At 40.1% G+C, this 72,089-nt stretch overlaps 2 protein-coding genes across 2 annotated transcripts; both read right to left on the reverse strand.

Moving 5' to 3' along the window:
* Window positions 1-8,697: 8,697 nt before the first annotated feature.
* On the reverse strand, window positions 8,698-11,045 carry LOC136235601 (LEAF RUST 10 DISEASE-RESISTANCE LOCUS RECEPTOR-LIKE PROTEIN KINASE-like 2.5). Its single transcript, XM_066025397.1, has 3 exons — window positions 10,260-11,045; window positions 10,109-10,174; window positions 8,698-10,023 (listed from the first exon to the last, which is right to left on the reverse strand). Exons 1-3 carry the CDS (start codon window positions 10,972-10,974, stop codon window positions 8,900-8,902), a joined length of 1,905 nt encoding a protein of 634 aa, XP_065881469.1. The 5' UTR covers window positions 10,975-11,045; the 3' UTR covers window positions 8,698-8,899.
* Window positions 11,046-20,074: 9,029 nt separating this feature from the next.
* Window positions 20,075-21,430, reverse strand: LOC136218301 (LEAF RUST 10 DISEASE-RESISTANCE LOCUS RECEPTOR-LIKE PROTEIN KINASE-like 2.5). Its single transcript, XM_066005101.1, has 3 exons — window positions 20,682-21,430; window positions 20,531-20,596; window positions 20,075-20,445 (listed from the first exon to the last, which is right to left on the reverse strand). Exons 1-3 carry the CDS (start codon window positions 21,394-21,396, stop codon window positions 20,075-20,077), a joined length of 1,152 nt encoding a protein of 383 aa, XP_065861173.1. The 5' UTR covers window positions 21,397-21,430.
* Between the last annotated feature and the right edge of the window lie 50,659 nt (window positions 21,431-72,089).

The following is a 72,089-nucleotide window of genomic DNA, read 5'->3' on the forward strand; positions in this document are numbered from 1 at the left end:
CTTAAAAGATAGGATTGGGGTTAGCTTCCCTAGGCTAATTCCTGGGTAGTTTGTTGTTATTCGTTTTTCTTTTCCTTTTCTACCAAAAAAAAAAAAAAATTGGTACCAGGTGAATGAATGGTTGCGTGATGTTGGGAGAGGGATTTCTCAAATAACATACCCCACATCGGAAGCAGGAGGAAGAAAAAATACCAAAAAAAAAAAAATGCTATAAATAGAGTTCAACCACAAAGCAAGGCTATGTGAGCGCTTGCTGCTTTTAGCAAACCAGGGTCACATTAGTTACCGGCTGGACTGCCGGTTTCCGGTCTGACTTCGATTTTATCTGGTTTGTTGCAAATGCAACAAACCACTACAATTCGGACCGGAGATTTGGCCGGTTTATGGTTTAACCGATCGAACCGATCGGTCCGGTCTGAGTTTGATAATATTGCTTATAACTATATCACACTTAGATGTCTTAGAATCTAACTAATGCTCTTGGTATAGTTGAAACACCATTTTTAGGTGCTGCATGTGCATCTTTTTATCAGGGCTATAAAACAATATATCGTTAAAGAAGATTAAAATAAATTTCCCGAGAAAATGTTGAAAAATTGTATTCACGGGTGATTGAAAAGTAGCAGGGGCATTAGTTAAGCCAAATGGCATTACTAGGAGTTCATAGTGACCAGTGTGGGTTAGAAAGGCAATGTTATGAATATCATTAACCCTCATTCTAATTTGATGGTAACCAGACCTCAAATCTATTTTAGTGAATACCCAATCCCCTTTTAATTCATCCAATAGCTCTTGTATGATGGGAGTGGGAAACATATCCTTAACAATCACTTTGTTAAGTTTCCTATAATCTACAAAAAAAACCTTCATGTACCCTCTTTGTTTTTTTTAACTAACAAGACAGGTGAAACATATGGGCTTTGGCTTAGTTGGATAACCCATGTCGATAACATCTCCCCTATTAAACGTTTAATTTCATTTTTCTGGTGATGATTATTGAAACACGATTTCTACACTGACTTTTGATTATGACAAAAATATTCAATAGGAAATTAAAATCCTATAAACAGTTTAGTTATAAATAAAATTAAATGTTGATTTAATTTAACTAATGGTTTGTTAAATGTGTTTGATTAATAAGCGAAAGAAAAGAAATTAAAGAAAGGCCTTAAGATTGGCTAAAAGTCCAAAGCTTCAATCCGGTCCAGAAGCTGGAAGAATCCGGAAGCTTTGTCTCAAGCCCAAAAGATTGATTTTATCGGAAGACAAGAGAATCAAGAGAATCAAAGTTGACTTCTCTCACTGAAAATGAGCTACTATATGTGGAAAGAAGTACAAGCAACAGGCTGCTTGTCCCCTGGACAATTTGGACTCTTTGCCATAATTGTCCAAACTGTCAGACTGCTTCCGGCAGAAATCAGAAGCATACTGTCTCAAGAAGACAAAAGGAAAAGCAACTTCAACGGGAAGCTTTTGTACTGAAATCAAAAGGTGAAAGCGACAGAAGGGAGCTTTCCCTCCAACAGTCTTTTTGAAATTCGAAATGACCCTCCTCCTGGCTTCACTATAAAAGCTCCAACAAAAGCTTCATATGTACTTGATCATCAATGCTGAAATCAAGAGAATCATTCTTCAAGTGCCAAAAGCAAAGAGCGAAAAGCTTATACACATTCATTGTTTTCATTCGTGTAATAGCTGATAATACTTTACTTTGTGTTCTAAGTTAGAACAAAATTCATCAATTGTTAAAAGATCATAAGCTCTTCTATTCACTTCGGTAATAAGTGAATAGGTTGAGAGGTAGATAGATTGCTGAGTGTAAGTGCAAAGGACGGTACTTTGCAGTGCATCTGAGTCTATTATAAAGGTTTGTGCTTTACCGTTTGAAAGAGTTCATTAGTGGATTAAAACACAGAAGAAGGTATTCTGGGGACTGGATGTAGGCAGGAGGCCGAACCAGTATAAATCGCTGAGTAATTTCTCTCTAACCCTTTACGTTACTTACTTCTGACATTTGCTTGCTTTGGTATAAAATCATCTAAGTAATGCTTTCGACTATTGTACACAATATATCGTATAACCTTAAGTTCTAACAGAAGCTCCTCTAGTTGAGGTGCATTCTGTTAAGAAAGATCAGAAGCAGAATCAAGCTTCGTTTGGCTGTATAACTCAGTAAACGAAGATTGCATCTAATTCCAAATCTGCCTTTGTCTGTGCTATTGAATTAATTGTGAGAAAATTTTATTAAGGGCCAAATTTACTAGAGGTGGCAAAATGACACACGACCCGATTACACGACACGAACACGACACGAATTTTTAGTGTTAGTGTTGAGCTTAATAGGTAATGGGTTATTTTTGGATTGACAAGAAACTGACACACTAATTTTTGGGTTGGGTTAGTGTTGATATGTGAACTCGAAAACGACACTAAATGACACGGATATTGAACATTATTGTTAAATTCTCTCGTGTTTTTTTATGTCACTTTATTAATAAAGATAATAAAATTATAATTATTAATTGTAAATATTGATTTGAATTTCCTAAATTGTTATAAACACATTATATTACCCTCTAACATGATATTATAGAACTTTTCGATAATTATTGTTAACATACTAATCTAAAAATGATATAAAATGTTTAAAAACAGTACCATATCTTCTTATATTTTTAAGAGTTCTTATTAATATATATGTATAACAAAATTACATGTAACCCGAAAATACGACATGAAATCGACAGTAACCCGAACAAGTTAACACGACTTTGACACGAAAGTTTTGGGTTGGGTTTGGGTTTACTCTTTTTGACACGAACCCGAAATGACACGACACGAACACGACTCGAACACGATAATTGCCAGGTCTAAAATTTACCCAATAGTTCCATTCACCCCCCCCCCCCCCCCCCCATTTGGAACTAAACTCTATCTCATAAGGGACCAACAATGAGAATATTTGTATGGTCTCACATTGACTGGTTCAGTGGTGGGCTTTAATGGAAGGGCATGATCATATGATCTGTTAGGAGGTAGTGTGGTTGGTGTTTAAAATATATGTTTGAATTTCTGGATCAAGGGCATGCATGTAGGTGGAATTGTTATGTATCCATTTCATTATTAGATGTAATTTCCTGCACAAACATAAAAAAAAAAAGACTAGAGGTGACTCCCTTCCACCCCTTTTGCAGCCAACCTAGTGACTAACTTAAGGGACATCAACTTAAGGGTACCAGTTTCAGATATGCCCTTAAGTTCTACCTGTTTATTATCCTTCACCAATAATAGTCTATTTTGATCAAAATCAAATGTAATGGGAGAATATCTTCTCATCCAGTCAACGCCCAAGATCATATCATAATCTCCTAAATCTAAAAGCCCGAGATTAAAGGAGAACCTGTTATGGTGCATACACCATTGACATTGATTGCATTTGTACTTTACCAGTAATTGCCTTCCATCAGCTACTGAAACTGGTGGTGGTGGTACCTTTGTTAAGGGAAGTTTTGCTTCTTTGGGCAGTTTCTCATCTAAGAACTATGAGTACTTCCACTATCAATGAGTATCAAAGGGTCCCAAGCCAGACGACATTTGTAACTACTGTAAAGAGAAAGGACATTGGAAAATTGATTGTCCAAAGAAGAAGAAGAAATTAGAAAGTCAACGAGGTTCTGCTGATGTAGCAGATGGTGACACCAACTCTGAAGATGACATTGTTCTAGTACCTGATGGACACACTCATCACTCTGATGTGTGGGTTCTTGATTCAAGAGCATCTTATCATATCTATCCAAGGAGTGAGTGGTTTTCAACTTATAAGCAGGTAGATGGAAGTAATATTTCAATGGCTAACAGTCATGTCTGCAAAGCAGTTGGAATAGGCTCAATCAAATTAAGGACACATGATGGTAAGTTCTGCACGTTGAATGAAGTCAGACATGTTACGTTGATGATGACGAATCTGATATCCCTGAGTCTGCTAGACAGTAGGGGTCTTAATTTGTCAGGAAGAGATGGAGTTCTACATGTTTGTAAAGGTTCTGATGTGATTCTAAAAGGTGTGAAGCATGGTACTTTGTATTTCCTACAAGATTCCACTGTTACAGGTTCAGCTGACCAGGAAGATATGACAAAGCTATGACATATGAGACTTGGTCATATGGGTGAAAAAGGGATACAGATTCTATCAAAGGATGATCTTCTTGGTTGTCATAAAATCAAGAGTCTGGAGTTTTGTGAACACTGTGTCTTTGGGAAATTACATCGCAGCAAGTTTCCCAAAGCTATTCACATAACAAAAGGCACACTTGATTACATCCACTCTGATTGTTAGGGTCCATCTCGAGTTGAGTCTTTGGGAGGTCACAGATATTTTGTGTCTCTGATTGATGATTATTCAAGGATGACTTGGGTCATCATAGTGAAGCATAAAAGTGAAGCTTTCAAGAATTTCAAGTAGTGGAAAGCATTGGTGGAAAACCAAATAGGAAAGAAGATAAAGAGGCTGTGAACTGATAATGGTCTGGAATTCTACTCGTTTGAGTTTGATCAGTTCTGTAAGGATGAAGGAATCGCTCGACATCACACAATAAAGAATACACCACAACAGAATGGCGTAGCTGAACGAATTAAGAGATAGAAGTAGAAATTGAGCTACTAGAATCTACACCATCAGATACTCGACCATCTGAAGTTACACATCGTGGCATAGCCCAAGATCGACCAATGAGGGTTGGAGTTGGGCCACCTAAGAGGTATGGGTTTGAGGACATAGTGGTTATGCACTACAGGTTGCTGAAGAGGTGGATATTTGTGAGCCATCAACTTACCAAGAAGTTGTTTCAAGCATCGACGCTGAGAAATGGCTTGTAGCTATGGAAGGTGAGATGGAGTCTCTTCATAAGAATCGAATATGGGATTTAGTCATACCACCTCTAGGGAGAAAGATTATTACTTGCAAGTGGGTTCTCAAGATGAAGGAAGGGATATCACCTGGAGAGGAAGTCAAATATAAAGCTATAGTTGTTGCTAGCTATAGTGACCCATTAGGATTTGGAGCTTGAGCAACTTGATATAAAGACAACTTTTCTGCATGGAAATTTGGAGGGAGAGATATACATGACCCAACCAGATGGTTTCCAAGTTCCTGCAAAGGAAAATTACGTTTGCAAGTTGAAGAAGTCCTTGTATGGACTTAAGCGGTCTCCTAGGCAGTGGTATAAGAGGTTTGACAGCTACATGATAAAGCTAAGCTATACTAGAAGCCCATATGATTGTTATGTCTATTACAATAAGCTTGAAGATGGGTCTTTTATCTATCCGATGTTGTATGTACATGATATGCTGATAGCTACAAGGAAGAAGCACGGTGTTCAGAAGTTGAAGGGTCTTCTTAGTGTTGAGTTTGAGATGAAGGATTTGGGTGCAGCTCGAAAAATTCTGGGAATAGAGATCTATCGGGATAGAAGCAAAAGGAAGCTCTTTGTCACAGAAGGGCTATATTCAGAAGATTTTGTTAAGATTTGGCATGTCTACCGCAAAGCCCATAGATACTCCTAGTGCTACAAGTGCATGTCTGTCTATTTCTTTTGCACCTAAGTCTACTGAAGAGAAGGAGTACATGTCTCGAGTTCCATATGCTAGTGCAGTAGGAAGCTTGATGTATGCAATGGTCTGCACTAGACCTGATCTTGCACAGTCTGTTAGTGTTGTTAGTAGGTTTATGGGTGAACCTAGCAAAGACATTGGCAAGCTATGAAGAGGAGCTTTCGGTACCTAAAAGGTACATCTGATATTGATCTCATTTATGGAGGTGATACTGAGTGTTTGGTGATAGTTTTTCGAACTCTAATTATATTGGAGATATTGACAGTAGAAGATCTATGACTGGTTATGTTTTCACTATTGGTGGTTCAATTGTCAGTTGGAAAGCTACTTTGCAGCCTATAGTGACTTTGTCTACTACGGAAGCAAAGTATATGGCACTAACTGAAGCTGCTAAAGAGGGGATTTGGCTTAAAGGACTGGTTAGTGATCTTGGTCTACATCATGATCAGGCTATAGTGTATTCTGACAGTTTGAGTGCAATCTGTTTAGCCAAGGATCAGGTTCATCATGAGAGGACAAAGCATATAGATGTGAGGTATTATTTTCTGAGAAGCGAAAAGAGGGTCAAAGTGAAGAAGGTAGACATTGCTGACAATTCTGCTGACATGTTTACCAAGTTTGTTCCACATAGCAAGTTTCAACACTGTTTGGACTTGCTAGATATCAGAGGTTACTAGTTGCCCCGTGGGAAACTCTGAGACAGAGGGGGAAGTCTATTAATCTGCCACTATCATTGGTGCATCTGTTATGTTTTCTAGGAGGATTCAAGTCAAAGTGGAGATTTGTCATAGTGCCTTGAATCGGTATAACACACGGGGGTTTCGCTTTAATGCAATTAAAGAGAAGATTAATGGATGATGAAATTCTTCTTTGTAACTTCTTAACTTTAACATAATTAAAGAGGGTATTAAGAAGGCATTAAGTAGCTTAACTCTCACTTGAGCATTCAAAGACTCTTTAATACATTATTAAATAGTCATAACATTCATAGGTTATTTTGAGTACTATAAATACTCTATTATGTAAAACTAATTTGTAATCTGTTTTTCTGCCTCCTAATAAAATACTATTCTCCTTCTGCCCATGAATTAGCCAACACAATATTGGTGAACCACGTAAATCTATATTTCGATTGTTTATTTGTTCTTTTATTTATCTTTCGTTAAATTCCACACAATAATTTTGTTGCAGGGTTCCCTTGAGATTTAAGGTTCCATTAGACAATCCTCCATCCAAGGAACCTGCTCAGGATCGGTGGATTCTTGCTCTTGTCCTTCTTCTTCATAGGTTTCACCATGAAGTGCCTCAGAGTCTCCGTCAGGAATTTCCTCACCATTGATGGAATTCAACTTCTTAATGGTGCATTAATATCTAAGAATGTATGTTTTATTACATTTCCAACATGCACATGGGATTCGTTTTGGATTGGTGTTGTAGCTAGGTAATTTTTGGTCAGGTGATTTAGTGAAATTAGAGTTTCCAGGATAGGTGTTTGGAGTTTTAGTAATAGAGGTTGGAATAGATTGACATGGTTTTTGGGGAATTGGGGATCGAAATGTAGGTTTGGGTTTGATAATCTCCAAGATATCCTTGAGATGTGACTCTTCATATTTAGCTTGCTTAATAGCTGAATACAAGGTGTCAGGTTCAAATTTCCTCGCTGTAAATTTGATCTTTGGTCTCAACCTAGTGAGGAAACTAGAGATACAATATTATTCAGTTATGGTAGGATATACCTTTTCCACCATTAGTTTGATAGATTCAAACTGATCCTGGTAAGCAATTATTGTGGTTTCCTGTTTGAGCTGTTCAATCTGTTGTACCACATCTTCAACATCAGTTTCCCTAAACCGCTTCTCCACTTTTTCAAAAAACTCATTCTAGGAGATGTTTGGATGGTGAGGTATCCAACTCCCATACCATTTTTCTGCCTACCCATGGAAATACATGCCAGCTAACTGTACCTTCCTATCCACGTCAACTTCGAAAGGTTGAAAATATTTATCACACTTAGCAACCCAAAGTTCTACTTCAGTTCCATCAAACGATGGAAGATCACATTTGGGTAATAGTTTGTTAAAAGGAAGGTTTTTGGGCTAGTTAGTCTCTCATGACTTAGAACCAAGGCCAGTACCCAGTACTCATCGTTTTGTATTAATTGGTGGGTGTTTTTCAAGTGTGATAGAAGAAGAGGTAGGGTTGTTTAGTTCAAGGTTATGTTGTATGAGTTTGGCTAAAGTGTAAATGGATTGATGGAAAAGTTCTTCGAGCTGATGAAGCGAATCGATCTGCTCTTTTTTCATTTGGTTTTGCCCGATGGTTAAGGAACCAATCCTTTTTTGTTGAACAACTTGAATATCCAACAATTTCTCTAACTTTTCTACAGTAGCTTCAGATCTATTATGGAAATGTGTATAGAAATCCTTAAGTTGCTGCTCCAAGGCTTCCATGGATGACTGATTTCGTTTAGCTGCTCCAGTGATTTGATTAGTTGCCATTTATCATTCATAAATGGCCGGAGGAAGGAGAATCTGTGATACCAATGTCAGAACTAGGGTTCTGGTGGGAATTTTTAAGAGTTAGAATTTAAGAAGAGAAAAGAGAAGAGAAAGCACAAAGTATAGAAGTGAGATTAGGAATTAATTTGGTATTTTTTCATTTATTGATTTTCATACACAATAGCATGACCTTATATCTGTAAGGACAACTATAGAATGACAGTTGGTCTAACAAACTTAGCTACGGTCCAAAAGACAATGATAATAAAGAAAAATCGCATAAGGAATTACATATAGAAATGACAGACAATAAAAGTAAAATAGAATAACTGCAATAGTTATTAATAGAATAACAGAAAACTAACTGGAGCTGGTAATTATCATTTTTATTCTTTCTTCTTTCTTGTCTATGTGACATGTAACTAATAAAAGATTTACCATTCATTTATACCAAATAAACTGTTAAAGTATTTCAAATCTGAAGTAGAGAAAGAACTCGCAATTATATGCTGAGAGAGATAAGCAGAATTATTAATACTATGAAAGGACCGTTAAAACAAAGCCACCGAGCAAGCTACTGAGCTTGACATAGATTAAGGGCCGGGGCCGAATAGTGCTTTAAGCCGTTAGCAAATTTAAGATATCTTAATACATCCCTCAAGCCCAAAGCATGGCATATCTATATTTCCAGAATAGCTTTTTATCTATATACAATTGAGCACAAAACCAAAAACATTCTGCCAAGGAATTTTACACAATGCAATGGTGAATATGTTACAACAAAGCTGTAGCTATAAGCTTTGCTCTGCAGTCTCGGAAATCAGCAACTCGGTTGAAGAATCAGATTGAGGATCTTCAGTAGGAATGTAGTCAGGAAAAGACAAAGGAGTAGGAGGCAACTCCAGAGCATTCACATTCCCTTCTAACATTTCTACCACCTTGCTCATCAATGGACGATCCGATGCGTTCTTCTGAATGCACCATAACCCAACTATGCATAACTTTTTTGCAATTCCAACAACCTCTATTTCACTACAATTCTCAACAACCTCTAATTCTCCTCCCTCATTTAGATGGTCATAAACCCATGATGCAAAATATGCTTTGTCCAAATTGTTTGTCTTGGCATCAATTTCCATTCTTCCTCGAGCCATTTCCAACAACAACATCCCAAAACTATAAACATCTGATTTGCATGAAACTGATCTTAGATTCTTTGAAATCAGTTCGGGAGCAATGTACCCTAAGGTTCCTCTTCTACTACTAACAGACACAAAATCATACTCCTTTGGGTAAAGTTTTGCAAGACCAAAGTCTGAAACTTTTGGGATGAAATTACTGTCTAGCAAAACATTATGAGGTTTGATATCAAAATGAAGAATACAAACATCACATCCCACATGTAGATGCTCGATCCCACGAGCTGTCCCTATAGCAATTCGTAGAAGTTTCTCCCAGCTCAATGGCTGGACTTGCACTCCTCTTGAAAATATATACTTATCAAGAGATCCATTAGCCACATGTTCAAACACAAGAGCATGATGGGACTCCTCAGAACAAAATCCAACTAATTTTGCTACATTGACATGATGAATTTTTCCAAATATAGAGACTTCACTGGTAAAGTCCTCATTGTTGAACTTGGACTCGCCAAGTATTTTTACAGCAACAACAGAACCATCAGCAAGTTGTCCCTTGAACACTGTTCCAAAACCACCTTTGCCTAACTTCTCTTTAAAATTTTTTGTAATTTCAATAACATCATAGTAGGAATACCTTCTAGGTATCAAGGGTTGTTGATTGGTTAGATTTATCTCCTTGTTATGTTCTGTCTTCTTCGTTGTCCTGTGTTTGTGGATTAGGAATCCAATTACAACTATTGGAGCCAGGATGAATCTTGCAACTAGATTTATAACTGAAAAAAGAAGTAAATTTATTAACTTTGAACAAAATGGTCACTCAAATCAAAAAGCGTAGAAGTTTCAATTCAAACAGTTTACCTAAAGCAATGTTCCAAACAGCAGCAAAGATGAAGGTAACAATAGGGGGTAGATATATGCCTATGCCTGCAAAAACAGACATGCAAAGATACATTATACACAAGACTAAAACACCAAAGTAAATGTCCCTATAACAAAGAATCATTGTAACCTTGTGAATAGTGGCATTGATAGATATTTGGTGTACCCGGAGAGTTCAAATAGCAGGAAGCACCAGCTGCAACGCAATCCCGGCATTCCAATGACCATTCAAGATCAAACCCAGAAGCCATCAATTTCAATATACTATCATAAGAAGGGTACAAAACAGCATGGTAAATGGTAGGAACCCTAGAAACGAAGGAACACGATCCTTGAAGATCAGATATAATATAATTGCTATAAGTAACATAAAAATGAGAGCCATTTTGGGTCAAACAAGGAACTTCCCTGTAAGATTGATCCTTGATCTCATTCGAACACCTAAAGAAACTGGTAAATGTGCTGGACACTAATCCCCTATAACGACTATCAGACCTTAAATCATCAATCGAGAGGGAATTATAGGGCAGGCTGCACTTGGCAGGGGCTAAATTGAAATCAACTAAGCGAATGATTTGGGTATCGTAGCTAATTTGCTTAACAAAATACTTCCCTGAGTGGAATTGCAAAATGGGTTGGTTGTCGGTGCAAGATAATTCATAGTCAGAATCGCCACAGCGTGCTGGATCAGTAGTTAGGCGAAATGGGAAACTGATGTTGATATCCCCACATGAAGAGGAGCAATTTTCTTCAAGGATTCTTCCTTCAACGGAAATGGTGGATGAAAATGTCCAAAGAAGAAGAAGAAACAGATTTGAGATTGCAGGTGAAAGCAGATGTTTCATTGTTCTTAGCTGGCTGGGTAGGAGACTGGATGAACTGAAGAACCCTTCAATTTTGGTTGCTTTAATTTAAGCCTTTAACTCAGTGAAAGTTTTAGATGACCCGTGTGGATGACCCGTGTGGACTTCGAAGTCAGCATATTAAAAAATACTTGAGAAATTGCACATTTGTTAATATATGTGACCAATGTCTGTTGAAACACTTTTCTACGAGATTTTGATTTGACAAAATTAATTAAGTGAAAGTAAATATTCTACAACACACTAAGTTTAAATGCTTTGGCTTATTGTTACTAATGTGTTTGTTCAATGTTGAGTTTATAATTTATCATAAGACATAAAGATCATAAGGCTCAAGCCCTATATGGAAGTCAAGGCCCAAGTCAAACAAACCCAAGATCACTCAGCCCGCGTGTCTTCAAAACGTTGCCGTTGAAGTAATGAGACGCATGCTGAGTAAAGAAGGATCGAGAAGATCCACGTAGACAACTTCGGTATGAAGCTGCTGAGCTGTCTCGACAAAACGTACAAGACAACTGCTGACCATAAGACAGCTTCCAAACAAAGTATTTCCTCTTTAAGTAAAAAACCAGAAGACACAACAAGCTGTCTGGTTGACATTACCCAAAATGGAGGAACATAATGTCACACTGACCGAAGAACAGAAGACGCTGGAATCTGATTGGCTAAAGAGAACTGCTGGCAGACTCAGTGAAAACGACTTGTAGCCGTTTCCCTCCAACGGTTATTTCGAAATTCGAAATAACCAGAAGCTCTCACAGCTCTCTATAAATAGAGCATTCAGAATCCACATTCAATAGAGAACTTTGAGCAAAAAGCCGTTACGCTGACCAAACGTATACAAAAGTTCTCCATCAAAAGCAAAGCAAATTCTTACACTACAAAGTCTATTCATTTGTGTAAAAGTCTAGAGTGATTGTTTTTCAATCATCTAAGGTGTTCTAGCAATTGTTGTTTAGGACAAAATCTTTATCATTTCTAAAAGTAGAAAGGAGAAGCTGAGTACTCGGTTTTAGTACTTAGTGAATTAGAATAGAAGTGAGTAGAGGTATAGAGGAAGGTACTCTTGTTATACTCAGCTTCTGATTTTGTAAAAGGTTTGAGGCTCTACCTTTAAAGAGCTCAGTAGAGGATTTGAAATCTCGGAAGTGTTCCGGGGACAGGACGTAGGCTTAGAAGAAGCCGAACCTGGATAAATCTGCTGAGTGAAGTATTTCTAAACCTTAACTCCTTATTTATATTGCTTGCTTAAAATAAACTAAAACTCACCAAGTAAGAGATGTCAAGCTGAGTTGTGCGCTACCAACAAGTTGGTTCAGGAATAGACTCTAAGTGCTATTTCCTGACCTAAGCAACGAAGCTGTCCTAGTCACCAGTTGACTAAGCCAGTGTCTTGCTGAGTGTTAAGAGCCGCTGTTATATAAACTTTTCTTAAAGAAAAGAAATATGCCCAAATTATTTTAAAAAAGGTAAAATAGTTCCTAACCCCCCCTTGGAACTATATTTGCAACCTTACAAGGGACCAACAAGTGGTATCAGAGCTTAATAGCTCATTACTAAAGGTCTAACAACCTTGAGTTGATCCATACCATGGGTGAAAACAGCACTCGGTTTCTCCCTGGAAACCAGACAACTCAGATATTACCTGAGGGGCTGTCCATTACCAGGCCTCCCCTATTCTTCGGGTCAAACTATACCTTTTGGAAGAATAGGATGAAGAACTTCATTCAAGCTACAAACATGAGTGCCTGGCTATCTATAGTCCAAGGCCCGTTTGTACCTGTGAAAGTTGTTGCTGGCCAGTCAGTTGTTAAAGCTGAGGTTGAATGGACAGAGGATGATCTCAAGAAGCTACAAAACCATGCTTCGGCTATAAATATGCTTCACTGTGCGCTGGATGCTGCAGAATACAACAAAATATCAGGTTGTGAATCCGCACAGGAGATCTGGAAGAAGCTGGAGGTGACCTACGAAGGAACCAACAAGGTGAAGGAGTCTAAGGTCAACCAGCAAATGAGATTGTATGAGCTGTTCGAAATGAACAATGATGAGGGGATCTCTGAGATGAATGCAAGATTCACCAACATCATAAATGAGCTCAAAAGACTTGGAAAAATCTTCACTGAGGAAGAACAAGTCAATAAGATACTCAGAAGTCTTCCTAAGGACTGGCAAGCCAAGAAGACAGCCGTTGAAGAAGCTCAGGATTTAACCACCTATAAATATGATGAACTCATCGGCTCACTGCTGACCCATGAGATATCCATGAAGAATTTCGAGGTGAAGAAAAAATCCGAAGACAAGAAGCAAAAATCACTTGTCATGAAAGCCGACTCAACTGATGATGGCTCAACTGACGATGAGGAGATGGCAATGTTCACGAGGAAAATGAAGAGGCTGTTCAAAAAGAATGACAAATACTCCAAAAAGCCTTATAGAAAATTTGACAAATATAAGGCTGACTCAAGTGACAGCAAATTCAAGAAGGACAACTCGAAGCCCATTACATGCTTTGAGTGCCATCAAACCGGACACATCAAGTCAAGCTGCTCAACTTTGAGGAAAGACAAAAAGAAGGCAATGGTGGCGACATGGAGTGACAGCGATGATTCTTCATCAACTAAAGCTGATGCCACAGAGTCAGCAAAGATATGTTTCATGGCTGACGAACTTGCTGAGCCATGCATTTTCGAACATGCTGACCAATCTGATGAGACAGATAATGAAGAGCAATCAAATGAGGTAATCTCACTCTCTCAACTCAGAAATGAAATGGCTAATGCCCTGAGTGATCTTTACACACTTGTCAAAAAGTGTAACAAAAAGATTAAAACACTCAGACGGCGTTGTGATGAGGTGGAAGAGGTCAAACTAAGTGACCTCAGATACCTTCTTCAAGACAACTCAGTTTTGCATGAAAATATGAAAACCATTCATGAGTCTGTCGTTGAAGTCCAGTCAGTTTCCAAGAAACTGAGGAAGGATGTCACAACCATTCAGAACCAACTAAAGGTTCCAAACAAAAACAATTTTTCTCTGAGAACTCAGTATCAAGGTACTCAGTACCAAGGTACTCAGCAGAGACGAAATCCCCAGCGAAGAGTCCAGTGTGACTTTTGTGGGAAGTTAGGACACACCACTAAGGTGTGCTGGCACGCTCAGCACTGGGGTGCTGACAAGTCAGTAAAGAGTCCTAAACAGAAAGTCAGTTGTGACTTCTGTGGAAAAAGTGGCCATACTGTTAATATATGCCGCCACAAAATAAAATATGATGCTTTACCTGTTGAACCTAACAAGTCAGGACCCAAAAAGAATTGGGTACCTAAAGGAAATTGATCACAATGCAGGTAAGCCTGAGATGTGCCGAGAAGTAAAAAATGTGGTATATTGACAGCGCATGCTCAAGGCATATGACGGGTGATGAAACTCAATTCATCACGTTTGAACGTAAACGAGGAGGAAGCGTAAGTTTTGGAGACAACAAAAAGGGTAAGATAGTAGGATCAGGCACCGTTGGAGGTAATCCCACTATTGAATCTGTCTCCCTAGTCAGCGGACTCAAATATAACTTACTCAGCGTAGCTCAGCTATGTGATAATGGGAGAAAAGTTATATTTGACGATACTGGATGTAAAATATATGAGGGAAAAACAAATGCGTTAATCTTAACTGCCCCTCGGATAGACAATGTCTTCATGCTAAACCTAGAAAAGAAGTTTTCAAAAACTGTATGCTTAGTCACAAAGGAAGAAAATTCCTGGCTATGGCACAGGAGACTTGGTCATGTAAGCATGGACCTCCTGGCCAAATTAGCAAGAAAGCAATTGGTTGAGGGACTGCCTGAACTTAAATTTCAAAAAGATCAATTATGCCATGCCTGCCAAGCTGGAAAACAAACCAAGCAATCTTTTCAAAGTAAAAACATTGTCTCAACTAAGCGTCCGTTAGAAATGCTACACTTGGATCTCTTTGGTCCAGTCCAGCCGCTGAGTCTGGGTGGAAGAAGGTTTTCCTTGGTTATTGTAGATGATTTCTCTCGGTACACATGGGTTATCCTGCTGACCAGTAAGGATGAGACCTTTGAGACATTTTCAAACTTGGTTAGAAAAATTGAAAATGAGAAAGACCTAAAATTAGCTCATATCTGTAGTGATAACGGTGGAGAATTCAAGAACCAAAAGTTTGTTGAATTCTGTGAAGCCAGCGGCATTGACCACAATTTCTCTGCTCCTAGAACGCCTCAGCAAAATGGGGTTGTTGAAAGGAAAAATAGAACTCTGGTTGAGATTGTCAGGACAATGCTGAGTGAGCATAGGCTTCCAAAGTATTTTTGGGGAGAAGCTGTCAACACAGCATGCTATATTCTGAATAGGGCTCTAGTTAGACCTATACTTAAGAAAACCCCATATGAACTTTGGAAAGGACGAAAGCCCAACATTGGATACTTTCGTGCCTTTGGCTGTAGGTGTTTTATTTTAAATACCAAAGATAGCTTAGCCAAATTTGATTCAAAAGCTGATGAGGCTATCTTTCTAGGCTACTCAACAAACAGCAAAGCATACAGAGTTTTTAATAAGAGAACTCAAGTATTAGCAGAATCTATACATGTGCAATTCGATGAAACTGACCCTGCAGGAAGATACCAGCCGCTAACAGAAGATGAACCAAACTCAGCACCTGCTGATCAAGAACCAGCTACTGAGTCCTTCATAAAACGGCTGACCAAGAGTAAGAGTGAACCTAAAATTACCTTCACTGACCCATCTACTTCTGCAGAGAATGTTGAAACACAGATAGAACAAGACATAAATCTAGCAAAGGAGATAAGAGTCCCAAGAGGGCATTCAGAAAATGCAATTCTTGACTCAGTTGGAAATACGCTGATGACAAGAAATCAACTAAGGAAGTATCTCGGCAATGTAGCTTTTGTCTCAGTACTGGAGCCGAAGAACTTTGCCGAAGCTGAGGATGACGAATTCTGGATGAATGCCATGCAAGAGGAACTCAATCAGTTCAGGAAGAATAATGTATGGGAGCTAGTGCCACATCCTAGGAGCCAAAAGACCATTGGAACGAGATGGGTCTTCAGGAACAAGCTAGATGAGCAAGGAAACGTAGTCAGAAACAAGGCAAGACTTGTAGCTCAGGGCTACAGTCAGCAAGAAGGTATTGACTATGGTGAGACCTTTGCCCCAGTGGCAAGGCTAGAAGCAATTAGGATTTTATGCGCATATGCATCATATATGAACTTTAAACTGTTTCAAATGGATGTTAAAAGTGCATTTCTTAATGGAGTAATAAACGAGGAGGTCTACGTCAATCAGTCTCCAGGGTTTGAGGATTCTAAGTTCCCAAACCACGTTTACAAACTCAAAAAGGCTCTGTATGGCCTCAAGCAAGCCCCACGTGCTTGGTATGAGAGGCTGACCAATTTCTTACTGACTAGAGATTACGTCAGGGGTCAAGCTGATACAACCTTATTCATTAAGAGAAAGGGTAAAGATACCCTGCTGGCACAAATATATGTAGATGACATTATATTTGGTGCTACTAATGAATCTATGTGCAAGGAATTTAGCAAACAAATGCAGACTGAATTCGAAATGTCAATGATGGGAGAACTCAACTTCTTCCTCGGACTTCAAATTAAGCAAGGAAAGAATGGCATATTCATCAGTCAAGCTAAATATGCCAAGGAGATATTGAAGAAATATGAACTAGAACATTGTAAGCCAATATCCACTCCTATGGGCACTGACACTGTCCTTTGTGCTGATGAAAATGGTAAGTCAGTAGACAGCAAGTTATACCGAGGTATGATTGGCTCTTTACTTTACTTAACAGCAAGTAGACCGGACATTCAGTTCTCAGTATGTTATTGTGCTAGATATCAAGCTAACCCTAAGGAATCCCATTACATAGCTGTAAAAAGGATCCTTAGATATTTGCAAAGCTCAGTAAATGCAGGTTTGTGGTATCCAAATACTCATGACTTCACACTCATTGGATACACTGACGCTGACTATGGACGAGACAAGCTGGAAAGAAAAAGCACCTCTGGAGGATGCCATTTCCTAGGAAGCTGTCTTGTATCCTGGTTCAGCAAGAAGCAGGCGTCAGTAGCCCTGTCCACAACTGAAGCTGAGTACATTGCTGCTGGAAGCTGTGTTGCTCAAGTCCTTTGGATTAAGCAACAGCTTGAAGATTATGGTGTTCAAACAAAGACAATTGAAGTCAAATGCGACAACAAAAGTGCAATTGACCTCTCAAAGAACCCAATCCAGCACAGCAGGATAAAGCATGTCAGCATAAGACATCACTTCATCAGAGATCATGTACTCAAGAAAGAAATTAAGCTGACTCATGTGCCAACAGATGAGCAGCTTGCTGATATCTTTACAAAGCCTCTAACACGAGAGCAATTTAGCATACTGAGAGAAGCAATCGGTATGTTTAATCCTCTTCAGTAAACTTCTGCGCTAAATGAATATTGAATGCTGAGTGAATTACATGCTGAATGATTTATTGTTTGCTGAGTATGTCATTGAAACTGACTGAATATACAATACTGAGTAATCTTGCACACTGAGTAAATTAGTTTAGAACTTGAACTTAAAACTATCCATTGAACCAAAACTGACTACTCAGAATATGAAACGTTTATATCAACAAACGCTGAGTAAAAGCACTTTAGCATTTAATGCCACCACACGCGAAATGACACCTGTACTGCGCATGCGCCGAATACGTCTTAAAAGCGTCATAAGTGTCAGGGTTTCTGCCGATTGGACAACCCAAGGGCAAAACCGGCTTAAATTCAAACGGCACCCTCAACTAAAAATCCATAAATAGTGGATACTAACCCACTACCCTCTTTACATGCGCACTGAACTTTAAGAAAGCTTCAAAAATTTTCCTTCTACACCTAAGAGCTTTAGAACTCCAAAAATGTCTTTCAACGAAAGCACTTTCTCTCCAACTCTAAAATCCTCTGACCTGGCTGGTCCTTCAACCAGCATCATGAGAAAGATGATCAAGGTGCCCTCTTGCGCCAAAAATAAAGAGGTACTAAGGAGTCGATACTTCCACTCCGATTTCATCTCTTCAGAGACACCATTCTGTGAATGGATCAAAAAGAACAACTGGAAAGGTCTCTTCTCTCTTTCCGGACAAACCTATCCTACGATGGTAAGAGAGTTCTACTCCAACCTGCACGTTGATGCAGATGACTCTGACTACTTAGAGACCACAGTTAAGGGTCAAAAGATAGTGATAACCCCTGAATATCTAGCAACATTGCTAGAGATACCAAATACAGGGATCCAGTTCAGGACAACAAAGGAGCCGATACCAAAAGCCATCGCAGAAAAGATGAAGGGGTTCTGTAAACCCAAAGACTACAAAGGAGAAGTACCCAGCACCTGCATGGGCAAAAATCAGAAGATGGCCCACTTTTTGCTGACCAACTTTATCTTCCCTAAACTCAGTTCTCCCTCATCCGCCTCAAACTTTGAATAATGTTTCATCTGGCATATGCTGACCAACACTCCTTTCAACATGCCTGTATTTCTGGTCGGTGCTTTCCAAAGAAGTGGAAGGAAGCTCCGTTTAGGTTCTCTCATCACAAGGATAATACAGGATAAGAACATAGAGACTGTTGGTGAAATAAGTTCAACAGGAACTGTTATCACTGCACGTCTGCTGAATGGACTATCACATAGCCAACCCCTGAAAGGATATGACGAGAATGAAACCACTGAGGAGGAGGATCTTATGGCTGAGGTTGAGCAACCCATTGGAGAAATGGAAAATCTGACAGATCTGGATGCTATTATAGATGATGTCATGGCTGAAGCTGATCACACTGCTGAGGGTACAGAACCAACCAATGAACCTCAAACTGAGAATCCTTCTACTGTGCCATCTGAGATTGCTGAAGCTGAGAAGAAGAAGAAAAAGGGAGCCTGCTCGAAGGATATTCGTACTGTCCCGAGAAAGGTAAGGCTGATGGAAAGAAACAAGAGGAAAGCTGATCAGGACCCAGCTGAGTCAGCTGAGAAGAAACTGAGAACAGAAGAAGAATCTGTTCTTAAGCCCCACATTACCCAAGAGGGGTCTCCACAAAAACAAGCCTCTGTTCCTCCAAGTGAGAAACAAGCCAAAACCCCTGCGAGTCCAAAAGAAGCTCCACTCCCACCTCAAGCTCAAAGCAACTCAGCACCTGAGGTCAACACGCCTCGTAGTCCTGTCATTACACAGGGCACTCAGTGCGAGCCCACTCCTGCCAAATATGCACACCTAGGTGCTACTGAGTCAGGACGGCGTGTCATCGCCTCAGCTAACACTCTGCTTCAAGAACAAGCTCATCCTCCACCAACTCATGCCCAGTCCTCTCATCCACCTGTCACTCACCCTATTCTGCGTGAAATCCATGACTTGATCAATCACTTCTCCTCTGTTCAGACGCAGCAACCAACACAGGCTCAAATGACCAGAATGACCGAACTCATGTTGACTATGGTCAACCATATGAATTCCTTAGAAGGTCAAATTCGTCTGCTGCAAGATCAGGCTAAGTCTCCTGCCCCTACCGTCAATTTGCCTACTGCTGATGCTGGCAAAACGGGGGAGAAAAGTGGCAACTAAGGAGAAGGAACTCTAAGCTAGAATCTAGAGAGTTAGAAGTTAGGAAGAAGAATTGTTTTTTTTTTTTTGCCCTGTCTTGTTTATCCTGTTTGTTTTTCTTGTTTTAAACAATATGCCTAACTTCTGTTATTTCTTCAGTACTTGCATTCGGATTTAACTTTTGATTATTCATCCTTTAAATGCCAAGTATTATATGAATGCATGCTGCATATAAATGTTTGAACTTGTCAAATATAAACCATTGAACAAATGATTTACTCAGCGCTCTGTCACTATAAATTACTTCCGCTGAATACTGAGTAAAATAGAATATGACCCACAAGCTGACCTATACCTGAAAACTGATCTTAGACTTATTCAGTTAAACCTTAAAATGTTTAGAATAAAACTAAGTAAGTAGTTCAGTCCTTACGGGGGAGTTCACTTAATTAACAAGTCAACTATCATGGGGGAGCTCATACTGAGTTCCTTGCTGATTGGTTTTGCCAACATCAAAATGGGGGACTTCACTGGTAAAGTCCTCATTGTTGAACTTGGACTCGCCAAGTATTTTTACAGCAACAACAGAACCATCAGCAAGTTGTCCCTTGAACACTGTTCCAAAACCACCTTTGCCTAACTTCTCTTTAAAATTTTTTGTAATTTCAATAACATCATAGTAGGAATACCTTCTAGGTATCAAGGGTTGTTGATTGGTTAGATTTATCTCCTTGTTATGTTCTGTCTTCTTCGTTGTCCTGTGTTTGTGGATTAGGAATCCAATTACAACTATTGGAGCCAGGATGAATCTTGCAACTAGATTTATAACTGAAAAAAGAAGTAAATTTATTAACTTTGAACAAAATGGTCACTCAAATCAAAAAGCGTAGAAGTTTCAATTCAAACAGTTTACCTAAAGCAATGTTCCAAACAGCAGCAAAGATGAAGGTAACAATAGGGGGTAGATATATGCCTATGCCTGCAAAAACAGACATGCAAAGATACATTATACACAAGACTAAAACACCAAAGTAAATGTCCCTATAACAAAGAATCATTGTAACCTTGTGAATAGTGGCATTGATAGATATTTGGTGTACCCGGAGAGTTCAAATAGCAGGAAGCACCAGCTGCAACGCAATCCCGGCATTCCAATGACCATTCAAGATCAAACCCAGAAGCCATCAATTTCAATATACTATCATAAGAAGGGTACAAAACAGCATGGTAAATGGTAGGAACCCTAGAAACGAAGGAACACGATCCTTGAAGATCAGATATAATATAATTGCTATAAGTAACATAAAAATGAGAGCCATTTTGGGTCAAACAAGGAACTTCCCTGTAAGATTGATCCTTGATCTCATTCGAACACCTAAAGAAACTGGTAAATGTGCTGGACACTAATCCCCTATAACGACTATCAGACCTTAAATCATCAATCGAGAGGGAATTATAGGGCAGGCTGCACTTGGCAGGGGCTAAATTGAAATCAACTAAGCGAATGATTTGGGTATCGTAGCTAATTTGCTTAACAAAATACTTCCCTGAGTGGAATTGCAAAATGGGTTGGTTGTCGGTGCAAGATAATTCATAGTCAGAATCGCCACAGCGTGCTGGATCAGTAGTTAGGCGAAATGGGAAACTGATGTTGATATCCCCACATGAAGAGGAGCAATTTTCTTCAAGGATTCTTCCTTCAACGGAAATGGTGGATGAAAATGTCCAAAGAAGAAGAAGAAACAGATTTGAGATTGCAGGTGAAAGTAGATGTTTCATTGTTCTTAGCTGGCTGGGTAGGAGACTGGATGAACTGAAGAACCCTTCAATTTTGGTTGCTTTAATTTAAGCCTTTAACTCAGTGAAAGTTTTAGATGACCCGTGTGGACTTCGAAGTCAGCATATTAAAAAATACTTGAGAAATTGCACATTTGTTAATATATGTGACCAATGTCTGTTGAAACACCTTTCTACAAGATTTTGATTTGACAAAATTAATTAAGTGAAAGTAAATATTCTACAACACACTAAGTTTAAATGCTTTGGTTTATTGTTACTAATGTGTTTGTTCAATGTTGAGTTTATAATTTATCATAAGACATAAAGATCATAAGGCTCAAGCCCTATATGGAAGTCAAGGCCCAAGTCAAACAAACCTAAGATCACTCAGCCCGCGTGTCTTCAAAATGTTGCCGTTGAAGTAATGAGACGCATGCTGAGTAAAGAAGGATCGAGAAGATCCACGTAGACAACTTCGGTATGAAGCTGCTGAGCTGTCTCGACAAAACATACAAGACAACTGCTGACCATAAGACAGCTTCCAGACAAAGTATTTCCTCTTTAAGTAAAAAACCAGAAGACACAGCAAGCTGTCTGGTTGACATTACCCAAAATGGAGGAACATACTGTCACACTGACCGAAGAACAGAAGACGTTGGAATCTGATTGGCTAAAGAGAACTGCTGGCAGACTCAGTGAAAACGACTTGTAGCCGTTTCCCTCCAACGGTTATTTCGAAATTCGAAATAACCAGAAGCTCTCACAGCTCTCTATAAATAGAGCATTCAGAATCCACATTCAATAGAGAACTTTGAGCAAAAAGCCGTTACGCTGACCAAACGTATACAAAAGTTCTCCATCAAAAGCAAAGCAAATTCTTACACTACAAAGTCTATTCATTTGTGTAAAAGTCTAGAGTGATTGTTTTTCAATCATCTAAGGTGTTCTAGCAATTGTTGTTTAGGACAAAATCTTTATCATTTCTAAAAGTAGAAAGGAGAAGCTGAGTACTCGGTTTTAGTACTTAGTGAATTAGAATAGAAGTGAGTAGAGGTATAGAGGAAGGTACTCTTGTTATACTCAGCTTCTGATTTTGTAAAAGGTTTGAGGCTCTACCTTTAAAGAGCTCAGTAGAGGATTTGAAATCTCGGAAGTGTTCCGGGGACAGGACGTAGGCTTAGAAGAAGCCGAACCTGGATAAATCTGCTGAGTGAAGTATTTCTAAACCTTAACTCCTTATTTATATTGCTTGCTTAAAATAAACTAAAACTGACCAAGTAAGAGAGGTCAAGCTGAGTTGTGCGCTACCAACAAGTTGGTTCAGGAATAGACTCTAAGTGCTATTTCCTGACCTAAGCAACGAAGCTGTCCTAGTCACCAGTTGACTAAGCCAGTGTCTTGCTGAGTGTTAAGAGCCGCTGTTATATAAACTTTTCTTAAAGAAAAGAAATCTGCCCAAATTATTTTAAAAAAGGTAAAATAGTTCCTAACCCCCCCTTGGAACTATATTTGCAACCTTACAAGGGACCAACAATGTCGACCGACCATTACACATCTTATAAAAGAATAAAAGGCATAAAGCATCATCAGGCCTGATCTTTCGTTGTTTGGTGCATTAAATTCTCGATTTTTCATTTAGACATATTGAGTCCCTGATCTTTCATTTTTTTGGTATATTAAGCCCTCGATCTTTTATTTAAACACATTCAGTCATTGATCTTTCATATATGGTTGTATTAGGCCCTTCCGTAAATCAATTCATATATGAGTATATTAAGGGTCTGTTTGGTTCAACTGTTAGCTAATAGATGTTGATGTTGTTGTTAGCTGTTTGCGGTTATAGTAAGCTATTTGTTGTTGTTGTTGGCTGTTTGTTATTAGTTGTTTAATTATTAGCGTTTCACTCCAAACCGTAGGAAATATAGCGTTTGGTTAGGTTTATATAACAAAAGCGTTTAATATTTTGTGTAAAATATAGTTGAACCAAACGCTATAGTTCCTGCGGTTTGCAGTGAAACGCTAATAGTTAAACAACTAATAACAAACAGCCAACAATAAAAACAAATAGCTTACTATAACCGCAAACAGCTAACAGCAACATCAACATCTATTAGCTACCAGTTGAACCAAACAGACCCTTAATACATCCATATATGAATTGATTTACGGAATGGCTTAATACACCCATATATGAAAGATCAAGGGCTCAATGTGTCTAAATGAAAAATTGAGGGCTTAATGCACCAAAAAATGAAAGATCAGTGGCTCAGGATGCTTTTTGTCTTTTTTATTTTATAATTTATTTGTTGATTAATTTAAAACATGTCCATATTAGAAATAAATACTAACAGCAATAGTTCAGCATAATTTTACCACACACTAATAATTAAACAACTAATAACGAACAACCAACAGCAACAACAGACAGTTTACTACAACCGCAAACAACTAACAGCAACTGTTGGTCCCTTATAACGTAACAAGTTAGTTCCAAGGGGGGGATAAGAACTATTTAAAATTTTGGTATGTTAAGGCTGACTTCTTTTACAATGAAAAGGATTACACAGCGCACTGAGTGGATTTAAGACACTAGCTTAGTCAACTTGTGACTAAGTCAGCTTCTTTCCTTGAGTCAGGAGATAACACTTGAGTCTATTCCTGAACTCAGATACTCAATGCACACAACTCAGCGCGACCTCTTTACTTAGTCAGTTTTCGAGCAAGCAAATATATCAAAGGAGTTTAAAGGTTAGAAAGATATTACTCAGCAAATTTATCCAGGTTCGGCCTCTATGCCTACGTCCTGTCCTCGGAACACGTTCCGAGCTTTCGAATTCTCTACTGAGCTCTTTAAAGGTAGAGCACCAAACCTTTTACAACTAGAAGCTGAGTATAACAAGAGTACCTTCCTCTATACCTCTACTCACTCCTATTCTACCGATGAGTACTATAACCGAGTACTCAACCTCTCCTTTCTATTCTTCTAGAAATGATAATGAGATTGTCCTAAACAACAATTGCTAAGACACTTTAGATGATTGGAAATCACTTTAGACTTTTACACAATAATATGGAAATTGGTGTAAGGTATTTGCTTTGCTTTTCTCACAGAATCTTCGAGTATGAAATTGGTCAGCGTTTTGACAACTTGAAGTTCTCCTTTCCTTATCTTGCTCAACAGTTTGAGGAGCGGAATCTTCGAGCAATTGCTCGGCATTGCTTGGATTTGCGGAGGCATTTAAGTCGGCATGTTCCTTTGGAGAAACAGAGGCTTGATTTTTTAAGTACCCTTGGCCAGACTCAGGAGGGTTGGAGAAGTATTTGAGATGTACCTCAGTTAGGTCAGTGATTTCATCTCTCAGTGGGGAGTCTCCCATTAGGTCAATGACCTGTTTTCGAACGGCGCTCTTCTTTCTGAGTCTTTTAAGCTTTGGAGGAGTGGGGTCACAAGGAATGGACTCAATAGAGTCATTAGGTGAGGTTTTCCGTTGAACAGCGGGAGTAGCTACTGTGTGCTCAGTTTCTTCTTCTTCTACTAACTCAGTGTAGATTGGTTCAAGCTATTCATCCTCAGCTGTTTCTTCAGTGTCATCCTGACCACTGTCTTCCTCGTCAGACTCATCATCCAGTTCTTCTTCTTCAAACTGGTCATCCAACTCTTCCTCGTCAAGCTGACCACCTACTTGGTCTTGATTTTGTTCTTCCTTAGCCTGTTGCTCAGCGTCAATTCCTTGACTTTGTGCATAATGTGAGTTAGGAGGAACAACGATATCTGTCGGCATGGCCTCAATAGGTCTTAACTCAAAATTGAGCTTCTTATTCTTCTTCTTCAATGGTTGCTCTTCAATGTCCTCTCTTTCCTCTGTCTCAGGCTCAACTTCCCTAGGTCGTTTCGAAGCTGATCTAGATCCACCCGGACTTTGCTGAGTTAGCGGTTTTGTTCCTTTACACACAACCTTGATCCTCTTTGGGGTAGAGGTAGCTCATTTGGAGGTGCTTTGCACAGATTTTCTCTTTCTTTGTGTTATGCCCTTCTTAGGCACTGTCCCCTCAGCGTTCTGGACAGCTTCCCCTTTTCCTTCCTTCGGCACAATCGGTAGGTCGTATGCCAATCCAAATAGGGCAGCAGCAGTAATTTCGGTTCCTTGAAGGATTCTCGTGATGAAGGAGCCTATCCTAAGAGTTCCTGTACTTCGTAGAAACCCACCGATGATGAAAACAGGCATATTAATCGGCGTGTAGGTCAGCATGTGCCATATGAAGCACTGCTCAAAGTTGGTTGCTGAGTTGGTGCAGTTTATTTTGGGGTAGAGGAAATTTGTCAGAATGTAATGGGCCATCTTTTGATGCTGACCCATGGATGTGCTTGAAATTTCACCGACATGACCCTCAGGTTTGCAGAAGGTCTTAACGTAGGTGACTTTGTCATGATCACCTGACTTACGAAGTATAGCCCCTTCGTTTTTCAGCTTGAACAGTGAGGCTAGGTACGCGGGGGTGATGGAGATGTTCTTTCCTCGAACATTAGTTGCTAGGTAGTTCCTGTTGTTAGTGGCGACTTTCAGATTGGCGTAAAATTCACATACCAACTCAGGGTAAGTTGGATCCCGAACTGAAAACAGCTCGGTCCAGCCATTGTTCTTGATCCACTCACAGAAAGGCTGCTCGGCATCCACAAATCCTTGTGAGAACCACCTCGAGTGGTCAATCTTCCACTCCCTCACATTCGCGAAGACCTGAGTGTAGTTGCGCTGTACTACTTGCTTACCCTTATCCTTTTGCTGCTGTTTCCCTTTAGAAGAAGTAGCTTGGACAGCTTGAGCTTTCTTGCTCGGCGTAGTAGCTCCAGCGGGATTGCGCTGAGTAGGAGACGTGGGATTATCATCGGAGCGGTTTTGGGAAACACCGGCACCGGAGATGTTTAGAGAAACTCTTTTCATATTCTCAGAGAAGTTTTAGGAATTTTGTGAATTTTTGAGAGAGAGAGAGTATAAATGCCAAAGATTTCTAAGCGTAAAGAATTAAGAGTGGGAATTCATCCACTATTTATAGAGATGTTGAGTTAATCCAAGGCGTTGGGTTGTTCGTTTTACCTCGAGATTCTCAAATGACAAAGATTCTGGCATTTATGACATATACGGCACGTGTGCTTTCTAATTATAGCCTATACGTCATCCTAGGTGGCTATTCAATTTGCGTGCTTTGCATTAAAGTTTGCAATGGCTCTTTACTCAGTGTTAGGAATTCCAAGCGTTTAAGATTCTGAGTAGTCAGTGTTATGCAAAGGAATAGATATAATGCGTAGAAGCTCAACTTGAGGTAAATACTCAGCATATATATATTTATCTACTCAGCATGCAATATCACAAATCATTCATCATGGAAACTCACTCAGCATGCATACCATACTTGGAATTTATTGAAGAGGATTAAACATACCAATGGCTTCTCTAAGTATGTTGAATTGCTCACGAGCCAGTGGCTTTGTGAAGATATCAGCAAGCTGCTCATCCGTTGGGACGTAGGTCAGCTTGATCTCACCTTTGAGTACATGGTCTCTAATGAAGTGATGTCTGATGCTGACATGCTTCATCCTGCTGTGCTGGATTGGGTTCTTTGATAGATCAATTGCACTTTTGTTGTCACATTTGACTTCAATTGTTTTAGTCTGAACACCATAATCTTCAAGCTGTTGCTTAATCCATAGGACTTGAGCAACACAGCTTCCAGCAGCAATGTACTCAGCTTCAGTGGTTGACAGGGCTACCGACGCCTGCTTCTTGCTGAACCAGGACACAAGACAGCTCCCAAGGAAGTGGCATCCTCCTGAGATGCTTTTTCGTTCAAGCTTGTCTCATCCATAGTCAGCGTCAGTATATCCAAGAAGTGTGAAATATGAAGTGTTGGGATACCATAAACCTGCATTCACTGAGCCTTGCAAATATCTAAGGATTCTTTTTACAGCTATGTAATGAGATTCCTTAGGGTTAGATTGATATCTAGCACAATAACATACTGAGAACTGAATGTCCGGTCTACTTGCTGTTAAGTAAAGTAGAGAGCCTATCATACCTCGATACAATCTGCTGTCTACCGACTTATCATTCTCATCAGCGCAGAGGACAGTGTCAATGCCCATTGGAGTAGATATTGGCTTACAATTTTCAAGTTCATATTTCTTCAATATCTCATTTGCGTACTTAGTTTGACTTATGAAGATGCCATTTTTCCCTTGTTTGATTTGAAGTCCAAGGAAGAAGTTGAGTTCTCCCATCATTGACATTTCAAACTCAGTTTGCATCTCTTTGCTAAATTCCTTGCACATTGACTCGTTAGTGGCACCAAAAATAATGTCATCCACATAAATCTGAGCCAGCAGGGCATCTTTACCCTTCCTCTTAATGAATAAGGTTGTATCAGCTTTCCCTCTGACGTAATTTCTAGTCAGCAGGAAACTAGTCAGCCTCTCATACCAAGCACGTGGTGCTTGCTTGAGGCCGTACAGAGCCTTTTTGTGTTTATAAACATGGTTTGGGAACTTAGGATCCTCAAACCCTGGAGGCTGATTAACATAGACTTCCTCGTTTATAACTCCATTAAGAAATGCACTCTTAACATCCATTTGAAATAATTTAAAGTTCATATAAGATGCATATGCACATAAAATTCTAATAGCCTCTAGCCTTGCCACTGGGGCAAAGGTCTCACCGTAGTCAATACCTTCTTGCTGACTGTAGCCCTGAGCTACAAGTCTTGCTTTGTTTCTGACCACGTTCCTTTGTTCATCCAGCTTGTTGCGGAAGACCCATCTTGTTCCTATGGTCTTCTGGCTTCTTGGTTTTGGCACTAGATCCTATACTTCATTTCGTCTGAATTGATCAAGTTCTTCTTGCATTGCATTCATCCAGAATTCGTCATACTCAGCTTCAGCAAAATTCTTTGGTTCCTGGATTGAGACGAATGCTACGTTGCTGAGGTATCTCCTGAGTTGATTTCTCGTCATCAGGGTATTCTCAGCGGCATCAAGAATGGCACTTTCTGAGTGGCCTCTTGGTATCCTAATCTCCTTTGGTAGATTGATATCTTACGCTGGCTGTGTTTCAACAATCTCTGCAGGAGTAGATTGGTCAGTGAAAGTAATTTGAGTTTCACTTTTACCTTTGGTCAGCCCTTGAGGGAATAACTCAGTAGCTGTTTCTTGGTCAGCGGGTGCTGAGTGTGGATCATCCTCGATCAGCGGCTGGTATCTACCTGCAGGGTTAGTTTCATCGAACTCTACATGTACTGACTCTTCTAAAACTTGAGTTCGTTTATTGAAAACTCTGTATGCTTTGCTGTTTGTTGAGTAGCCTAAAAAGATAGCTTCATCAGTTTTTGAGTCAAACTTAGCTAGTCTATCTTTGGTATTCAATATAAAACATTTACAGCCAAAGGCACGAAAGTATCCAATGTTGGGCTTTCGTCCTTTCCAAAGTTCGTAGGGGGTTTTCTTTAGTATAGGTCTAACGAGAGCTCTATTAAGAATATAGCACGCTGTGTTGACAGCTTCTCCCCAAAAGTACTTTGGAAGCCTATGCTCACTCAGCATTGTCCTGGCTATTTCAACCAAGGTTCTGTTTTTCCTTTCAACAACCCCATTTTGTTGAGGCGTTCTAGGAGTAGAGAAATTATGGTCAATGTCGTTGGTTTCACAGAATTCAACAAACTGTTGGTTCTTGAATTCTCCACCATTATCACTTTGGATGTGAGCTAACTTAAGGTCTTTATCATTTTCAAGTTTTCTAACCAAATTTGAAAATGTCTCAAAGGTTTCATCCTTGCTACTCAGCAGGATGATCCAAGTGTACCGAGAAAAGTCATCTACAATGACCAAGGAAAATCTTCTTCCACCCAAGCTCAGCGGCTGGACTGGGGAGACAGACTCTAATAGACGCTTAGTTGAGACAATGTTTTTACTATGAAAAGATTGTTTGGTTTGTTTTCCAGCTTGGCAAGCGTGGCATAATTGATCTTTTTCAAATTTAAGTTCTGGCAGACCCTCAACCAATTGCTTTCTTGCTAATTTGTCCAAGAGGTCCATGCTTACATGACCAAGTCTCCTGTGCCATAGCCAGGAATTTTCTTCCTTTGACACTAAGCATACAGTTTTTGAAAACTTCTTTTCTAAGTTCAGAATGAAGACATTATCAATACGAGGGGCAGTTAAAATTAACTTATTTGTTTTACCCTCGAATATTTTACATCTAGTGTCATCAAATATAACTTTTCTCCCATTGTTACATAGCTGAGCTAGACTGAGTAAGTTATATTTGAGTCCGCTGACTAGGGAGACAGACTCAATAGTAGGATTACCACCAACGGTTCCTGACCCTACTATCTTACCCTTTTTGTTGTCTCCAAAACTTACGCTTCCTCCTCGTTTACGCTCAAACGTGATGAACTCAGTTTTATCACCAGTCATATGACTCGAGCATGCGCTGTCAATGTACCACATCTTTGACTTCTCAGCACACCTCAGGCTTACCTGCAATATAGCTAGTTGCTTTTAGGTACCCAATTCTTTTTGGGTCCTTGCTTGTTAGGTTCAACAAGTAAAGCATCATATTTTAATTTATGACGACATACTTGAACAGTATGTCCATTCTTTCCACAGAAGTCACAGCTGACCTTCCGTTTAGGATGTCTCACTAAATGGTCAGCACCCCAGTGCTGAGCGTGCCAGCACACCTTAGTGGTGTGTCCTTTCTTCCCACAGAAGTCACACTGGACATTCCGCTGAGGATTCCATCTCTGATGACTAGTACTTCGGTACTCAGTGTTCAGTGGATTATTTCTTTTATTCGGAACCTTAAGTTGGTTCTGAATTGATGTGACGTCCTTCCTCAGTTTCTTAGAATCTGATTGGACCTCAGAGATAAACTTTTGCATAATTCCTATATTACTATGCAAATCTGAGTTGTCCTGAAGAAGATATCGAAGGTCACTCAGTTTGACCTCCTCAACCTCGTCACATCGCCTGATGAGTGCTCTAACCTTTTTGTTACACTTTTTGACAAGTGTGTAGAGGTCACTCAGGGCATTAACCATTTTATTTCTGAGCAAGGGTAGTGATATTACCTCAGTTGAGTGTTCCTCATCGTCACATGCAATGGAGGGGTCAGCATGCTCAGAAACACATGGCTCAGCAAGTTCGTCAGCCATGAAACAAATATTTGCTGACTCAGTGGCATCAGCTTCAGATGATGATGAATCATCACTATCGCTCCAGGTTGCCACTATTGCCTTCTTGCCGTTCTTCCTTTCTTTCCTCAGCGAGGGACCGCTTGACTTGATATGGCCAGTTTGATGACATTCAAAGCATGTAATGGGCTTTGAGTTGTCCTTCTTGTACTTGCTGTCGCTGGAGTCAGCTTTGTACTTATCAAACTTCTTGTAAGGCCTCTTAGAATATTTTTCATTCTTTTTGAACAGCCTCTTCATCTTTCTAGTGAACATAGCCATTTCTTCATCGTCTGTTGAGCTCCCATCAGTGGAGTCAGCTTTCATGACAAGAGACTTTTGCTTCTTGTCTTCAGACTTTTTCTTCACCTCGAAATTCTTCATTGAGATCTCATGGGTCAGCAGTGAGCCAATGAGTTCATCATACTTATAGGTGGTTAAGTCTTGAGCTTCCTCAACAGCGGTCTTCTTCACTTGCCAGCTTTTCGGAAGACTCCTAAGAATCTTCTTGACTTGTTCTTCCTCAATGAAGATCTTCCCAAGTCTCTTGAGCTCGTTGATGATGTTTGTGAATCTTGCATTCATGTCTGAGATCCCTTCATCATCGTTCATTTCGAATAGCTCGTACAATCTCATATGATGGTTCACCTTGGACTCCTTCACCTTGTTGGTTCCTTCATAGGTGACTTCCAGCTTCTTCCGGATCTCCTGCGCTGACTCACAACCTGAAATCTTATTGTATTCTGCAGCATCTAGCGCACAGTGAAGCATATTAATAGTCGAAGCATGGTTTTGTAGCTTCTTGAGATCATCCTCTGTCCATCTGGTTTCAGACTTGACAACCGTTTGGCCATCAATGGTTTCAACAGGAACAAATAGGCCTTGGACTATAGATAGCCATGCACTCATATTTGTTGCCTGAATGAAATTTTTCATTCTATTCTTCCAGAAGGTATAGTTAGACCCGAAGAATAGAGGAGGCCGAGTTATGGACAGACCCTCAGGTAAAATCTGAGTTGTCAGATTTCCTGGGAGAAACCGATTGCTGTTTTCAGCCATAGTGGGGATCAGCTAAAGGTAGTTAAACCTTGTACAATGAGCTTTTATGCTCTGATACCACTTGTTGGTCCCTTATAACGTAACAAGTTAGTTCCAAGGGGGGGGGATAGGAACTATTTAAAATTTTGATACGTTAAGGCTGACTTCTTTTACAATGAAAAGGATTACACAGCGCGCTGAGTGGATTTAAGACACTAGCTTAGTCAACTTGTGACTAAGTCAGCTTCTTTCCTTGAGTCAGGAGATAGCACTTGAGTCTATTCCTGAACTCAGATACTCAATGCACACAACTCAGCGTTGTTGGTCCCTTATAACGTAACAAGTTAGTTCCAAGGGGGGGGATAGGAACTATTTAAAATTTTGTACGTTGAGGCTGACTTCTTTTTCTTTGAAAAGATTTACACAGCGCGCTGAGTGAACTTAAGACACTAGCTTAGTCAACTGGTGACTAAGTCAGCTTCTTTCCTTGAGTCAGGAGATAGCACTTGAGTCTATTCCTGAACTCAGATACTCAATGCACACAACTCAGCGTGACCTCTTTACTTAGTCAGTTTTTAAGCAAGCAATAGATATAAGGAGTTTAAGGTTAGAGAGATGTTACTCAGCAGATTTATCCAGGTTCAGCCTCTATGCCTACGTCCTGTCCCCGGAACACGTTCCGAGCTTTCGAATTCTCTACTGAGCTCTTTAAAGGTAGAGCACCAAACCTTTTACAACTAGAAGCTGAGTATAACAAGAGTACCTTCCTCTATACCTCTACTCACTCCTATTCTACTGCTGAGTACTATAACCGAGTACTCAGCCTCTCCTTTCTATTTCTAGAATTGATAATAAGATTGTCCTAAACAACAATTGCTAAGACACTTTAGATGATTGGAAATCACTCTAGACTTTTACACAATAATCTGGAAATTGGTGTAAGTATTTCCTTTGCTTTTTCTCACAGAACTTCAAGTGTGAATTTGGTCAGCGTAATGGCTAGTTGAAGATCTGTGTGTAATGATGCAACTAAAAGGCCTATTTATAGTGACACTTGAGGCATTCGGTGATTTCGAATTTCGAAATAACTGTTGGAGGGAAAACGGCTTCATATCGTTGTCACTCAGTCTACTCAGTGTCGTTGGCCAATCAGATTCTTGCATCTTCTGTCTTCGGTCAGTGATGAGCAGCTTTTGGTCAGTCAAGCAGAATGTCTCTCCTTTTATGGCAAAGTCAACCAGACAACTTTCTGTGTCTTTGATAGGGGTCAAAAACCCCTATCTTTGGGTACGGTTTTAGGACGGGTTTTAGCGTTATTTTGTTAATAAGCGAGCAATTCTCGCATTTAAATGCTTTTGTGTGAGTTAGTTAGAAATTGGAAACGTTTTATTTACTTTTCGTTGTTTAGGCTCGTTTTATGATCAATTTAGGCAAATACGGCCAAAATGGCATGCATATTATAATTCCGTTATCTTTTGAAGCTAATTGATCTTTTAAAAGTCGCACCAAACGAAGCGTTTGCTCAAATAAGCGACTGGCGGGTCAATTTAGCCCTTGGACTAATGTTGTTTGGAGTTTATGTGCGTGTGCAGGTTAAAACATGATCAATTTCAGGCAAAAATCGTGTCTCGGGGACCCCCGGCAGTCGCTCGGCGAATTGAGCATCGGCGCGCAGCCCGGGCGCTGCTCGGCGAGCAGCCCAGGCACCGCCCAGGCACTGCCCAGGCACCGCCTAGGCACGGCCCAGGCACTGCCCAGGCACTGCCCAGGCACCGCCCAGGCACTGCCTAGGCACCGCCCATGCACTGCCCAGGCACCGCCCAGGCACTGCCCAGGCAATGTGCCTGCTCACCGAGCAGGCCGCCAGAGGCTTGCTCGCCGAGCAGGGGGGCTGCTCGTCGCGAGTAGCCGTGCTCGCCGAGCAGCTCGCCCTGCTCGACGAGCAGACCTGCGAGAATTGGTCAAAAAGACCAATTTCGCCCCCACGATGCCACGATGGACCCCACGACTTCCTACATCAATAAGGACACGAATTAGTTCAAGAAAATGGCCCGAGCCGCGTCTATAAATAGAGTTTTTCCAATGTAAATTGGAGATCTTTCGTTTTTGTAAATTATTTTAGCATTCCCCTTGTAATTCCTCTCCATCTTCTCCATATCTTCTTCAACCTCCATTGAAGCTCCTTCAAAGCTTTCCTCGAGGAATTATCAAGGTCCGTTCTTAAGATTAAGTCGTTGGCTGCAGAGTAAACAGGTTCCCTGAAAGGGATTTTTGTATCTCCTTTTATCTTTCCTTGTTTGTACTCTTTGATACAGTTGCCGAACTTGACTTATTGTATCTTGTGACAATTATCTTCGCCTTTAATAATAATTTAGCTCTTGTTTTGTTCTATGATTATTTGTTTAATCTCTTTCTTACGCTTTATTCAATTGGTTTAACTCATTCAAAAGCCCCAAAATCTAGTAGGCACATATTGCGAGCTGAATCTGACCTAGTCAGAGCCTAGGAGATTGACGACCTCTTAGTTGATTAAGCGCCAATTTACTGAGCCTTAGACCTAGTTTCGGCCTTAGGGAATCACGCGTTAGGAACCTCAGGAGGGTAAGTAGGGTTAATCGCCTTGAATACAAGTGACTCAGATTAGGTTTTTATTCAATAGACTTGATAATCTATCTTCATTATTATCGTTCATACCATGTTCCTTCGGATAATTTCATTAATGAAAGATCAATTAGGGGTAGAGTAACTTAGTTAGGCGTAGAATAACTTAGTTAGAATTAGATAACTTAGTTAGAATTAGATAACTTAGCTAGGATTAGTATAATTCAACCTAGGAGTAGATTAGTTTAAACAAACCAACTCAAAACCCCCTAAGCCTAGATAACATCCGAGATCGAGTAGCTCGGTACTTGCAGAAATAAATCCTGTGGACGATAACCTGGACTTAAACCAGAAATTTATTACTTGATAACGACGGGGTACACTTATCCCTTAGTGAGTCTTCACCGAGGACGCATCAAGCTTTTGGCGCCGTTGCCGGGGATTTATTTCTTCTGCAATATCGAACCAAAGGTCGATTTGTTAGTTTAGGCATTCCTTGTTATTATCCTTTGTTTATAATCGTTTATACTTGTTTATATATAATCCTTTATACTTTTCTTTTTGTGAATATTTGTTTTTAATTTTTATTGTTATTTCTAATGATTCTTCTTTTTTGAGAAAATGGCTAGAAACAATGGAAATAAGGAGTCTATTACGCATTTGCTTAACTTTCTATCTACTCACGAAGATCAAACTGACGATTTGTATGCCTCAATTAAAAATTTATGCATACAAAAAGGGATCCTAGTTGATTCAATCGCGGACGAATCAATTAAAGAACCCAATTTGGTAGGTCAGGTTGATAAGGTAATATCTTTTTCCATTAACAATGAAGAACTGATCCCTAATTATGAGAATCCAAAAGTTTCAATATTAATTGAGGAATCAGTTGAAATTGAGCCTCTAGAGAAGAATCCAAAAATAGAAGAGTTCGGTTTTGCTCCATGTCCAGAAGATTTCATTCTCTTCGATCTACCTAGAGAATCAAAAAGGGAGCAAACTAAACTTTTTCATAATTTATTTAAATTTGATCCTTTGTTTTTATTAAAATTCCTTGAAACTGATAATCCGTTTTGCAGGTACGGATTATTTATTCAGGAATTTGAATTCCTAACGTGAATGTCAGCATACACCTAGGCGGGAATTCTATGTCGAGCTCACCGACTATAACGTAGCGCTTCTTGGGAGGCAACCCAAGTTTTAATAAAACTTTTCAGGTTTATTTTATTATACATTGATCTTTTAGTTTAGTCTTTTTAGTTTTCTTTTACGTTTTTTTTAAAAAAAATGTTCGTTTAAAAAAATAAATAAATAAATAAATAAATATTTTTTAGTTGTTTAGCTTTCTTTTATTTTTTTTATTTATTTTATTTTATTTTTATTTTTATTTTAAAGTTTTCAGGTTTAAAATAAAATTTAAAAAAAAAAAAAAATTTGGCCCAGGAGGCCCAGCTCGGCGAGCTGGGCGCTGGCGCCCAGCCCGCCGCTGGGCACTGCGCCCAGCCCGCTGCTCGGCCGAGATAAGCAGCGGTTCGGGATTTTTTCCCGAACGAAGCTGAAATAAATAAATAAATAATAATAATAAAAAAAAATTTGCCACCGCAAATCGTCAAGCTTTTGGCGATTGCGCTAAAATCAGTAATTTGTCTTCTCCACCCTAACTTTTTACACTTGTACTCTATGGTTTGTGATGCAATGTTGGAACTTATTGCATATTTTTAGTGTGAGGAGGAGGGGTAGACAAACTTACAAAAATTGTATAATTTTTAAATTTTTGTTGCGTCGTGTCTAGTTTAGTTTTGCGTTTTTCGGGTTTTATTTAGGTTTTGCATGTTTAGGACCTAAAACCGTGAACCTCCTTCGAATCTAAACTTCGTTATTTGTCTTTGAGGGCTAAGAACCGAATCTAAAATTGCATGACAACTAGTTTAGGTGTGGGACACAACTCTTGTATCTGTAAAAGCATGAGCTAAGGTTTGCATTTAGACCCTACTTTTGAAGAATGCTAAAATCATTACTTAGGTAGATAACTTAAGAATCGAAGGCATGTGACATTAAACTTGAGTTTGGGGAAAACTAGTAAACACAAAATTGAAACCCAAAGAATTGTGAGTTGAATTTGAGCCTAAGAGCGAACATCAAAAAGCTCTTTTTCTTGACATTTTTTTGTGAAAGCTTTGACTTGTGGAAGATTACAGATTTTGCACCTAATACTGTGTTGAACCTACATGCGATGGTTTGAGATGATAAACGATGAATCAGCCTCATTAGAATTAACCATTTTCTTTACCTTATTTTTTCTTTTTCATCCACTCTAGGAAGCCCCTTTGAGCCTATATTTTTGTAGTTTATAGATGTTTCTTTCGTTCTAACCTGTTTTTGCAAACCACAACTTGGTTTGCTACTTAACCCAATTTCTTGTGCAAAGCTCAAATAGAGCCTTTGTTTTCTTCTAGCGCTTTATCTTTGTTTATAGCATTACAGTAGCAAGCCAAAAGGCTAAGAAGTGAATGAGCATCACTATCCCAAACAACAACAACAACAACAACAACAACAAAGCCTTAGTCCCGAAATGATTCGGGGTCGGCTAACATGAACCATCATATAAAACCGTGAAAATCAAGTCGTGTCAGCGACACAGATTCGCTCCCTCCACTCCGTCCTATCCACTACCATATTTTCCTCAATTCCCAATAAACTCATATCACTCTCGATCACCCTCCTCCAAGTTTGCTTAGGTCTTCCCCTACCCCTCACCACTACATCCCTTTGCCACTCTTCGGTTCTCCTAACCGGCGCATCAAGCGCTCTACGTCTCACATGGCCAAACCACCTTAGTCGGTTTTCTCTCATTTTATTCTCAATAGATGTAACCCCTACTTTTGTCCTAATTATTTCATTACGCACCCGGTCCTTTCTCGTGTGACCACACATCCATCTCAACATACGCATCTCCGCCACCGACATCTTATGGATGTGGCAGTGTTTCACTGCCCAACACTCCGTACCATATAACAATGCTGGTCTAATTGCCGTCCGGTAGAATTTTTCCTTCAATCTATTAGGCATGCCGGGATCACAAAGGAAACCCGTAGCACTCTTCCACTTCGACCAACCAGCTTTAATCCTATGGGCAACATCTCCATCTACTTCTCCATCCGTTTGGATAATAGATCCTAAATACCGGAAGCAATCCGAGGCCTGAACAACTCTCCCATCTAGGGTGATTAAAAAGAAAAAAAAAAGAGAAAAACAGAAAAAAGAAAGAAAAAGAAAAGAAAAGAGACGAACAAAAGGGAAGAACTTCATTCCCCAGTTCTTAAAAATAAAAAACGTCTCAAGAAAACATTCCAAAAAGAAAATAATAAGGGATGAATAAAAAGCTCAGTCACTTCATATTTGCTAAAGCCATTTAAACTTAGTTTTTGTAACGCTAGAACTATTAACCCTTGTTGTACCTTTAACCCTCTAACCACATTACAACCCCGATTAGAGGCTGTTTTTGATATCATTGGAATCACATAGCATAGTAGAGGAACGCGGATGAACGTGCAAAATCAACGTAATCCTAAGCAAGAACATAAGCCGAGAGTAAACACTTTAGCCACCAAAATTGTGTGAAATGAGTGAACTACCTATGGTGAGGTGTTTTACTTAGCGATCCCCTCAAGCTCGTTTAATTGAGCATGTGTCCTTTTGCTTAAAACTATGACCTATGATAACTGAAATGCGGCTTTTTGATATCGTGTCTCTACTTTGTATTTCCGTATGCATGTAATTACAGATGCTAGAAATTGTGTCAAGCACCTAGTCAAACCGGGAGGTTTTCTAGCTTGCTTGTGATTGCGGGTTTAGTTTTTTTAGTTTACTTAGGGACAAGTAAAGTTTTAAGTGCGAGGAGGTTTGATAGGGGTCAAAAATCCCTATCTTTGGGTACGGTTTTAGGACGAGTTTTAGCGTTATTTTGTTAATAAGCGAGCAATTCTCGCATTTAAATGCTTTTGTGTGAGTTAGTTAGAAATTGGAAACGTTTTATTTACTTTTCGTTGTTTAGGCTCGTTTTATGATCAATTTAGGCAAATACGGCCAAAATGGCATGCATATTATAATTCCGTTATCTTTTGAAGCTAATTGATCTGTCAAAAGTCGCACCAAACGAAGCGTTTGCTCAAATAAGCGACTGGCGGGTCAATTTAGCCCTTGGACTAATGTTGTTTGGAGTTTATGTGCGTGTGCAGGTTAAAACATGATCAATTTCAGGCAAAAATCGTGTCTCGGGGACCCCCGGCAGTCGCTCGGTGAATTGAGCATCGGCGCGCAGCCCGGGCGCTGCTCGGCGAGCAGCCCAGGCACCGCCCAGGCACTGCCCAGGCACTGCCCAGGCACCGCCCAGGCACTACCTAGGCACTGTGCCTTCTCGCCGAGCAGGCCACCAGAGGCCTGCTCGGCGAGTAGGCCGCCAGGCGCCTACTCGGCGAACAGGGGGGCTGCTCGTCGCGAGTAGCCGTGCTCGCCGAGCAGCTCGCCCTGCTCGACGAGCAGACCTGCGGGAATTGGTCAAAAAGACCAATTTCGCCCCCACGATGCCACGATGGACCCCACGACTTCCTACATCAATAAGGACACGAATTAGGTCAAGAAAATGGCCCGAGCCGCGTCTATAAATAGAGTTTTTCCAATGTAAATTGGAGATCTTTCGTTTTTGTAAATTATTTTAGCTTTCCCCTTGTAATTCCTCTCCATCTTCTCCATATCTTCTTCAACCTCCATTGAAGCTCCTTCAAAGCTTTCCTCGAGGAATTATCAAGGTCCGTCCTTAAGATTAAGTCGTCGGCTGCAGAGTAAACAGGTTCCTTGAAAGGGATTTTTGTATCTCCTTTTATCTTTCCTTGTTTGTACTCTTTGATACAGTTGCCGAACTTGACTTATTGTATCTTGTGACAATTATCTTCGCCTTTAATAATAATTTAGCTCTTGTTTTGTTCTATGATTATTTGTTTAATCTCTGTCTTACGCTTTATTCAATTGGTTTAACTCATTCATAAGCCCCAAAATCTAGTAGGCATATATTGCGAGCTGAATCTGACATAGTCAGAGCCTAGGAGATTGACGACCTCTTAGTTGATTAAGCGCCAATTTACTGAGCCTTAGACCTAGTTTCGGCCTTAGGGAATCACGCGCTAGGAACCTCAGGAGGGTAAGTAGGGTTAATCGCCTTGAATACAAGTGACTCAGATTAGGTTTTTATTCAATAGACTTGATAATCTATCTTTATTATTATCGTTCATACCATGTTCCTTCGGATAATTTCATTAATGAAAGATCAATTAGGGGTAGAGTAACTTAGTTAGGCGTAGAATAACTTAGTTAGAATTAGATAACTTAGTTAGAATTAGATAACTTAGCTAGGATTAGTATAATTCAACGTAGGAGTAGATTAGTTTAAACAAACCAACTCAAAACCCCCTAAGCCTAGATAACATCCGAGATCGAGTAGCTCGGTACTTGCAGAAATAAATCCTATGGACGATAACCTGGACTTAAACCAGAAATTTATTACTTGATAACGACGGGGTACACTTATCCCTTAGTGAGTCTTCACCGAGGACGCATCAGTCTTCTGAACTTTACCCGAAGTGGAAATACTTTTTCTGGAAGTTGCTCTTGCTCAGCTGCTGTCTTGTACTCTTTGTCGTTCAACTCAGCAGCTTCGTTCCGAAGTAGTCAAGGAAGGTCTTCTCGGTCCTTTTCATGCTGAGCTGCGTTTTATCAACAACGACAGCGTTTTGTTTACACGGGCCGAGTGTTCTTGATCTGTTTTGACTTGGGCCTTTGACTTTCTTTTGGCCCTTTAGCCTTTTAATATTTGTGTCTTATAAACAAGTAACTTAACATTGAACAAACACATTAGTATAATAAATCAAAGCATTTAAACTTAGTGTGTTTAGAATATTTTTAATCATATACTTAAATAATTTTGTCAAATCAAAATCATGTGGAAAGGTGTTTCAACAAACTCCCCCATTTTGATGTTGGCAAAACTATTCAGTGAAGAACTCAGCGTTGAGCTCCCCCATGATAGTTGACCTTTTATAACTTAATAAACTCCCCCGTAAGGGTTGAGCTACTGACTCAGTTTTACTCTAAACATTTTAAGGTTTAATTGAGTAAGCCCTAGGTCAGTTTTTTAGATAAAGGTCAGCTCATGGAACATATTCTATTAACTCAGTTTTAAGCGGAAGATTTAGCTATCAGAGAACACTGAGTATATTGTTGTTCAATGAGTCTTATAAGACAGTGTTTTATAGCATGCAAGACAGTGTTAACAGCATACAATCAACAGATATTGTAAATGATAAACAGTTGATGTATTTGAAGATGCGAAACATAAAACATAATAACTCAGCATCACATAAGATTTTAATCAAGTTGAATAATAATGCAGGCATTGTATTGAGTTAAAGTAGTCAGCATACATAAGCAAAATAAACATAGAAAATAAAACTAGAAAGTTGAGCTAGCTAGTTCTATTTCTTTTTGCTCTTAGACTTTTGCTGACTGATCCCAACAGCATCCTCTTGCTGAGTTCTTCTAGCCTGTTCTTTCTCCCCCGTTTTGGCAGCATCGGGAGGAGGAGGAGGCCTGAAGGAGCTTGTTTGGACAGCTTCAGTAATTTTAGCTGACATGTTTTTAAGCTTGAGGGTGCTTGCATTTATGCCATAAAAAATAATGACACCCTCTTCCAGTACATCTTTATCAACCTCGATGTTGGATGAGCTGAGCATGCTCAGCACATATTCTTGTGATTGCCTACCCAAGTGATGGTGTCTGTTAGCACAGGAAATGCTTGATGAAACATTCTCAGCAATGTTGTGTCATAGTACTGATGCTGGATGTTGGAATGATGTATATGGGTGAAGGTACGTTGTGAGTACTGGAGAATTTCATTCTACTTTAGTTGGTCAGTTTCCATCTCTTCCTTGTTTAGATTCAGCAAGCGAACAGCTTCGCCGATCTGCTCAACTGAGCATTGAGAGTAAGAAGAAAGCTGATGATTGGTCTTTTCTTGCTCAGTCTTAAGCTGGGTGAATAATTGCTGAACTTCGGCAGAAGTTGCATACCCGGAGTTTGCAGCTGACAAGGTTTGAAATTGTCCCTGAAGGGAGTTGATATGTTGAACCATGGTCAGCTGGAGTTCAGCCAGCTTTGTTATGGACTCCTGCCTTGGTTGTTGAGCTTGGATATTGGTCACCATACTCAGCAGGTCTTTTAGACCTCGAACCTCGTTGAGAAGTTGAGTGACTTGTGAGAGCTGAGTGGACTCATTATCGGCAGATCCAGCAGCAGTTTCTGAGGTCTGATGAAGGTCTTGGATCAAGGCCTATGCCGAGTTAATGATCCTTCTACCAGACTCAGTGGCAGTGAGATAGTTGAATGATCTTTCATCAGTTTCACCAGTTGGTGGAGGTGTTAGGTTTAATTCAACATTTGAAATGCCAGCGGGTTCAGTGACTGGTCTTGGTGTGTCCACCTGCACTTGTTCTGTTGGTTTGGGAAGTGATTGAACAACAGTATTGATGATAGGTTCAGAGTCAGGTTGAAGCTGACTTGTTGGTGAAGATGGGATAGTTTCAGTGCTGCCTGGAGCAGGAATTTCAGTATTCAGCTGAGGACTAGGTTCAGCAGTGGCATCAAGAACTTTCTCGGTGTTGGTCAGATTGTCAGAAGCATTTAAGTCGGCTTGTTCCTGTGGAAGAGAAACAGAGGCTTGCTTTTCGGTTTGCTCTGGTAGAGAGGTAGAAGTTTTTCTGAAGAACTTTAGCTTGATACGTGAAGGATCAGGGGTTAGCTCAGGTTGGTTGTCAGCAAAGTCCAAGACTGTAGTCTGATGTGCCTTTACAAGTCTTCTTCTTTTTCCCTGAGTCCTTGGAGGAGTGGGATCAGCGGGAATAGAATGAGATAGAGAAGGTTCTCCCTGATCAGTATTGAGCTGTTCTGTTCGCTTAGCTTCTTCATCTGCAGCCAACTCAGTGTTAGTTGGCTTAGCATCTTCCTCTTCACATTCTGACTCAGTGTCCTCCTGACCACTTTCTTCGTCAGATTGTTCTTGTTCATCATCCTGCTCTTCTTCCTCTAGTTCTTCTTCTAGCTGTTCAATGTACTGATCATCCAGTTCAACTTCATCGTTCTGTTGCTCAGGGTCAACGCCTTGACTCTGGGCATAATGAGAGTTGATGGGTACGAAGAAGGTAGTGGGTAGAGCATCAATTGGACTTAACTCCGAAGAGTTCTTCTGTTTCTTACTCAGTGATTCCTCATCAGCGTCAGCTCTTTCTTCTGCCTCAGGCACATCTTGCCTAGGTCTTTTCTTAGCTGACTTGGGCTCAGCTTGACCTTGCTGAGGCTAAGCAGCTGTTCCTTTGGATACAACCCTCAGTTTCTTTGGAGGAGGAACAGCTCCCTTAGAGGTGATGTGCACAGCTTTCCTCTTCCTGCCAACGGGGGCCTTAGTTCTTTTGCTCTTTTTAACCACTGTTCCCTCAGCGGTTTGATCAGCAGCACCTTTTGCTTTCTTAATTGGTTGATCAAATTTCAAAGCAAATAGGGCAGCGACAGTGATCTCTGATCCTTGGGCCTTAGTTTCCCCCGATAGGTCCACTTGGTGGTCTAGGAGGATTTTGGTGATGAGTGAGCCCAGCCTTAGAGTTCCAGTGCTCCTTTGAAAGCCGGCGATTAAGAATACTGGCATGTTGATGGGCTTGTAGGTCAGCATATGCCATATGAAGCATTGCTCAAAGTTTGTTGCTGAGCTTGTGCAATTTATCTTTGGAAAGATATAATTGGTCAGCAGGTAGTGTGCCATCTTTTGGTGTTGGCCCATTGAGGTACTGGAGATTTCTCCAGCATGGCCAGTAGGTTTGCAGAACGTAGTGGAGTACCCAGTGTTGTCCTGATCTCCAGACTTCCTAAGAATTGCTCCTTCATTCTTAAGTTTCAGAAGGCTGGCTAAGTAGGTGGGATTGATGAAGATGGTTTTGTCCTTCACCTTGATGACTAATCGGTCCTGGTTGTCATCAGCGACACGAAGGTGGTGGTAGAATTCCCTCACCAAGTCAGGGTAGGTAGGATCTCTTATTGAGAACAGCTCGGTCCAGCCATTCTTTGAGATCCACTCACAGAATGGTTGCTCAGTTTCCACAAATGCTTTCGAGAACCACCTTGAGTAGTCCATCTTGTATTCCCTGACGTTCTCATAGACCCTGGTATATGTTCGTTGCTTAGGTTTCTTTCCCTTTGAGGAGGTACCTTGTTCAGTTTGGGTTTTCTTGCTCGGTGTGGTAGCTTTGGTTTGATCATGCTGGGTAGGAGACTTAGGGGTTCCAGCAGATTGGTGATCGACATTGGAGATGTTTACAGAGACGTTCGTCATTTTCGCAGAGAAGATTTGAAGGATTTGAAGTTTTTGAGAGAGAAAGTGTTAATGGCAGAGAATTCTGTAAGCGTAAAGAAATAAAGGTGGGGATTTGCCCACTATTTATAGAGGTGAGAGATGGATCTTATCGAATCCATGTGTCAGTTTTGCCCTTGGGATATTCAACCGACAAGAATCCTGGCATTTATGACACATTTGGCGCATACGTCATCCTAGGTGGCTATACGCGTGCTTTTGCATTCAATGCAACAGATCAATTTACTCAGTGTGAGAATCCTAATCATTTTATATTCTGAGTAGTCAGTTTTATACAAACGGATGATTTAAGTAATTGGTTGCTCAGTTTGAGATAACTACTCAGTGCGCATATTTGCTCAGTATGTGATATCCATTCATTTAGCATTAAACACTCAGCATACATCTATTCACTCAGCAAGTAATAGCATAAATCATTCAACATGATAATTCACTCAGCATGAATGTATATTTAGAACTGGAATTTACTGAAGAGGATTAAACATACCAATGGCTTCTCTCAGTATGCTGAACTGCTCACGAGCCAGTGGCTTCGTGAAGATATCCGTAAGCTGCTCATCCGTTGGGACATAGGTCAGCTTGATCTCACCCTTGAGTATATGGTCTCTAATGAAGTGATGTCTGATACTGACATGCTTCATCCTGCTGTGCTGAATTGGGTTCATTGATAGATCAATTGCACTTTTATTGTCACATTTGACCTCAATTGTCTTTGTTTGAACACCATAGTCTTCAAGCTGTTGCTTAATCCATAAGACTTGAGCAACACAGTTTCCAGCAGCAATGTACTCAGCTTCAGTGGTAGACAAGGCTACTGATGCCTGCTTCTTGCTGAACCAGGATACTAGACAGCTTCCTAGGAAGTGGCATCCTCTAGAGGTGCTTTTTCGTTCAAGCTTGTCTCGTCCATAGTCAGCGTCAGTGTATCCAACGAGTGTGAAATCATGCGTGTTGGGATACCATAAACCTGCGTTCACTGAGCTTTGCAAATATCTAAGGATTCTTTTTACAGCTATGTAATGAGATTCCTTAGGGTTAGATTGATATCTAGCACAGTAGCATACTGAGAACTGAATGTCCGGTCCACTCGCTGTTAAGTAAAGTAGAGAGCCAATCATACCTCGATACAATTTGCTGTCTACTGACTTACCATTCTCGTCAGCGCATAGGACATTGTCAGTGCCCATAGGAGTAGATATTGGCTTGCAATTTTCAAGATCATATTTCTTCAATATCTCCTTGGCATATTTAGCTTGACTGATGAAGATGCCATTCTTTCCTTGTTTAATTTGAAGTCCAAGGAAGAAGTTGAGTTCTCCCATCATTGACATTTCAAACTCAGTCTGCATTTGTTTGCTAAATTCCTTGCATATTGACTCGTTAGTTGCACCAAAAATAATATCATCAACATAAATTTGAGCCAGCAGGGTATCTTTCCCCTTTCTCTCAATGAATAAGGTTATATCAGCTTTGCCTCTGACATAATTTCTAGTCAGCAGGAAACTGGTCAGCCTCTCATACCAAGCACGTGGTGCTTGCTTGAGGCCGTACAGAGCCTTTTTGAGTTTATAAACGTGGTTTGGGAACTTGGGGTCTTCAAAACCTAGAGGTTGGTTAACATAAACTTCCTCGTTTATAACTCCATTAAGAAATGCACTCTTAACATCCATTTGAAATAATTTAAAGTTCATATAAGATGCATATGCACACAAGATTCTAATAGCCTTTAGCCTTGCCACTGGGGCAAAGGTCTCACCATAGTCAATACCTTGTTGCTGACTGTAGCCCTGAGCTACAAGTCGCGCTTTGTTCCTGACTACGTTCCCTTGTTCATCCAGCTTGTTGCGGAAGACCCATCTTGTTCCAATGGTCTTCTGACTCCTTGGATGTGGCACTAGCTCCCATACATCATTTCTTCTGAATTTATCAAGTTCTTCTTACATGGCGCTCATCCAGAATTCATCGTGCTCAGCATCAGCGAAGTTCTTTGGTTCCTGAACTGAGACGAAGGCTACGTTGCTGAGGTATCTCCTGAGTTGATTTCTTGTCATCAGGGTATTCTCAGCGGCATCAAGACTAGCACTCTTTGAGTGTCCTCTTGGTATCCTTATCTCCTTTGGTAGGTTGATGTCTTGTGCCGTCTATGTTTCAACAATCTCTGCAAGTGTAGACTGGTCAATGAAAATGATTTGAGATTCACTTTTACCTTTGGTCAGCCCTTGAGGGAATGACTCAGCGGCTGTATCTTGATCAGCGGGTACTGAGTGGGGATCATCCTCAGTCAGCGGTTGATATCTTCCTGCAGGGTTAGTTTCGTCGAACTCAACATGTACTGACTCTTCTAAAACTTGAGTTCGTTTATTGAAAACTCTGTATGCTTTGCTGTTTATTGAGTAGCCTAAAAAGATAGCTTCATCAGCTTTTGAGTCAAACTTAGCTAAGCTATCTTTGGTATTCAAAATAAAACATTTACAGCCAAAGGCACGAAAGTATCCAATATTGGGCTTTCGTCCTTTCCAAAGTTCGTAGGGAGTTTTCTTTAGTATAGGTCTAACAAGAGCCCTATTAAGAATATAGCAAGCTGTGTTGACAGCTTCTCCCTAAAAGTACTTTGGAAGCCTATGCTCACTCATCATTGTCCTGGCTATTTCAACCAAGGTTCTGTTCTTCCTTTCAATAACCCCATTTTGTTGAGGCGTTCTAGGAGCAGAAAAATTATGGTCAATGCCGTTGGTTTCACAGAATTCAACAAACTGTTGGTTCTTGAATTCTCCACCGTTATCACTTCGGATGTGAGCCAATTTTAGGTCTTTGTCATTTTCAAGTTTTCTTACCAAATTTGAAAATGTCTCAAAGGTCTCATCCTTGCTACTCAGCAAGATGATCCAAGTGTACTGAGAAAAGTCATCTACAATGACCAAGGAAAATCTTCTTCCACCCAAGCTCAGTGGCTGGACTAGACCGAAGAGATCCAAGTGTAGTAACTCTAACGGACGCTTAGTTGAGACAATGTTTTTACTATGAAAAGATTGTTTGGTTTGTTTTCCAGCTTGGCAAGCATGGCATAATTGATCTTTTTCAAATTTAAGTTCTGGCAGTCCCTCAACCAATTGCTTTCTTGCTAATTTGGCCAGGAGGTCCATGCTTACATGACCAAGTCTCCTGTGCCATAGCCAGGAATTTTCTTCCTTTGATACTAAGCATACAGTTTTTGAAAACTTTTTCTCTAAGTTCAGCATGAAGACATTATCAATACGAGGGGCAGTTAAAATTAACTCATTTGTTTTACCCTCGAATATTTTACATCCAATGTCATCAAATATAACTTTTCTCCCATTGTCACATAGCTGAGCTACACTGAGTAAGTTATATTTGAGTCCGCTGACTAGGGAGACAGACTCAATAGTAGGATTACCTCCAACGGTTCCTGACCCTACTATCTTACCCTTTTTGTTGTCTCCAAAACTTACGCTTCCTCCTCGTTTACGCTCAAATGTGATGAACTGAGTTTCATCACCAGTCATATGCCTCGAGCATGCGCTGTCAATATACTACATTTTTTACTTCTCAGCACACCTCAGGCTTACCTGCAATATAACTAGTTACTTTTAGGTACCCAATTCTTTTTGGGTCCTGGCTTGTTAGGTTCAATAGGTAAAGCATAATATTTTATTTTATGGTGACATACTTGGATAGTATGGCCATTCTTTCCACAGAAGTCACAGCTGACCTTCCGTTCAGGATGTCTCACTGACTGGTCAGCACCCCAGTGCTGAGCGTGCCAGCACACCTTTGTGGTGTGTCCTTTCTTCCCATAGAAGTCACACTGGACATTCCACTGAGGATTCCATCTCTGCTGACCAGTACTACGGTACTGAGTATTCAGAGGAATATTTCTTTTGTTTGGAACCTTTAGTTGGTTCTGAATAGATGTGACGTCCTTTCTCAGTTTCTTAGAATCTGATTAGACCTCAGAGACAAACTTTTTCATAATTCCAATGTTAATATGCAAATCTGAGTTGTTCTGAAGAAGATATCGAAGGTCACTCAGTTTGACCTCCTCAACCTCGTCACATCGCCTGCTGAGTGCTCTAACCTTTTTATTACACTTTTTGACAAGTGTGTAGAGGTCACTCAGGGCATTAGCCATTTCATTTCTGAGCAAGGGTAGTGATATTACTTTAGTTGAATGTTCCTCATCATCAGATGCAATGGAGGGGTCAGCATGCTCAGCAACACATGGCTCAGCAAGTTCGTCAGCCATGAAACAAATCTTTGCTGACTCAGTGGCATTAGCTTCAGATGATGATGAATCATCACTATCACTCTAGGTTGCCACCATTGCCTTCTTGCCGTTCTTTCTTTCTTTCCTCAGCGAGGGACAGCTTGACTTGATATGGCCAGTTTGATGACATTCAAAGCATGTAATGGGCTTTGAGCTGTCCTTCTTGTACTTGCTGTCGCTGGAGTCAGCTTTGTACTTATCAAACTTCTTATAAGGCTTCTTAGAATATTTGTCATTCTTTTTGAACAGCCTTTTCATCTTTCTGGTAAACATAGCCATCTCTTCATCATCTGTTGATCTCCCATCAGTGGAGTCATCTTTCATGATAAGAGACTTTTGCTTCTTGTCTTCAGACTTTTCCTTCACCTCGAAATTCTTCATCGAGATCTCATGGGTTAAGTCTTGAGCTTCCTCAACAGCGGTCTTCTTTGCTTGCCAGCTTTTAGGAAGACTCCTAAGAATCTTCTTAACTTATTCTTCCTCAGTGAAAATCTTCCCAAGTCTCTTGAGCTCGTTGATGATGTTTGTGAATCTTGCATTCATGTCTGAGATCCTTTCATCATCGTTCATTTCGAACAACTCGTACAATCTCATATGCTGGTTCACCTTGGATTCTTTCACCTTGTTGGTTCCTTCGTAGGTGACCTCCAGCTTCTTCCAGATCTCCTGCGCTGACTCACAACCTGAAATCTTGTTGTATTCTGCAGCATCTAGTGCACAGTGAAGCATGTTTATAGCCGAAGCATGATTTTGTAGCTTCTTGAGATCATCCTCTGTCCATCTGGTCTCAGATTTGACAACCGTTTGGCCATCAACAGTTTCAACAGGAACAAATGGGCCTTGGACTATAGATAGCCATGCACTCATATTTGTTGCCTGAATGAAATTTTTCATCCTATTCTTCCAGAAGGTATAGTTAGACCCGAAGAATAGGGGAGGTCGAGTTATGGACAGACCCTCAGGAAGAATCTGAGTTGTCAGATTTCCTGGGAGAAACCGAGTGCTGTTTTTAGCCATAGTGGGGATCAGCTCAAGGTGGTTAAACTTTGCACAGTGAGCTTTTAAGCTCTGATACCACTTGTTGGTCCCTTATAACGTAACAAGTTAGTTCCAAGGGGGGGGGATAGGAACTATTTAAAATTTTGTACGTTGAGGCTGACTTCTTTTTCTTTGAAAAAGATTTACACAGCGCGCTGAGTGAACTTAAGACACTAGCTTAGTCAACTGGTGACTAAGTTAGCTTCTTTCCTTGAGTCAGGAGATAGCACTTGAGTCTATTCCTGAACTCAGATACTCAATGCACACAACTCAGTGTGACCTCTTTACTTAGTCAGTTTTTAAGCAAGCAATAGATATATATAAGGAGTTTAAGGTTAGAGAGATGTTACTCAGCAGATTTATCCAGGTTCGGCCTCTATGCCTACGTCCTGTCCCCGGAACACGTTTCGAGCTTTCGAATTCTCTACTGAGCTCTTTAAAGGTAGAGCACCAAACCTTTTACAACTAGAAGCTAAGTATAACAAGAGTACCTTCCTCTATACCTCTACTCACTCCTATTCTACCGTTGAGTACTATAACCGAGTACTCAGCCTCTCCTTTCTATTTCTAGAATTGATAATAAGATTGTCATAAACAACAATTGCTAAGACACTTTAGATGATTGGAAATCACTCTAGACTTTTACACAATAATCTGGAAATTGGTGTAAGTATTTGCTTTGCTTTTTCTCACAGAACTTCAAGTGTGAATTTGGTCAGCGTAATGGCTAGTTGAAGATCTGTGTGTAATGAAGCAACTGAAAGGCCTATTTATAGTGACACTTGAGGCATTCGGTGATTTCGAATTTCGAAATAACCGTTGGAGGGAAAACGGCTTCATGTCATTGTCACTCAGTCTACTCAGTGCCGTTGGCCAATCAGATTCTTGCATCTTCTGTCTTCGGTCAGTGATGAGCAGCTTTTGGTCAGTCTAGCAGAATGTCTCTCCTTTTATGGCAAAGTCAACCAGACAGCTTTCTGTGTCTTCTGAACTTTACCCGAAGTGGAAATACTTTGTCTAGAAGTTGCTCTTGCTCAGCTTCTGTCTTGTACTCTTTGTCGTTCAACTCAGCAGCTTCGTTCCGAAGTAGTCAAGGAAGGTCTTCTCGATCCTTCTCATGCTGAGCTGCATTTTATCAACAACGACAGCGTTTTGCTTACACAGGCCGAGTGGTCTTGATCTGTTTTGACTTGGGCCTTTGACTTTCTTTTGGGCCTTTAGCCTTTTAATATTTGTGTCTTATAAACAAGTAACTTAACATTGAACAAACACATTAGTATAATAAATCAAAGCATTTAAACTTAGTGTGTTTAGAATATTTTTAATCATATACTTAAATAATTTTGTCAAATCAAAATCATGTGGAAAGGTGTTTCAACAAGCGTGACCTCTTTACTTAGTCAGTTTTCGAACAAGCAAATATATCAAAGGAGTTTAAAGGTTAGAAAGATATTACTCAGCAGATTTATCCAGGTTCGGCCTCTATGCCTACGTCCTGTCCCCGGAACATGTTCCGAGCTTTCGAATTCTCTACTGAGCTCTTTAAAGGTAGAGCACCAAACCTTTTACAACTAGAAGCTGAGTATAACAAGAGTACCTTCCTCTATACCTCTACTCACTCCTATTCTACCGCTGAGTACTATAACCGAGTACTCAACCTCTCCTTTCTATTCTTCTAGAAATGATAATGAGATTGTCCTAAACAACAATTGCTAAGACACTTTAGATGATTGGAAATCACTCTAGACTTTTACACAATAATATGGAAATTGGTGTAAGGTATTTGCTTTGCTTTTCTCACAAAATCTTCGAGTATGAAATTGGTCCGCGTTTTGACAACTTGAAGTTCTGTGTTGATTGAAGCATATCGATGGCCTTTATATAGTGACACTTGAGGCACCTGGTCATTTCGAATTTCGAAATAACCGTTGGAGAGAAATGGCTTCCTGTCGTTGTCATTCTGGGCGTGCTCAGCGTCGTTGGCCAATAGAATTCTTGCATCTTCTGTCTTCGTCAGTCTTCGGCAGAATGTTTCGCCATTTATGGAAAAGTCCACGAGACAGCTTTCTGCGCCTTCTGAACCTTTCCCAAAGTAGAAATACTTTGTCTGGAAGTTGAACATTCTCTGCCGCTGTCCAAACTGCTTTGTCGTCCAACTCAGCAGCTTCGTCTTGAAGCTTTTGCCACGAAGGCTTCTCGATCCTTCTCTTGCTGAGTCATCGTTTTGGTTGATACGACTTCGTTTTGAACTTCTAAGCCGAATGGTGTTGATGTGTTGACTTGATCTTGACTTCCACTTTATGGGCCTTTTGGCTTTTTAATCTCAATGTCTTATACACAATTAAACTCAACATTGAACAAACACATTAGTGTAAATAAATCAAAGCATTATAAATTTAATGTATTAGAATATTTTTATCATAACTTAAATAATTTTGTCAAATCAAAATCATGTGGAAATGTGTTTCAACAGCAACAACAACATTTATTAGCTAACAGTTGAACCAAACATGCCCTTAATACACACATATATGAATTGATTTACGAAAGGGCCTAATACACCCATATATGAAAGATCAATGGCTCAATGTGTCTAAATGAAAGATCGGAGGCTTAATACACCAAACAATGAAAGATCAGGGGCTCAATGTGTCTAAATAAAAGACCGAGAGCTTAATGCACCAAACAATGAAAGATCAGGGGCCTCATGATGCTTTTTGCCTTCTAAATTCCCTAATTTATCTTGGATTTTTTCCAAATTCTAATAAAAACTTTGGACATCAATTCCCTAATTTATCTTAAAATATCTCTATAATTATCTTTTCCACCTATCAATTCCAACAAAAAATTTATAATTTATCTCTTCCTTTTTCAATCACACGATCCCAAAGAATACTAAACAGTAATATTATTCTACATCCTCTGTTCATTTTCAATTCAGCAGCTATATAATCAATTTTTTTTCTAATCACTTCACTATGAAACTTCCAATTACTAATAGTCTTTTTTGTTGTCTTTGAGAAACTCTATCAGATTCTGATTTACTCAGTCTTCAGAGGCAATTTGGAAAAAACATATCAAAATCTTCCAATTTCAAGAACTTAGGCGCTAAAGCTCGTTAAATGATTTGATTTTCAGACTTGGTTTTATATTTTTCTGTTATCATGTTTTGTGTCGTAAAAAGCATAAAATCTATTAGAACTATTTGATAATTTATTAAATTTAAGAAAGTTGCATCTAGAAATGCTCGTAGACATCATTTTGTATAAGAAATTTGGATACTTAAAGCAATATAAAATGTTTTTATCAGATATTTTGTTAAATGTAAAAAAAAATTGTCATTTTAAAGTAATCTTCTTTTATACAATTGACTTTTCTACTTTTTTTTTATTTCAATTTATTTATTAGGGCCACATTTGGTAATTCTCCCCTAGACCTCTAAAATCTCAGGATCAGCTCTGGGTTAAATGGTATCCTCTAGACTCGGGGTGTGTCAAAATAAATACTAATGGTTCTTTAAAAGGGAACCCCAAGGGTAAGCTTCTACATAACTCAAATGCGTTGTGGCTTAGCAGATTTATTGTTAATTTACTAATTTGTAATGCTTTTCTTGCCGAATTACAAAGTCCTTATTTCGGGTTCTAATTTGCTTGGAATGACGTGTTGAGGAAAGTTGATAGTCGGGTTGGTGTTGGGGTTCACAAGTTCATTTTCTAGAGATATTCAAGAGTGTGTGCAAGCCTTCTTAACATCGTATTATTCCTAGGGGTGTCTGGTTGCTATTTTTTCCCATCCTGGTCGCTTTTCAATTTAAATGAGAAAGTTTAGGGAATCGTTGCTTTTTGAAAAAACAGTATTTTCCAATAGCAAACAGCAAACCGTAACAGCAAATTGCAAACAGTAGGTAAACCAAACGGTTTAGTTATTTTCAATGTTTTTTTTACACTAAACCCCTTTTATAACAAAATAAATAAATATAAATTGTGGTATGGGTTTTTTGGGGTGAATATTGTGGTATGGTATTGATACAATGATTTGAGCATTATTGAATTAAAATCCGTTAAAAATGAGGTAGTTAAAAAGAAAAGGCAATGATTAGATAATGAAGGGTTGAAAGAAGAGAAAAAAGTGAAAAAAATGTTGAAGTGTAGGGTTAATAGGGGAAGAAGAGAGGTGCATGAGTGAGGCCCGCCACCTATATTTGAAATTGAAGGGGCCACTCCATACGCATTGGATCCTGTTTTGACCTTGGATTTTTCTCTCTTTTTATTCTTTTTATCTTTATCTGACTTTGGATTTATGTTTCTCTTTCATTTCCACTTTACTTTTTTTAATATTCACTTCACGTCAATAACTTCAAATTTCCAACGGCTAACTAAGATTAAACAATTTACTGTATTAGTTTAGTGTGTTTATTTATCAGTTGCGGAGTCAGGAATCTATAACTGATAGGTTAATTTTAGCTGTCATTGGACTAATTTTTTGAAGTCCATACTGTGAGGGCTGGACAAATTTTTTTAGCCTCCAATACATTAAAACTTTTGTGATTTTGGTATGTTAGCTAAAAATTATAACATTTTTACACTTTTTTATTTTTAGCTATAAATGATTTATAATTTTCATAAGAATTTAATTCAGAAATTAAATTATTTGAGTCTCAAAAAGTAAGAATTTGATTTATTTATTTTTATGAAAAAGAGATATAATAGCAAAAAGTTTTTAGTCTCTAGCACGTTAAAACTTTATAATTTTATTGGCTAAAAATTACAATATTTTTACTTTTTTATTTTTAGCTATAAATTTATTTATAATTTTCATAAAATTTAATTTAGAAATTAAGTTATTTAGAAAAATTTAATTCAGAAATTAAGTTCAAGAGTGTTATGTTAATAAAGAACTCATTTAGAAAAATAAAGTTCAAATAAATACAGCTTATTTAACAAAATGAGTTTGGTGAGAATTAAATTTATGACCCATCACTTTAGAATAAAGCTCTTAAACCGATTCAAATACTTTGAACTATTAAAATAATACTACATCGGTTAAAGCAAAGTAATCATAGAAGACACCATAAACCAATATTTTAAGGGCTATACGGGAAAAACTAGCGATACTCAAGGGCGGAGCCGATCCCCTCAGACTGGCTCCGCCCCTGATATCTATTACATTAATTTATTTACACATATTTTAGGATAATATTTAAATTTATCTTTAATTTTTTTTTTTTGTGTAAAGTGTAAATTTATCTCTCATATTCATATTCATGTTCCAAATTATAAAATTCTACTCTTAATATTTCTAAATAATATCAACTTTACCCTCCTTAACCAAATAATTGAATATGTCATGGAACCGTTTTACTCAACAACTCAAACTGATAGTTAAGCTCCATATTAATCTTTGACATACTTCCACACGCAAATGTCATTTGGGCTTGCAACATGTACAACACAGGTCCATCCCGTCATATATTTTTAATTCCATAAATTAATGAGGTTGTCAGGATTCGAACCCTCCATCATTTGGTCCTAGAATCTCTGATACCATGTCATGAAATCGATTGAACTAAAAGCTCGAGATGATAGTTAAGGCACAATTATATATCTTATATTAATCTGTGACATAATGGACTGGTTTGACAATTATTTAACTGTCACATCATACTTTCTGAATAATTTTTTCAATAAACCGAAATAGTTTTGTGCATTTTTACAGGCTGTTTGTCACTGTGTTAATAAAGTAGTAAATATTTTAAGCAGTTTTGTGTGATTTAACTAATATGTGATAAATTTAGTTGTTGATATTTTGGTAGGGCTTTTGTAAATGTATCAATAACGCGTAAATATTTTAGAAATAATTGATATTTAGAAGATCCAATTTAATAGTTAAATAAAAATTTAAATAAAGATAAACATAATTTTCAAATTTTATGTTAGGTGAGATTAAATTAATCTTATATGAAAAAATTATGGACAAAATATTACAATTTCATATTTTAGAAGTAAATTTGTATTCTTTCAAAAATGATAGTGGTAAATTTAGATATTATCTCTATATTTTAATATCCTTAAATTGTGTCTAAGTTAACTCCTTAGTTTTTCCATTTATTTTTATTATCCTTAAATCTAGCGATCTTTGTACAAGATAAAACATGTTTGTTCTTGTTAAAATACAAATTAGATAAAAAGAAATCGAATGAGATATATAGATTTTCAACCAAATTAAATCATCAATAAAAGAGGAAGAATTTTTTCCTTATGGAACAAAGGGTGAGTAAGGTTTTCTTAAAGAGAGAGGTGAGAGAAGTTTAGAGAAAGAGATTTATTGTGTTAAAATTTCAAATTTATCTTTTTTGACTTTGCGAATTGATCAAGTTCGATTTTTTATTTTAGAATATTGTTTTATTTTATTTTTTTTAATTAGATTTTTTATAATTTTTTTAATTAACTTGGTCACTTGATCCGATTATGATGATGGTCTGACGTCGTATTATAGCATTTGTCGCCATATCATACAAGAGTTTGGAGATTCTTTATCGACTATGAACATCAAGTATTACCAAGCGGAGGCTAAGCGACGTCGTTTGCAAGCTGAGCATAATTAATAGGAGGCCCGTGTGTTCGGCCTAGAAAAAGACATGTATGCTGCTCAAGACGAGATCGAGGAAACCTCTGCAAGCCTTTCTGCTTAGCTTGCTGAGTTTGATAAAAGGTTGAAAACGTGCGAGGATAATTTTTCAGAAGCGAAGGCCGAAGCTTCAAGTTTGCATGATTTTTCTGAAGAACAAGCTTCTGCCATCTCTCATCCAAAGAGTTATCTAGCGAGCACTGAGGAGATTGGTTTAGTTAGAATGAATCGGTATCAAGTGAAGTTGTTGAGGGCTATAAGGGAAAAGTATCAGGATATGGACATGCAGTTGTAGGTCAACATCCAAGCTCCGAACAATAGCAAGTCTTATCGAGAGTTTGACTCCTCTTTTCCTGCTCCGGCTGGTTTGGAGAATGTGGAGCTCCCTTAGGAGTCTAATTCTGAGTTGATGGCGAGGTGGTGCCTAACTTAAGCGTTTAGGCTTTATCTTTTTTTCTTTCTTGTAACTTCATTTTGATAGTGTAATATAACATTTGTTGGGGTTTAGTGTCCTATAGACAATTGTTCTAGGATACAAACTTAATGTAAATGAAGTGTTCTTTATATCATTTGTTTTAATGAGATATATGTTTTATAACTATATAAAGGCAATCCCTTTTAAGCACTAAATAAAGTCTAATAAAAGGAAATCCGTAAGTTTGATTAAAGTGATTATAAAGTGTTCATACAAGCATGAAGTGAGACGAAACTTTATAATAAACTAATAAACTTAAAATCACCTGTTAGACAAGGTGCCGAACGGCCTTGCCCGGGCGGACCGGGGGGTGGACACCTCATGGCGACGTAAGTGGTGATTGGCGCTGAAAGCAACCAATCGTGGAATCAAGCTGCTCGGTAGGATCGGAGCTCGGAGTATGGAAGAGTCGCCACCCACGAATGGGAAAATGAACACCGATCCCTTGCGGGAGACCGGTGAGGGTTCGGGAAACTTAGGTACGAGCCGAGAAGGCTAGCTCCTTTCTGGAGAAAGATTACTAGGCACCCCGACATCGCCCGGTTATGAACCACCGGCCTCCTACTCATCGTGTTAGGCGATAACGGACTAATCGCATATTTCTTTAAGTTTAAAATTCATTTGAAACCTTTTCTTTCTCATTTTGAAAACCGTTTTGAGCATATATTATTGAAAGCCATATTAGTAAAGAATCACCCATTTTGCATGAATTTAAAATACATAGGAGAGAGAGGGGGAGAAGAAAGAATTGATTTATTCACGGTGTGATTTTATGTCTTAGTCTATACACTAATTCTAAGCTAATCTCATTCCCCAAAAACGAGTTTATTTACATGGTTCGTACCTTAATCGCCGTTGGAACGATTTAGGTACGTTTCAAAAACCCCGTTACTTTACATGACATCGACTCGAATCGCCGTTGGAACGACTCGAGCGTTTTAAAACGTGAGATAAGAAGTTTTAACAAAAAAACGTGGTTAAGCATACAAGTCCATTTATTTTTGTACAAAATCATTTAGACAAGAAAACGATTCAAAACCCTATTATTTACAAATAGAAAACGATTTTAATTACAAGGTTCGCTCAATCCGCCGTTGGAACGGATTAAGGTTTCAACACGTGATATTTTGGAAACGGTTTAAAAATGACAAAAAACATTATTTACACTTTAGGAATATCTAGAAAAGCTTTTAATTTAAACAAACAACTTGAAATCTCTTTTTGTCTTTTATTTTCCCCTTTTCACTCAATTGGCCCTTACTTGAACATCATTACAATAATTAACAAATCAAGGCCAAATTTACCCAATCAAATATATTTTAAAATATATACATATATACAAAAATAAAATAGAAATACATATATATACATAGTTTTATCTAAAAATAAGGATATATCTGTAGATAAAAATGAGTAAGAAATACTATATGATATAATAAAGAAAATGAGAAAGAATACTAAATATAATACATCTTTATTTTAGTTAAAGCTATGTAAAAATAATGGGCAAAAATCCCAAAATAAGAGAATATCATTTATCCCAAAATGGTTTCACCTAATAATAGCTAATATAACCCAAACAACCCAAAAACTATATATATACATACATATATCACTTTATAACATTAAATCCAAACAAATTAAATTTCAACATGAACTAAATAACTATATAATACATAATTAATGGTTATAGGACTTGAAAATAATTTTTATAAACATATTACATAATTAAATACATATGTACACAAGTATAAATATAAAAAAAAGTTGAGAAAAGAGGGTTAAAAGGGTGATTTTCGGATTCCAGCAGATTACCGATGGAAAATCCGTTGCTAATCTGCTGTTACTGACAGAAATGAAAGAATATCAGAAACAGTCCCTATACTTTCCAGATTTATTTAAATGCTTTAGATTAGATCTATTCTATCATTTTGGACCTCCGAACTACCAAAATAGGATCATAGTCTATAACGGAGACTCCTAAAACGACGTTTTATTTTTAAACGTTATTTTAGAAATATTTTCAAAAACTTATAATTACAACTTTTTTTTAATCCCGAACTACCTTTGAGTCGGATCACGGTTCGTATTGGGATATTAAAACGAGGTTTTTTATTTCAAAAACAAAACCAAACGTTTGTTTAACACGAGACGAAAATTAAATAAATACGGAATAATAAATAAAACGTGATAAATAAATAATTAACTAAATAAATAAAACTTTAGAATAAATAAATAAAAAAAATAAATAAAGCGAGTCTAGTCCTCGGATAATACCTCAAGATCGGTATTGACAGCTGAAGTCGGTTGATTCCACGAGTTACGATTTTTCTGTGTTTTCGGTAAAATTTTAACTTTTAGGAAATTCGGAATTTTTAGGAAAAAAAATGTTTTTTCCCAAAAAATAACTTTCTCTCTCTAAAAAATGTTTTAGAGTGAGAAGCTCCCAAAAAATCCTCCTCTCTAATGCATGGGGATCCGTGCCTTTTATAGACACGGATCCCAAAAAATTTTGTGCGTAGCCCGAAGGGCGTCGGGCTACGCCCAAAATGGTTGGGCGGACGCCCAACCAGCGTTGGGCGAACGCCCAACCAACGTTGGGCGTTCGCCCAACGGACGTCGGGCGTTCGCCCGACGGATGTTGGGCGCACGCCCAACGTAGGTTGGGCGCGCGTGCCCCGTTGCCGCTAGGCGTGCGCCCCGCGCTGCCGGGCGCGCGTCCAACTACCGTCGGGCGCGCGCCGGCTGCCGCTAGGCGCTCGCCCAGCGCCGCTGAGCACCCGCGAGCCGTCCACTCGACGACCGCAACCCCTACAGACCCTCTCGTGATTATTATTATTATTTTTGCTTTAAATTATCGGAACCGACCGCTTCAACCGTCTTGTTATGGGTTTTCGTCACAGGTCCTCCGACTCGGTGTCTACAGTTGCCCCTACTTTCCTATGTTGACAGTGATGTGTGTGTTTTGAAAACGTTTTTTTTTGCTAACGCAACACATGAAATGTAAATATATTAAAGTAAAAGACACGTATAGAGTAGGAGGAAGAATACCTAATCTCAATGCCGCATGCTCCGGCTTCGTCTTCGATCTTTGCCTTATCTGTCCCGTCTTCGCCTTTAAATCGGCCGCTGATGGACACTTTTTCTAGGGAACCTAGTCTCTAAATCGACTCCTGGTATACTGGCTCAATAGCAACCCCGGTCTCTAGATCGACCGTAGGTAAAATGGCTTAAAAGCAACCCTGGTCCACGACCGCGGGTAAAATGGCTCAAAAGTAACCCTAGTCTCTAAATCGACCGCAGGCAAAATGGCTCAAAAGCAACCCTGGTCTCTAAATCGACCGCAGGCAAAATGGCTCAAAAGCAACCCTGGTCTCTACATCGACCGCAGGAAAAATGGCTCAAAAGCAACCCTGGTCTCTAAATCGACCGCAGTCAAAATGGCTCAAAAGCAACCCTGGTCTCCAAATCGACCGCATGCCAAATGGCTCAAAAGCAACCCTGGTCTCCAAATCGACCGCAGGCAAAATGGCTCAAAAGCAACCCTGGTCTCTAAATCGACCGCAGGCAAAATGGCTCAAAAGCAACCCTGGTCTCTAAATCGACCGCAGGCAAAATGGCTCAAAAGCAACCCTGGTCTCTACATCGACCGCAGGCAAAATGGCTCAAAAGCAACCCTGGCCTCTAAATCGACCGCAGGCAAAATGGCTCAAAAGCAACCCTGGTCTCTAAATCGACCGCAGGCAAAATGGCTCAAAAGCAACCCTGGTCTCTAAATCGACCGCATGCAAAATGGCTCAAAAGCTACCCTGGTCTCTACATCGACCGCAGGCAAAATGGCTCAAAAGCAACCCTGGCCTCTAAATCGACCGCAGGCAAAATGGTTCAAAAGCAACCCTGGTCTCTAAATCGACCGCAGGCAAAATGGCTCAAAAGCAACCCTGGTCTCTAAATCGACCGCAGGCAAAATGGCTCAAAAGCTACCCTGGTCTCTACATCGACCGCAGGCAAAATGGCTCAAAAGCAACCCTGGTCTCTAAATCGACCGCAGGCAAGATGGCTCAAAAGCAACCCTCGTCTTTAAATCGACCGCAGGCAAAATGGCTCAATAGCAACCCTGGTCCACGACCGTGGGTAAAATGGCTCAATAGCAACCCTGGTCCACGACTGCGGGTAAAATGGCTCAAAAGCAACCCGGGTCTCTAAATCGACCGCAGGCAAAATGGCTCAAAAGCAACCTCGGTCATCGACCGTAGGTAAAATGGCTCTTTCTAGCGACCCTGGTCTCTAAATCGGCCGCAGGTGTGTAGTGATGCATATAGATGGGTGAATGTAGCCTAGTCTATGGATGCGTGTAACCACCTATATGTGTGTGTGCAGGTGATTGTGCGAGTGTTTGAATGTGTGTAAGCGTGGCCTATGCATTTTGCTTTATGCGGATGTATGGACATGTGTGTATGCAAACTATGTATGTATGATATATTTTTTCTCTTTTTTTTTTTATTTGCAGAGCGATCTTCATGCAAACGAGCAGCGGTTCAGTGAGTCGCAGCGGGATGCCGATGCTAGAGTCGGGCATGTCTATCGTGAGAGAAATGCTCATTGGTCGGAGATGGTGCGAGTGGAGACCGAGGGGCGTCTTGCCGCAGAGGAGATGATGCAAGTAGAGACCGCGGGGCGCCTTGCCGCTGAGGAGGGTCGTCGGGTTGCCGAGGAGGCCTTATCTGCGGAGCAGGCTTCTCATTTGAGGAACTTTGAGGACTTCTAGGATCTTCCTCCTCATTAGGCTCATTATTTACAGTTTTCTCATTAGTATTACCCCGATGTATAGCTTGTATATAGGGAGAGGGATGGATAGGACGTAGGCTTTTTATGTGAAAGAGGTAGGAAATGTATAACTCATGATTCATAATACAATGCATTCAGTAGATTGTAATGATTCCAATCATCCTCTTCGAATATATTCATGCCTTTATTTATTTACAAACAATAGAAATACTTAGCCGCTTATACATTATTTTCATAATTGCTCAAGATATAACTACTGTTACCAGGACCCGGCTTTTTTTGGTTTTCAGATCCCAGCGATTTTTCATCTCTCCTTTTATTATCCCGGAATTTTCAAACGAGTGCCCTTTCGGGTTTTCACCCATTGGGATGTCCCTTATTATTGCATAGGTCGCCCTTTGCGGGTTTTCAACCTATCAGGAATTTTCATTTCTTTCTCTTTTTTTTTTTTACGAAAAGTATTTCTTAAGCCTATCCAGATTGGTAGGTTCGGAGAACTCCATGCCGTCCATAGTAGTTAGCTTCACCGCCCCTTTGCTTAGGATTTTCTTCACGAGGAATGGTCCTTCCCAGTTTGGCCTGAACTTGCCCCTAGGGTCGGTGTGCATCATTCGGATCTGTTTCAGCACCAGGTCCCCTTCTTTGATAGGGCTGGCCTTGACCTTTTTGTTGAAGGCTCGGGCCATTCTTCTTTGATATAACTGCACGTGGTAAAGAGCCTCCATCCTTTTCTCGTCCACCAATGCTAACTGCTCATATCGCTTCTTCACCCATTCCGTCTCGGGAATCTCTGCTTCTACTACGATTCTTAACGATCGCTTTGCAATCTCAATTGGGAGGACGGCTTCGGCCCCATATACCAAGGAGAACGGCGTGGCCCTAGTTGACGTTCTAACCGTCGTGCGATAAGCCCATAAAGCGAGCGGAAGCTGCTCGTGCCAATTCCGGTGCGATTCTACTATCTTTACGAGAATCCTTTTAAGGTTCTTATTAGCCGCCTCTACTGCACCATTAGCTTATGGGCGATACGGAGAAGACTTATGATGCTCAATACCGTACTCTTGGAAGAGACTTCTCACCTCTCCCTGAAACTGGACCCCATTATTCGTGATCATGTGATGAGGCACTCCGAACCTGGTGATCAAGTGCTTTTCAATGAACTTCCTCATCTGCTTAGACCCCAACTTGCTAAATGATTCTGCCTCTACCCACTTGGTGAAGTAATCAATGGCGACTGCAATGAATTTGTGTCCGTTCGACGCATTAGGCCTCACCTCCCCGATGATATCAATGCCCCAAGCCGCAAACGGCCAAATGGGTGCTAGCACGTGTAGTTCCATAGCTGGTAAGTGATTATAATCTCTGTGGATTTGATAATCATGACATTTCTTCGCATATTCGTTACAATCTCTTTCCATGGTGAGCCAATAGAAGCCTTGCCTTATGATTTTCTTTGCCAATACTGCTCCTCCCATATGGGCTCCATAAATTCCCAAGTGTACTGACTCCATTGCCTCACGGGCTTCTCCCTCATCCAAGCACCTCAATTGTAAACCATCGGTGTGTCTTTTGTAAAGCAAGTCATTGTGGATGACAAATTGCTGAGCTAACCTTCTGATCACAGCCTGATCCCTAAGTTCTGATTCTGCCGGGTATGTTCCACTTTTCATGAAGTTTATGATATCGAAATACCAAGGCTTTTCATCTGCCCCTAACAGCATTACATCTTCGTAGCATGGTTTGTGAGACCTCCTCAATACCAAAGGCTTTGAGGTAAGGTTCCGGGGATTATCCCATACCGACACCAAAGTGGCCAAAGCATCCACTGCCTGATTCTGTGCTCGAGGAATGTGATAAAAACGACACTCGCTGAATCTCTGCGCCAGTCCCTCCAATTGGTCTAGGTATGGATGCAACCTTTCTTCCCTTACTTCCTAGTTTCCCTGTGCTTGTTCGATAATCAGTTTTGAGTCGCCCCAGATTTCAACATATGATGCTCCCAGTGCTGCTAACGACTCTAACCCGTAGATGCATGCTTCATACTCGGCCATATTATTGGTGAGAGGGAAGGATAACTTCTTTGCCATTGGGACCCTTTCTCCTTCTGGTGAGATAAGTAGCACTCCTACCCCGACTCCATTTGAGTTAACCGCTCCATCGAAGAACATTTTCCATGGTATCACTTCGATTGCGTTCAAGTGCTCATCGGGGAAATCATAGTTTATCTCTTCCTCTTCCGCATTTAGAGGCTGATTGGCCAGAAATTCCGCTACGGCTCTCCCCTTAATAACCTTTTTCGTTACATATTCGATGTCAAATTCGGACAAGAGCAACAACCATCGGGCTAGCTTCCCTGTTAGAGACGGAGTTCGGTACAGATACTTCACGGGATCCATCCGAGAAATAATGATCACTTTGTAAGATTGAAAATAGTGCCGCAGTTTCTTTATTAGCCATACTACTGCCACGTACGTCTTTTCGATCGTGTTATACTTAAGCTCGTATTCCAGGAACTTCTTACTCAGATAATACACCGCGTGCTCCACACCGGTGTCCCCTTCTTGGGCCAGCATTGCCCCAATAGATCGCTCCTCAATTTCTACATAGAGGAGAAGCGGTTTTCCAAGTTTAGGCGGTCTTAAAACCGGTGGATTAGACAGGTAGTTCCGGACACTCTCCAATGCTTGCTGGCACTTATCATTCCAAACCGTTGGTTGATCTTTCCGTAGCAGCTTAAAGATCGACTCGCAGATTGCAGTGAGTCATGCTATGAACCGACTGATATACTGAACCTGCCCCAGAAATCCTCTCACTTCTTTCTCATTCTTGGGTGCTGGCATTTCCTGTATGGCCTTTACCTTGTCGGGATCCACCTCAATCCCCTTGTTACTGATCACATAGCCTAAGATCTTCCCCGATGAAACGCCAAAGAAGCACTTCTTCGGGTTCAACCTTAGCTTGAATTCTGCAATTCGGGCCAAAAACTTCTCAAGTGCAGCGAAATGCCCCTCTCTCATCTCCGACTTGACCATCATGTCATCCACATAAACTTCCACCTCTTTGTGTATCATATCATGGAACAATGTCGTAGCCATCCGTTGATAAGTTGCCCCGGCATTTTTCAAACCAGACGGCATTACCCTATAGCAGTACGTTCCCCACTCAGTTGTGAACGAGGTCTTTGCCTTGTGCTTTTCTGCCATCTGAACTTGCATGTAGCCCATGAAGCCGTCAACATTCGTGTGTAAGACGCTCGATGCTGCACTGTCGATTAATACGTCGATGTGAGGCAATGCGAATTCATCTTTGGGGCAAGCCTTGTTGAGATCTCTATAATCGTCGCACATTCTCACTTTACCGTCCTTCTTCGCGATTGGCACTACATTGGCGACCCAATGGGGATAGTCAATTACTTCGATGAACCCTGCTTCTAACTGTTTCTTCACTTCCTCTCTGATCTTATCCTCCCATTCCGGCCTCATGCGTCGGAGTTTCTGTTTTACGGGCTTAGCATCGGGGTATGTTGGAATACGGTGAGTTACGATTGATTGATCAATTCCTGGCATGTCTTCGTATGTCCAAGCAAACACTATTTCGTATTTTTTAATTATTCTCTCAAATTCTTTCCTCTCTTCAGTAGTTAATTCTTGAGCAATTTGTATAAGTTTAGGATTTTCGTCCGTGCCAAGATTGAAAGTTGACATTTCTATTGTATTGATTTCAAATGTAGGCATGTTATATGAATGAGAATGCATGGAATGATCAGAATCAACATCAAGCAAGTAAGAAAAATCAGAATTCATTTCATTGATAGTGTTGGCGAGTACATCATCAGATTCAAATAAAGCAGTAATACAATTTTCATCATCGGGGTTCTCGGGTTTCTCATAAGCCTTGGAGGTGTTGGGCTCGTCCACCGCTCCCACAGTTGCTTCAATAGTGATGACCTGCTCCTCGGCATTCAAATCTAACATCATGATCTCCTCGACGAAGCAGCTCGCCTCTCCTTTGCCCCAGCTGGTGACATCATTGAAGATCTCAAAGCCTGGAAGAATCTTTCCTTCAGCGCTAGTCCATGACTCGGGAGTCCCAGAATAAACCTTCCCGTGCCCCTCATTAACAAAATACTTCTTTAGGCCCACCTTTCCTTCACCACCTGTGTTGGACGGACCTCCCAGCTCATATCCCAAACCCCTCCGGGTTTTCTGACTCTTGAAGTCCGGAGATTCTGGAAACCCTTGATGGTGTGCTCCCAAGCCCATACCGGGGATGAAACCCCCTTTCATCATCTTCACCACATCGGCGGTCATGCTAGACTCGTATATCCCTGAGACTTGGAATCCGGAGAAAAGCTGAGGCTCAATTCCCAACGCCGCCACTGAACTCAATTTCTCAGCTCTGATCGTCACTATCTCCTCCCCGAAGGGAAATTTGATCATTTGGTGGAGCGTGGAGGGCACCCCTCCCAGCTTATGGAACCATGGGCGTCCCAACAATACAGCAAAAGTCACCGGTATATCCAGCATAGTGAACTCTGTTTCTTCCTTGTGCGGCCCCACTTTCAGCTTGGCCTTAAAGACTCCTTCAATGTGCCTGTGGCTATCGTCGTAGGCCCTAATCACGGTTTCCGAGGCAGTCAAGTCTCCTCTTTCCACTCCCAACTTGGATAAAAGTTTCAGCGCGCAAACATTAATGGCCGATCCATCATCAACCATCACACAGCTAGTCTTCTTCCCGTTAATTTCAGCTCGGATGTATAAAGGCTTGTTGTGAGCCTTATCCTCTTCCGGGAGATCTTCGTTGGTGAAAGTGATTTCAGTCTTCTTCCGGGCCATAATCGCCCCTACTAACGCTGCCGGCTCAGTATCGGTAGAAATGACCAAATTCTGCAGCTCCTTCATCAGATTCTCACGGTGGTACTTGGAATGACATAGGACTTCCCACACCGTAGACTTAGCTTGTGTTTTCTTCAACTGCTCGAGGACCTGGTCATCTGGCTTGGGAGCCGATCCCTCCCCTATTTCAGTCTCAACCATGGGTGCCTTCCCTTCGGCCACCCGACCTGATCTTGTCATAACGGCGATCTCCGGCTCATCATCAGATTCATCCCAAATATTGATAGGAATTCTCCGATCAGCATCCTCCTCATCCGAGGAACTTTCCCAAATGTCCACGACCATCAGATCCATTACGTGAGGGACGTTTGAATTCAAATACAAGGGATCCGTTGATCCATACACAGCCCAGCCTATCAAATCATCATAGTCCCTGAGGGACACTCTGTTCATCCTTCTTGCCGCCATCGGAATTGCGCTTCTTTGTATGCACATGAGCTGCACCTTATCACTCATCGTGTCTTGACACTACTCGTAGTGGTACCTCCACCTCCTAGCGTAATCCATAAACGGTTCCTCGGGGAATTGCCTGATCCTATCCAGATCTTTCAGGGATCCCGTCCATGGAACATACATTTCATACCTCGATACAAACGCATCCCGCAGAGGTATTCAATGACCCATTTCTTCCTCTGATAGGCCTTGGTGCCACAACAAGGCTTCTCCCATGAGAGTTTTCGGGAAGTGTTCATGTAACTCACATTGAGGGTACCCGGCGTCATACATATGGTTACGGAATAACTTTAGGTGTTCAGCGAGATCCCGGTATCCGCCATACTTGGGCATTGCCAACACCACCTCAGGTGTTTCATAAGAGGGTGAGTCCAGTGTTTGCTCCGCAAGCATCCATACTGTATATTCCTTAATGAACCTCTTGGTCATTGCGGCCCAATCGCACTTGATACGCATCGGGAGAGACATATACCACATTAGCGGCTCCCCCATCAGCGAATTGCAAAACAGACTGGTGATCTCTTCTTCGTTAAAACCCAAAGGCCCCATGGCCGATAAGTAGAAGTGAAGGTGTTCCATTGGATCCTTGTTGCCGTTATACTTACTGACAGCTGGCAACGGACGCTTAATAGGCCCAATTTGGAGCGCAAAACACTCCGCAGTCCTATCCTTAGCTTTCTTGTACTTCTCTAGAATAGATCGGACAATCGCTCCCAATCATGCTTGAAGGAGTCGGGCAATGAGTGGAACCACCTCAAAGGCTCGCCTATTAACGAATGGTGGAACCACTAGGCCACCTCGTCTACCCCAAAGGCTTCCACAAACATATCATGCATGTATTCGCGCAAGTGCACATCGGGATTCTCCACTCCACTCCACTGAACAAACTCAACTCTGGCACAATAGTTCGAGACGACCCTTCCCCGGTCTCTTCGGCACTATCTTCATCATACGGTGCTCCACCGTCTAGTCCTTCATCCATCGGTTCGTCCTCCTGATCCTTGCCCAAAAAGGATACATATAAACCATTTCCCACATTACTCTGCTCATCGGAGTCCAACAACTCCTCTTCGCTTGCCTCGAAGGATTCCATCACCAAACTCTCTCCGAGCCCAGACCCGATCATGCTCACCGTATGGTTACGCAATGGATTACGCCTAGTGGAAGGGTTCGCTGACGAAGGATGAGCTATCTTCTTTTCCTCAATCAAATCTTGAATCTCGTGTTTCAGTCTCTCGCAGTTCTCAATAGTGTGCCCATAATTACTGTGGAACTCGCAGTATCCCCTAGCTTACATTTGCGGAGTAGGCGGTGCTTTGTTATAAGGAGTGAGGGCTTTCAACAATCCCTTCTTCTACAACCGTTCGAAAACTTTTGCATAGGTTTGATCAAATTTGGCAAACTGCCTCTTCTCGATAGCATTAAGATCAAGCACTTTCACTGCGGCCGATTCTGTACTCGCGCTTGGCCCTCTGGCACTATATCCAGACTTTGTCCACTTGGTATAAGCTTTCTTCGGCTCTCCGTCCCCCTCGACCGTCAAGGCGCAGCTATACATCTGATTGAAATCGGTAAAAGGCATATACCGCAGCTCATTCTTAATATATGGCAACGTGTTGCCAATTAACATTCGGATCTGATCCTGCTCAAGCGGCTTTTGCTTCATAACCGCCGCCTTGGCTCTCCACCTCCTCACAAAATCGGAAAAAGACTCGCCAGTTTGTTGCTTAGTGCTTTCCAGCTCCTTTAGAGTAACCTCAAGCATAGTGTTGAAACTATACTGAGCGATAAATGATTTTTCCAACTCTTTCCAATCTCTCTTCGTCACCAATGGCAACGCGTGAAACCACACGAGGGCAGATCCTTCCAGATAGGTATTAAACAGTCCCAGGACTTGATCCTCAATCAGGATCGTGTGCTTCATTACTGCAACATACTGATTCATGTGGGCAGTAGGATCCCCAGTTCCATCAAACTTCTTCATGTCAGGGAGCCGAAACTTCAAAGGCAAAGCAGTTGCCGACAAACAATTCTTCAAATTATAAAAGTCCTGACTTCCGGAGCTTCCCCCACGCAGATCCTGCACCTCCTGAGTAATGTGCTGTTTCCATTCCTCTTCCTTAGCTTTCTCCTTCTCAAGCTGTTTCTGGATGTAATCCTGATAGTCATCCACGTTCCCGAAGCGGGGACCAGTGTTCACTTCATTCTCAGCGCGCTTACTACCACTCTTGTTATCCTTCAACGCCAGCTTAGCTAGCTGGGCCAAAATTACGGCCAATTGATCATTAATGTTGTTCACAGAATTTTCTAATTCGGCCACTTTTTCTTCGGTCGCAGACATACTGGCAGCAGACTGAGTATACTCGGACGAAGACGATTCAGAAGCCACAACTGCCGATTCGGAACTGTCAATCTGTAGCTGATCAAACTGCCCGACTAGCCGATTACTCTCGCGAAACCACAACCGCTTAATGATGAAGTCTGCGTGAACGGCATCCATTAGTATGTATGCATGATTTTATATGCATGATTCGTGGTGTGTGCGTTTATTTATTTACGGATATACAAGATAAGAAGAACAAACGTCAGTCTAATTACATGTATCACATCATCTCTCTTCCACCCTTATTCCTCCACACACTCGATGGTCCAAGTCTCTTTCTTAGGATTTTGGTTTGGGGCTCACATTGCGGTCCATGGGACGCGTGATGCCGTCAATTATTGCGGAAAAGTAAATCATCCATCAGACAATACAGTTCGTTTTGACGTATCAACATTCAGTGACTAAGATATCGACCAAATTGGATTATCTGTTCGGATTAACTCGTCCCTTGTTATTTTACGAGATGCATCAGTTCTGGTTTTGACACCTTTTGAACGTATCTCATGGTACGAGTTATTCCTCTGGTTCAATCGTTCGTTATTGACAATGACTCGTTCCCTTTTGTTCGTATGGGTTCGTGTCTCGATTGTTGGATTACGATGGGATCTTTTGGATCTATCAAAAGACGTAACCACGTGTTTATTTAGTGATGAAATCACTCTTTATTTTAGGGAACGGACTCATCGCATAACGCGTTTGTTTTTTTAGCGTCAGGAATCCGTTTGCTCATTTTTGCTACGTGAAAAGACGGCGAGTCTTATGTGAGCGCACGGTAACCTTTCGGCTATCAACAAGTTTTTATTTCTTCCAATCTACGGGATATATCACCCTAGCGTGGTTCTAGAAAATCAACGTTTCGTTGAATCGCATGCTTATTCGAAGCAGGGATATTATCGTTCTTTTTTCATTTAGGCACTAGTCAAGCAAACACGCAGATCGGGCCATACTTCTTGTAGTTTTGGTAACGGTCGAAATGATCGAGCCATTAGTCAAACCCACAGTCTCGTCCATATGGCGCAATTATGCAGTTTAGCTTAATTCGGCTTTATGATTTTAAACGGCGTGCATACCGGCTCGAGGCACGTATTTAACGACATTGGTTCATTTTCTTTAACTACCCTCGGGATGGATATACATCGTAGATACAGAATGACTTTGGTCGTTTGTTTATTTTTGCTTTTCTTTTATTTTCTTAGTCACCTTTGCGGACACGTCCATTTCTTTTAAGAACAACACAAGGCGTAACGTAAGAGTTCATTTTTCATTCAGAAGGGACGGGCCACGTTTGTGAAACTCTATACGTTACCACGGGGTTATTCGAAACAGAAATGTTCTTCGTTTTCGTTTTGTCATAATCTCGTTTTATCCCAACCTATTTAAAGAATGTGAATAACGGCTACTGTTAATATAGTCTTTTGAATCGAGATATAACTATCCTTAATACCAAACCGATTCATACTAATACGTGCTTACGTCATAACGCATTTCCTGAACATGTGCCTTCTTTGGGACACGGAAAGGGACCAGGCGGGTCGCACAAGTTCATTCGTACGAGATGACTAAGTCGTCTTTAGTTCGAATCATTTTGATGTTTTGGGGTAGTTTGTATATCGGTTTAAGAGTATATATTAACGTATCATTTCATTTTCTTTACATATTTTAGGATTAGACACGTATCATGGTAATTTGAAAACACGAACTGATTCATTTATCACATCAAAAATATTAACGGGTAATCCTATGGCAACTTCTAAGGCTGCTATATGCTGACACGGCTGATCGCGGGACCTCACAGGACCGCACAAATTCGCCCCTAACGAATGGATGGGGACACTTTGGCGCCTTACTGTAAGGGGGAACTTACACTAGCCTCTTTCGAGCGACGAATGGACTCTCGCTAGAGGTTTCGCGGAAATTACCCAAAAGGTTTGCAATAATGCTTATGAATGCATACGAAAAGAAATAATACGATCCGTCCCCGTTAAGGGCTTAATACACGCCTTCCGGAATCAAATTTCTCGCTTCCCCAGTAGAGTCGCCACTTGTTAGACAAGGTGCCGAACAGCCTCACCCGGGCGGACCGGGGGGTGGCACCTCATGGCGACGTAAGCGGTGATTGGCGCCGAAAGCAACCAATCGTGGAATCAAGCTGCTCGGCAGGACCGGAGCTCGGAGTATGGAAGAGTCGCCACCCACGAATGGGAAAATGAACACCGATCCCTTGCGGAAGACCGATGAGGGTTCGGGAAACTTAGGTACAAGCCGAGAAGGCTAGCTCCTTTCCGGAGAAAGGCTACTAGGCACCCCGACATCGCCCGGTTAAGTTTAAAATTCATTTGAAACCTTTTCTTTCTCATTTTGAAAACCGTTTTGAGCATATATTATTGAAAGCCATATTAGTAAAGAATCACCCATTTTGCATGAATTTAAAATACATAGGAGAGAGAGGGGGAGAAGAAAGAATTGATTTATTCACGGTGTGATTTTATGCCTTAGTCTATACACTAATTCTAAGCTAATCTCATTCCCCAAAAACGAGTTTATTTACATGGTTCGTACCTTAATCGCCGTTGGAACGATTTAGGTACGTTTCAAAAACCCCGTTACTTTACATGACATCGACTCGAATCGCCGTTGGAACGACTCGAGCGTTTTAAAACGTGAGATAAGAAGTTTTAACAAAAAAACGTGGTTAAGCATACAAGTCCATTTATTTTTGTACAAAATCATTTAGACAAGAAAACGATTCAAAACCCTATTATTTACAAATAGAAAACGATTTTAATTACAAGGTTCGCTCAATCCGCCGTTGGAACGGATTAAGGTTTCAACACGTGATATTTTGGAAACGGTTTAAAAATGACAAAAAACATTATTTACACTTTAGGAATATCTAGAAAAGCTTTTAATTTAAACAAACAACTTGAAATCTCTTTTTGTCTTTTATTTTCCCCTTTTCACTCAATTGGCCCTTACTTGAACATCATTACAATAATTAACAAATCAAGGCCAAATTTACCCAATCAAATATATTTTAAAATATATACATATATACAAAAATAAAATAGAAATACATATATATACATAGTTTTATCTAAAAATAAGGATATATCTGTAGATAAAAATGAGTAAGAAATACTATATGATATAATAAAGAAAATGAGAAAGAATACTAAATATAATACATCTTTATTTTAGTTAAAGCTATGTAAAAATAATGGGCAAAAATCCCAAAATAAGAGAATATCATTTATCCCAAAATGGTTTCACCTAATAATAGCTAATATAACCCAAACAACCCAAAAACTATATATATACATACCTATATCACTTTATAACATTAAATCCAAACAAATTAAATTTCAACATGAACTAAATAACTATATAATACATAATTAATGGTTATAGGACTTGAAAATAAT

Source organism: Euphorbia lathyris, chromosome 1 (assembly GCF_963576675.1).
Source record: "Euphorbia lathyris chromosome 1, ddEupLath1.1, whole genome shotgun sequence".
NCBI lineage: Eukaryota > Viridiplantae > Streptophyta > Magnoliopsida > Malpighiales > Euphorbiaceae > Euphorbia > Euphorbia lathyris.

Bases quoted from the DNA above. Each gene is read 5' to 3' on its own strand.
- LOC136235601 (XM_066025397.1), bottom strand. From the start codon at position 10,974: ATGAAACATCTGCTTTCACCTGCAATCTCAAATCTGTTTCTTCTTCTT. The intron at 10,175-10,259 runs GTTACAATGATT...CTGTTTTTGCAG, and splicing joins TCAATGCCACTATTCACAAG to GCATAGGCATATATCTACCC. The intron at 10,024-10,108 runs GTAAACTGTTTG...TTCTTTTTTCAG, and splicing joins TGTTTGGAACATTGCTTTAG to TTATAAATCTAGTTGCAAGA.
- LOC136218301 (XM_066005101.1), bottom strand. From the start codon at position 21,396: ATGAAACATCTACTTTCACCTGCAATCTCAAATCTGTTTCTTCTTCTT. The intron at 20,597-20,681 runs GTTACAATGATT...CTGTTTTTGCAG, and splicing joins TCAATGCCACTATTCACAAG to GCATAGGCATATATCTACCC. The intron at 20,446-20,530 runs GTAAACTGTTTG...TTCTTTTTTCAG, and splicing joins TGTTTGGAACATTGCTTTAG to TTATAAATCTAGTTGCAAGA.